Genomic DNA, 72089 nt, shown 5'->3' with positions numbered 1-72089 from the left:
GTAAAGCATCGCATTGGGCCGAGAATTTATTTGGGCCGAATCGTGAATATTTTGGGCCTCAACACATGTCAATAATCACACAGGCACCGACGTAAAATTAATTAACCACGACACACATGTGGAAAAACCGTCGCTTATACGATTATCCACATCGCATTGTAGGAGAATAATGCCTTTTAAAAAATATTCCACGTCTGTTTTTTGCGAGAATTGTCGTTTAAATTATACAAAGACGACGCTTTTTATACAAAATAGACGTCTGAATACTTTAAAATGACACAATATTACTGAATACCGACATAAGAAATCCTATTGACGACTACTGTTGTTAAAGGCTGACATTAAAAATTATATTGAAGGTGTGGACAGGAAAAGAAACGATGTGGATTATATCTTCAACTTCGGTTTTTGTAAAATAAAGGACGTGGTTAATTCCTTCATTACGTCACGAGGATCCAATTGTATGACGTTGTAATTCCTTACCACGTCCGTTTCTACTTATGTTTGCTCTTGTTCAGCTACCATGTTATGCTTTGATATAGCACTTCATATGTTATTGTATCAAGAATATGCTGCATTGATTTGAGCCAATGTGCTCATAAAAACTTATTTTATGGTTCGAAAATTGACTCCTTGTTTCACTTTAGGTCTTCAATGTCCAGACTTAGCTATTTAATTTTGAAATATGATTCTTTTTTATCAATTTACTTACACTGGAATATCTTTCGCTACGCCAAATACAGAGGACATAATCAAGTGTACAATATTATGATGAACAAGAAAAGTTGATAAACAAATTAAAAAACTAATTTGAAGTAACAGAATATTAGCAGACTCTTGCATTGTTCTTTGATTATGTCCATGAGAAGGCTCATTCAGAACCCTGCTTGAACAATAGTGAATGAACTAAACAGATCCAAATCCGCCCTGTCCAAGTTTATTTGCTTCAGAAAAGTTGTCTGTGGAAACTCTAATGGTGGCCAAGTCAAATTGCATGGATTCTGCAAATCCAATTTCATATGTATCGTGGCCGCCTGAGGAACAATTTAAATTTCTAAAAATGCCTATAAAAGTAGTAGTACTTGGCTTCCCCTTATCAAATGGAATAATATGATTAATTAATGTTCACTAGAGTTGCGTCCTTACCTGGAATTAACTTCCTAGTTTCAAGTTTTTTCTTTGTCCTTACTCTTAAACAAATACAGAAGAATATAACTATTAGTACCACAGAAACTACAATTGGCACAACAATAATGATGACAGTCCGAGATCTGTTACTCTTGGATCCTGCAAAAATCAGAAATCTCATTTGCATTAATTTGAATACATACATTCATCTGTATTTGAACCTAAAAAAATATGCATTAGAAATCTCTTCGACCCAAAATTGTTGTAGTATCAATGGTCCATGAACTTGTACACGAGACAACTACATCAATTTAAAATTGAATTGAGGGACTAAAATGTAACTCGTCGACAAATTCATGGACAATTGCTCTAATTAAGCCAACTTTATTTCTTCAAAGCGTAATATATTGTGATATATATACCTCTTGTACTGGTTGACAGTGGAGGAGGACTAGACAGTGCCGGTGGAGAAGACGGCAATGGTCGGACAATTGTAGGGTCAAAGAAGCGATAGATCTCATACGTAAGATCATAGATGGATTTACTAATTCTAGCACCTTCCTTCCCTTGAAAACATTCTGGGATATCTGTGTTAGAACCCCGTTCGACCTTAACCCAAATGTACAGAGAAAATTATCTTTATTACTAACAAACACAATACAATTCAACATCCTTTACAATACTAACTAAACTCCTAATATAGTCAATTAATTGCTAATGCAAAAGACTAAAACACCCTCAGCATCCTATCAATCTGCCAAAGATCTACCCAAGCAATCACTACAGACCTGCTCGGTCAAATTCGGCCTACACTGCGCAAGTCCATAGATTGTTTGGAAGTTGTTAGCGATTGCTATGTCCTCGCCGCAAATTTTCAAGTGAACGTGCTCCTCGCAACTTGACCCCTTAGGTCCTGTAGTAGAGTACTCAGCTTTGAAAAACCATCGACATCGTGGGACACGCTCAGACGCTATACCACTGTAAATTAGGGACAATTTCCATGGCTCTGTAGATGGAGCGGCTGGAGTAGCGGCTGCACTGGTCAAATACAACAAAGCTTCCTTTTGATTGGGATAGGACGTGTGAGCAATTGTTGGCGCTTTGAGGTCAGAACGGCAAGGGTTCCCGTGACATCCCTCGATATAGCCCGATTGCGTAACTGGTCGGGTTTTTCCCGTAGGATGAGTTGTAGAAGCCGAGCCATTACCGTTGTTGGAGGGGAAGAAAGAGAAGAGAGAAGGGTGTTGAGGTTTGTCTGTAGGTACTGTTGGTGGTGTAGTTGCCTTTATCGTTGAAACACCAAATGCCTCAAAATCAGGCGGCTGAGCAAGGGATTGAGTCATGAGGAACAAAACGGGAGAAAGGAAAAACAGAAATCTTAAGGAGAACATTAATGGCACCATTCTGTTTTGTACATTATTGTTGGTAAAATGAAAACTGTGTTTATATACTTTTTATTCTCATGTCACTACTACAAAAAAGACAAAAGACGATTTAGAATTCATCGTCGTGTATTCGGTTTTCAAACCGTCATGAAATCGACCGACATCTATTTGAGTGTCAAACTACGACGACTTTTCACCGTCGTTGTTTATCTCCAACGACGACCGACATCTATTTGAGGAAAGATGACTGTTTTTAATAAAACCGTCGTGTATTGTATGTAAAGAGGACGATTATTTATGAAAACCATCGTGGATTGTTTATAAAGACGACGGTTGTTTTATAAAAACCTTCATCTTTATATACAATAGACGACCTTTTAAAAAAAAGGTCATCTTTACTTCACAATAGATTTACCCTTTTAAAAAAAACCGTCATCTTTACATATAATAGACGACCCTTTTTAAACAAACCGTCATCTTTACATATAATAGACGACCCTTTTTTATAAAAATCGTCATCTTTACGCACAATAGACGACCCTTTTAAAAAAAGGTCATCTTTACTTCACAATAGACGACCCTTTTTAAAAAAACCATCATCTTTACATATAATAGACGACTCTTTTTTATAAAAATCGTCATCTTTACATACAATAGACGACCCTTTTAAAAAGGTCATCTTTACTTCACAATAGACGACCCTGTTTTAAAAAAACCGTCATCTTTACATATAATAGACGACCATTTTTTAAACAAACCGTCATCTTTACATATAATAGATGACCATTTTTTATAAAAATCGTCATCTTTACATACAATAGACGACCCTTTTAAAAAAAGGTCATCTTTACTTCACAATAGACGACCCTTTTTAAAAAAAACCGTCATCTTTACATATAATAGATGACCCTCTTTAAAAAAACCATCATCTTTTCATATAATAGACGACCCTTTTTTATAAAAATCATCATCTTTACATACAATAGACGACCCTTTTAAAAAAGGTCATCTTTACTTCACAATAGACGACCCTTTTAAAAAAAAACCGTCATCTTTACATATAATAGATGACCATTTTTAAAAAAACCATCATCTTTACATATAATAGACGACCCTTTTTTATAAAAATCGTCATCTTTACCTATAATAGACAACCCTTTTTTAAAAAAACCATCGTTAATTATCTGTAAAGACCATGATTTATTATAAAAACTGTCGTCTAATAAGTTTCCAAACTGCTACATTTTAGTTCTTTTTGATTTCCTATGATGCTATACAACGATTTTAACTAGAAAACCAACCATAATTCTTTATTAGTGAATATATAATAGTTTCTTTCATAAAACTTGAAGATTCAATAGTTATTACATAGTTAACCAATCTTTATTCTACAACAAACATAATTCCTAACAAGACCTACGTACTCCTAATCCAAGCATTCCTCATCCAAACATACAAATGATGCACAATCTGAAGTCTCCTCCATCATCCCTGTAAATAAATCAAAATGACAAAGAGAGAAAAAAAAGCTAAGATTATAAACATAAAAAATTAGGTGGAAGAGAAATTTTACCATTGGTCCATATTTCCATAGAAAACTTGTAAAATGAGCATAAAAAAGACCATCGAGAACCTGCATAAGGAAAAATATATAAATAAAATGATGGTGAAAAGAGAAGGTAACAAATTTAAAAAAAAAAACATACGACTCACATAGAAAACCTGCAAAAGAAAAAGTTATAAATCTGCAAGCTTCCTCCTCATCTCCTGATAACCAAATCAGAAAATCTAAAAAGAAACCAGAAATATAAAAAAATATGTAAACAAACCAGACCAATCAAGAGAGACAAAATCTAAAATTAGGGAGACAACGAACATACCAGAAACGCAAAGAGACTAATCCAGAATTCACTAGCAAGATATAGAAGGGTATTGAGAGATTAGGTGACTTTCAAATCAAACCTTTCAACCAGCTTTGATTCTCAAATACAGAACCTCCCTCTACATCTTATGGATCTGCGAAGACCTCAATCTCTCAACTCCTTCATTGATATCGATTTTTTGATGATTTTGTAGAGAGTTTTTAGAGAGTGTAGGAGGGTTTCAAGGAGGGAGAGATAAGGTTTTCAGAGACGGGGGAAAATCTGAAAATTTGTTGAGCGCGAATTCACTTAAATAGCCTTTTTTTAGCGTGTTTTAAAAGACGACGCTTGTTAATGAGAGATAAGGTTTTCAAAGACGGGTGAAAATTTGAAAATTTATCGAGTGCGAATTCACTTAAGTGTCTATTTTTTAGCGTGTTTTAAAAGACGACGCTTTTTATAAAAAAAATTGTCATCTTTGCATATCTTAGACGACCCTTTTTTATAAAAAAAAACGTCATCTTTACATATAATAGACGACCATTTTAAAAAAAAACCGTCATCTTTACTTCATAATAGACGACCCTTTTTAAACAAACCATTATCTTTACATATAATAGACGACCCTTTTTATTTATTTATAAAAAGCTACATATAATAGACGACCCCTTTTTAACAAAAACCGTCATCTTTACTTCATAATAGACGACCCTTTTTTAAACAAACCATCATCTTTACATATAATAGACGACCCTTTTTAAAAAAAAAACTGTCATCTTTACTTCATAATAGACGGCCATTTTTTTAAAAGAACCGTCATCTTTACTTCATAATAGATGACCCTTTTTTAAACAAACCATCATCTTTACATATAATAGACGACACTAGTGGATACCACAAAATCTTATGTTATATTTAACGAAAATATAAATAAACTCTTAATTGTTAGTGAATATATTGTTTTGATGGCATACGCATTCTAAGAAACTAGTTTCAGCGATCCAACCGTCAAACTTGTTTGTTTATACTTTGAGATCATATACGCCAAAAATCGAAAAAAATAAACATTCAGAGATCAAGTAATGGGACAAAAAATTTCGACGGTTATAAATGAAAAATTATGATTTAATGGTTATTTTAACAAACCATCATCTTTAAATATAATAGACGACCATTTTTATATTATAAAAAGCGTCATCTTTACATATAATAGATGACCCTTTTTTAAACAAACCATCATCTTTACATACAATAGACGACCCATTTTTTTATTTTATAAAAATCATCATCTTTACATATAATAGATGACCCATTTTAAAAAAAAACCGTCATCTTTACATATCATAGACGACCTTTTTTTTATATAAAAAGCGTCATCTTTACATATAATAGACGACCCATTTTTTAAAAAACCGTCATCTTCACTTCATAATAGACGACCCTTTTTTTATAAAAGCGTCATCTTTACATATAATAGATTTACCCTTTAAAAAAAAAACCATCATCTTTACTTCATAATAGATTTACCCTTTTTTATAAAAGCGTCATCTTTACATATAATAGACGACCCTTTTAAAAAAAATCGCCATCTTTACTTCATAATAGACGACCCTTTTTTAAACAAACCATCATCTTTACATATAATAGACGACCCTTTTTTATAAAAACCGTCATCTTTACTTCATAATAGACGACCCTTTTTTAAACAAACCATCATCTTTACATATAATAGACGACCCTTTTTTTTTTATATATAAAAATCGTCATCTTTACATATAATAGATTTACCCATTTTTTTTAAAAACCGCTATCTTTACATATCATAGATGACCTTTTTTTATATTATAAAAAGCGCTATCTTTACATATAATAGATTTACCAATTTTTAAAAACCGTCATCTTTACTTCATAATAGATTTACTTTTTTATAAAAGCCTCATCTTTACTTCATAATAGACGACCCTTTTTTATAATAGCGTCATCTTTACATATAATAGACGATCCTTTTTAAAAAAACATCGCTATCTTTACTTCATAATAGACGACCCTTTTTATAAAAAAAACCGTCATCTTTACTTCATAATAGACGACCCTTTTTTAAACAAACCATCATCTTTACATTTAATAGACAACCCTTTTTAAAAAAAAACCGTCATCTTTACTTCATAATAGACGACCCTTTTTAAAAAAAATTGACATAACTGCTATGATCATTCTTTTAGTCCAACTTATAGGATTGTTCAAGATCCTTTCTTTTACTCCAGGTAAAAGACATCACTGTTGTGAATGCAATACTTTAATAGTTAACTTTAAGCTAGCAACAAAACATTCACTGCTAATTACAATCAAATAACAAAACAGTTTATGCAAAACAAATTAACCAAACAAAATAAGCAAAAACAACATCAAAATCAATACTTTCAACTCTTTAAATGCGTTTTTGGAAGGCTAAACGACCTCAAATGGCCAAAAACTACCATATGTCAGTGCAAAGAATTGAGTCTGATTCCTGGCTTCATTCCCTTTTTAGAAAGGTATCATGGACCTCAATCGAGCTCGAACAACAAAACTGCAAATTTCCGCTACGTCCCTTCTGCTCCCACTGTTTTTATGCATCAAAACCGGATAACAGCCCCATACTAGTTAAATGCCTCTTGAAAACATTATTTGGTAGCCCTTTATTGAATGTAACAGCCCCATACTAGTTACATACATCTTTACATATAATAGACGACCCTTTTTAAAAAAAAACCGTCAACTTTACTTCATAATAGATGGCTCTTTTTTAAACAAACCATCATATTTACATTTAATAGACGACCATTTTAAAAAAAAAACTGTCATCTTTACTTCATAATAGACGATTCTTTTAAAAACAAACCGTCATCTTTACTTCATAATAGACGACCATTTAAAAAAAAAAAACGTCATTTTTACATATAATAGATGACAATTCTTTCAAAAACAACCATGTCTTTACCAAAAAAAGGTCACTTGATTTTTAAAAGACGACGCTTGTCATACTTGCTGTCGTTGTTTTTTGGTCGATTTTAACTCTGAAGAAAACCTTTTTAATAAGACGACGCTTTTTTATTTGTGTGCGTCGTTATAAAAAAATATTCAACAGTACCTCCGTTTTTTAGTTGTTTAAGTCACTTATCCACGACGGTTTTTTGTTACCGTCGTCTTTTTAAATACAACAACGGTTTTTCCTTAAACCGTCGTCTTTTTCTGGTCGTCTTTTTCACTTTTTGTAGTAGTGTGTAGTGCGGCAAAATGTTGGACTTTCAAAGAAAGGCTCTATAGTTTGTTCAACCCGGCTACAAGCAAATTCAAATTGAATAGGACGTCAAGTTATTTAGTCCTTGTGTTATTAAAAAGACTAGAGACTGGACTGTGGACCAACTTTCTTCTCTCTATTGCTTTTTCTTTCCGCAACCAAATTAAACGTTGGTTGACCACATCCATTTACATTTGTGTTAACAGTTATATACTTTTGGTAAAATTTTCCATGAAGTTGATGAGATTGGGAAAAGATTTTGGAAAACGAAATAGATTAACTACACGTATCCAAATTAGTCTCCTCTACACTTCCAATTAACAATTTGGGTTTTTAATAAAATTATTTGGGGGAAGAATATTTCTAAAAGATTACACTATTTATTAAGAACCTACCTAAACAATGAAGAAACCACACAGTTTAAAGGAAAAATGAATCAAAGGGTTCCTAAATTACATCAATATAATTTCTTTTTCATATATTAGCTTCCATAAATCATCAAGCACTATTAAGGATATAATTAATGAAGCCTCATTTTCTGGTGCTTTGTTAGAGTTGTTCTTGTATTGATCCAACCCTGTTGGAATTGCCCTCCGATCCCAAAAACATGTCGAATGGCTGTGAGGGCACAGGGAGGCTGAGGGAGTAGCTATTCAGCATCACAATAACAAAAGCCATGGTTGGCTTATCAGCCACATTTTCTTGCCCACATAATAATCCAACGTGGATGCATCTCATTATTTCACTTCTTGTACCAGTCCTCGAGGTGGGATCTATTAGATTTGAAGCTGTCCCTTCCATCCAATTTTTCCACGCCTACAATAATTTATGAATTAGAATAAATTAATTCGAGATAAAATTTATTTTTTTCATTGCATTCAATTTCACTAATATATAAATACTCACATAGCTTAAAAGATCCTCCACATTCTCTCCACAACGAAAACAACTATTTTTTTTGCTCACTTACAATCTCTAAAATCAACACGCCAAAACTATAAACATCGGACTTAATAGAAAACTGCCCATGCATTACATACTCTGGAGCCATATATCCGATGTATATACCAATAAGAAGGTCAACATTGACTAGCATGGACGAAGATTTTGGAAATTGTTGATATATCATGATATGAGTAAAATAAAAGCCACACACACATATTGACAGAGACGAGACTGATTCTTCTTGTGATTTTTGATGAGGACTAATTGGAGATTTCAAATAAATAAAACAATTGAATATTGGAAGGGGGAGTGCATGGTTGAAGTCAAGGCAAGGAGATATTGCAAGGAATTTTCTGCTGTGGATGGACTGCTTTTTAATTTACCAACCTTAATTAAGTGGGTATCCTGGTCAAAGGATTGGAAACTTCTAAAAATCGAAAAAAGATAAAAATGTTCCATAAAGCATATGTAATTCATGAAATTGGAAACATCTAAGTTAAAACTCAATGTCCATTTAGGGATAAGAGGTCAAGTCAAGCATCCAGCTTTTTCTTCTCTTTTGTTTTTGCAAATTATGATTCTGGTCTCTATAATTTGGCAAAATCTGACGTTGGTGTTGGTACATTAAATTTCAATTTTGGTGGAAAATTAAAAATTATTTAGTGCCACATCAAATATTTGACTAGAATTATGAATTATGATCTCATCCGACCATATAATACTGCCCACTAAATTGGCCCTAAAAGAAAGCTACATCACAACAATATGAGTTTAGCCACAACAAAAGTATCAAACTCATTGAGAACATTTATCGTCCTCGCTGTCCGTGTGAATCAAACTTGAGACCTCCTCTAACTAAAAATACTACTAAAACAAAGGCTAGTTAGTAGCCCAAAGTTCCTTTCAAGTTTAGAAATTGTCATAGCTTTGTTCTGGGAGCAGATCCGGAACATCTTGTAAAATAACATCGATTTCGATTCCCATCACCCATCTAAATTTACAGAGTTTACAAGGTAAATTTACAAAGAAAATTAACTAGGTTATTACTTGTAGACTACTCCAAATCAATTACAATCAATATAAACAAGAAAACTAAAACTAACTTTCCTAATTCTTAACACCCATGTTCTTATGAGACCTAGGTGCAATTGTCAGTTACAAGAACCGACATACCTTATGCAAAAGGGAATCGAGCAACTAAAGGCTTTAACAACTTATATAATATTATAGCCTGGTTATTGATTGAAATGGTCCCCTAATTTTTGCTCCAATCTCATTTTAGTCCACCAACTAAAATTTTCATTTCAATAGTCCTCCAACTCTCTATTTAGTATCAAAATGGTCCCACTGTCAAAGTCTGTCAATTTTGCCATTAAATTCAGGGGTTAAAGTGTCTCTATGAATTAAAATAGTAATATATAATTAAAAATTAAAGGAAACTATTATAAAACTTAGAAAATTTTAAAACATTGAATCTCACTAGACACATGGTTTTTTTCTTCTTCTTGAGATTGACCTAACAATTAATAAAAAAAAATTTCAATTGTTTAAATTAATTAAAAATTTTAAAATCAGATAAATACAAATTAAAAAAAAAAAAAAAAGAGTAAACAAACCCAGATTTATACAAAAACACTGCCTCATCCCAACTCTGCAACCTCCCCACACACCCCTCTGCTTTCTCTCCCTCACGACCTGACCATCCCATCCCCACCCACAACCCACAACCTTAGCCCCAATCCTCAAGATTCTAATTCTGGCAAAAAAATTGAGGAAATGATATCGTCCAAAACTCAAGAGTGAGGTATGCTGAACACATTATATTTCTTTGATTTGGTTTCCATCCAATCTATCCCCAAAGCACATCAAAACCAGCAAGCAAAACATCTCGTATTGCAAATGCTCGACCACTCTGACGCCTTTGGGTTAAGATTGAGAATTTGTTTCAAGCCAGTCCCCTAGGATGTTGAGAACCCATTTGTAGGCCCCACCAAGTGAGGTTGCGGCTAAGGAGGCGCCACGTGGGAGCGTAGACGGTGGATTCATGTTGTGTTGGTTGCTACTTATGTTCTCGTAGAGGAGAAAAAAACAAAGGGGAGGTGGGGGAAGGGGGTGGAAGGGGAGAGGGAGAGCAGAGAGCTGAGATGGGGTTTACTTTATTAATATTTTAATTTATATGGACGGTTTTATCCCTCAATTTAACAATAAAATTGACAAACTTTGACGGTATGACCAATTTGATACTAATAGGTTTGCTTGGTGACTACACAAAGAATCTCCTATTTCTTTTAGGTAAGAAACCAATTGCTTGATGGACAAGGAAATAAATTCTTACAATCAAGAAACTAAATCTCAACTTGGATTTTGTCTGCTAGGTCAATAGAATAAAATCAACATTTTGACTACTGCTTAGGGAGCTCTACATGAGGTCCATCCTTCTCATGATTTAGAATATCAGCAAGACCAAGTGCTATATATGGAAGTTTCAATTCCCTAGCCAACGTTTATATATAATGTTTACAAAATCCTTTATCCACAATGGCATATGCATTCTCCAACAATCCACATTTGACCAAGTGCGATGCTGCATTTTTATTTTATTTTTAATTTATGGATACAAGTCGATATACGTACCTCAATATGTCATGCCTCAACAATTCCGAACCCAAATCTTCCCCGTTTTGAATATGTATATTAATTTTTTGATGAGGTATATATATTATAGTATATATAAATATGCTATTAAAGTGATTGTACTGACTAAGTTTTATATTTTTTAATATTATATTATATATTTATATAATTTATACAAATCTTAAGCCACACTACTTATTTATTTAGTTAATTTTCAATACATATATAAACATTCTTATATTTGTTGGCTCTGCGCAAATCTTATGCGGCCTGGTGCTCCGGGCCGAGGGGATGTGCGTCAACACGTGACGCCCTTCTTTTGGATGCGGTGCGGTTGTGCGCTGGCGTGCAGCATAATCTACCGTGCGTCGAGATGATGATGAGGTTCAGGTAGAAGATGGTTAAATGTTGTGCCTGTCTTGCGTTCGACTCCTAATCAAACGATTGTGGCCGAGAGAGGAACTGATCTCGGCCGTTAGGTTCACGGCTTGAGCTACAAGGCTGTTTAGTGGTGGTGTTGGTGGCGGGTTTTAGGCGGTGCTCCGGTGCATTGCTCAGAGAGCGACGGTCGTATGATATATGGGGTGAATGAGACGATAACAGAGATGGTGCTCCGGCGCCTTGAAAATCAAGGGTCGTATGATATATTGATGAATGGATTTTCCTTACAATCTACCACTACTCCTAGGAAAGCAAATAAAGGTATTGAAAGTGCATTACAGGAAAATATAATTAGCTTCGTGGGAGGCTTTTGGTTTGGTGTTTGAACCCTTTGAATGTAGTCCTGAGCTTAGCATTTATAGGAGGAGTCCTAGAGCGACAATCGAGGCTAACAAGACCTGCGTGGTGGAGCCTGACCGGGGCAAGTGGGTAGTCAAATTGGCATTTGGGATCGTGAAGCATGGTGGTTTCGGATCATGAAGCATGGTGGTGTGACTCCCCTAAATCCCGGTAAATCTCGGCCACCGCCCGATCGTGGGTTCTCCCCTTGGCCGTGGGAACGCATTTAATGCCCTGGTCTGGTGGTTGGTGATCTGACCTCAAGTTGTAAGATTACTTGTGAGAATGTCTGCGCCTAACCACCCGATTTCCATCACCAAATCCGACTTCACTACTTCGCTTGTGCATTAAATGCTTCTTGCGACTAGTGAGTTTGCTGCGAAGTCAGAGGCATTACTTCATTAAATGGAGCGTGGGGCCCTGAGGCTACTTGGCGATTTAACCACAGCTTCTTCGGCCGTTTCTTTTACGACCTTCGGCTTCGGCCTTCAATGCCGCGGTCGCGAGGCCAAGAGGATTCTGCCTTTGCAGCTTTTCTTTTGTTTTCAGGAAGGCGAAATGCTTGACGAAACGGTAGGCGCCAGGGCCGAAAGAAAGTCCCTTCAATCAGTTTATGACCGTGATTTATTAGGCACAAACAATATTGTCTTATAAGTATATATTATATATATATTCATTATCTTACCTCAGTACTTATTTTTTCTTTCAACAAAGTAGTTATATATTGGTTTTTTCTTCCATAATGGGGTAGGTCAAGGAACCCATTCCCCAATGAAGGTGAGGATGGGAAATCCCCGCTATGAATATTGTAGGTATGAAGGCGGGGATGGGGATGGGAATTGCATACCCACCCCCGATTTGACCCATTACCAACCCTAATATATAAGAAAAATTAGGTATTAACATAATTAACTTTACTAATTAGTATGTGAGATATTGGGTATTTTGGTTTTGGTTTTAATACCTAGGAAAAAATTGCTATTTTTTATTAGGCCAAAGAGGAGGCCCAGATTCGTTGGGCCAGCTTAAAAATATAAAACTGATAAGACAATTCTACCCTTCTTCTTAAAAAGCCTGGCCCATCTGTAAACTTACAAATTAAATTATGCTTTTACCCCTGAATGTCTAAACTACGCGAGAGCTTCTCTTTCGTTTTTTTTCGTTTTCTTTTTCGTTTTCGGACCTATGGTTGTGGATCTGCCGTTGGAGCTCAATTTTCTAGTTAGTTTTCCTTTTATTCTCTTCGTTTTTCTGTTTTCTTTTTTCTGCTACGCTGCTCAATTTGCATGCTGAATGACTATCAGTTTTGGGTGATTTCTGTTCTCCTTAGTTCGGGTATTTCGAGCTCAGTTTTGTGGCTGGATTTTGTGGCGCGATCTTGTGGCGTTCAATGCTAAACCCTATCTTCTTCGTTTCGTGATCAGATTTGATTTTAAGCTGCTGTTTGGTTGTGGAGATTTTTGGCAGTCCTAAGTTTTGAGGTATGAGTACTTTAGAACCTGTTTTCGTTTATATCGACTTGTATGTTTTTGGAATTTAGTTTTAGTACTTTTATTGTGGTTTCCTTTTGGTTTCTATTTGAATTTTTTTGATTTTCTGTCATAAACTGCATCTATTTGTTGGAGTTTTGGCAGAAATTGCATTGCAGTTTCTAGTTTCATAAACTTCATTGGAACTGTATGGCAACGTTACAACTGTTCATGGAGTTAAATGTGTTTTGATATTAGTTTTAGTACTTTGAACATGGCTTACTATTGGTTTCTATTCAAATTTAAGGATATGATTTCTCATATATTTGTGCTGGATTCAAACGTCAGCACCTTCAATTGATGAGGTTCAGCTGGAAATCGATATCAATGTTGAGATTGGCAGAGCTTTAATCTATTTTAGCCATAGAGAGGCTTATTGGATGGGCAGAATTGGGATTTCTTCAATCCGGATTGGATTGGAAGTGGCTGGATTGACGATTTCTGGTCCAGAACGCACTTTAGCACTTGTTCTGCTTAATTGTGGATCACCTGCGATCTGTTCTGATGATTCTCAAGCATCAAGGCATTTCTGTAAATTTGTTGAGGTTTTCATATTATGAAAAGCCTGAACTTTGCTTGATTGGCCTATTCTATCAGGCATCTTTGTAAATTTTGTGTGAAATGCTTCTTTAAGTTGAACTGAAGTTAGTAACCTGAGGTCTGCCTGTTCTATCAGAGACTGGATGTCTTTTATAAATCAAAGAGCTTGATTACTTCAGAGTCTGAAGGCTTTTGAGATCATATGATCTTGTTTTGAATTTGTCAGTATGACTTGAGAGTTTTTGTTTTGATTGAATTTTTGGTTGTCCTCAATCATATTCACCCCCTCTCATATTTATAGAGAATCTGAATGAGGGTTTATTCCTTAATATCTGGAGGACAGATTTGTTGAGAGGATTCCTTGTTCTAGCGTGAAAAAAGGGACAGTAGTTTAGTCTGACAAAAGAAAACCCCCATCAAAAGTCAATTTTTATGATGATAAGTTTTGATCTTCTGTCAACCAACTCTCTTACTCTTGTTTATCTCTCCTAAACCCCACTTGCCCTGATGCAAAGCTCTCACGAGCATAGGAAAGAAACTTGGCTATCTTTTCTGGCATTAAATGGTTATGGGGAGTGGTTTTCTGATTAAACCTTTTACCAACTCCCCATCACGTCCTCTGCCCTGTTGAAAACTTGACTTTAGAGTCACGTGGGCTCTTGTAGAGTGAGAGATCTTTCCAAAAATCTGCTGACTTGATTTCTGAAATTGTGATCAACGGTGATGATCAAATTTTGATCCTTCGGAGCGATTAGAAGCTGGGCTAGTTTTTAAACCAATTAGAAACTAATTTGTCTAGATTAAATCACCATTAATGGCAATAAATCCTTAATCTTAAATTTATTCCTCGTAATTGGTTCACAAAGGTCCAGGCCTCTAAACCCATCTGGGCTAACTTCTGACTTTAATAAAACAAAGCCCAAACTCCTGTTTTTGACATGGACCAATAGTCAATTAGGTTGGCGTGTGGAATTTAGACCCAAACAACTTTAAACGTTTTTAGTCATATTATCACATATCAAAAGCTATGAGCTTCATGTTAATCAATACACCTATCCGAACCACTTTCGTCTAAGTGTGCAATTATCCCCAAACGTAGAAACCCATTTCACTTTTTTCCAGATGAAAGATAAAAATCAATTCATTCCTCAATAATTGAGGTTACAATAATGAATATGGTTACAAGTAATTTTTTGACTTGGTTCCAAAAATATATTTAAGTCGATGAAAATATTTTAAACTGAATATTAAACAGAAAAACGTAAGTTCTTCATGTGTCGAAATTCCTAACAAAGGGTACCTGCATGCATCCTGCCTTTGTGAAAAAGTATCTATTGACCATGCATCCTGCCTTTGTTAAAATGAAGCAAAAGGGATCTATTGAAGATATGGAAAGATTACAAAATATATTGTATATTATTTGTTACCTTGTATAGGAATAGTCAACTTCTCTGTTAAAGCTTGTACAAATTAGTGCCTTTAACTTAGGATTTAAATTACCTTCCTTAGGTAGTCTTATTGGCTTTATATATTGGCCTTCTTCTGTATTGCAAACATACAAAATATACGAGATATTATTTTACAGGATCGATCTTCAACCACTAGCGAGGATGTGGTTCAGTAAAAGTCTCATATTCCATTACTATGATAGAGTTACTCTTAGATCGATCTAACCTTGTTGCCCCTGAATTATATTCAGATCGTAAGGACATGTCCGATGCAATGCTTCTATGCAAATAAAATGCAGGTTGGGAGGGCACTGGGAGAGTGAAGGAGTAGCTATTCATCATGAGAATAACAGAAGCCATGGTTGGCCTATCAGCTACATTTTCTTGCACACATAATAATCCAATGTGGATGCATCTCATTATTTCATTTCTTGAACCAGTCTTCAATGTGGGATCTATTAGATTTGAAGCTGTCCCTTCCCTCCAACTTCTCCAGGCCTGCAATGATTTGTGAATTTGATCAGAGATAAGTTTTCTTTCTTTGATTCGTTGCACTAAATTGTATTGAGATACCAAAACTACATTATATTTTCACTTACGAAGCTTAGAAGATCCTCCGCATTTTCACCATGCTAGAAGCCACTATTTTTTTGTCCATTGACTATCTCTAGAACTAACACACCAAAACTGTAGACATCGGACTTAACAGAAAAGTGCCAACGCATTGCATACTCTGGAGCTTATACCCCACTGCATATCAACAAAAAGAATGTTTGCGTTCACCAACACATATGGAAAGGAAATTGTTGACATAACAAACATAAGCCCACATGCAGTTAAGTGCATATTCTTACTAGGTCCCGACAATTCGACTAGTATTGCCTTGCGTTTGATCAAGCACGAACAACTTTGCCATGCCAAAATCTGAAATTTTGGGGTTCATTTCTGCATCTATCAAGATGTTACTAGCTTTGAGATCACGATGAATAATGATCTGAAATGCCACAATATTACAACCCATTGAATGGAAAAAGCGCAGGAGAGAAACAAAGAGGAGTCGAAGAAGAAATCTGTGGAGAGAGAGGAGGAGGAACTGAATTAATAAAGTTAGGGTTATTATTTACATGTACTGTTCGGTACGGTATGACACCAAACGGGATCACAAAGCTAGAACCGATGTCGTGCCAAACAGTAACACGGATGACACGGTATCGTCCCGTTTACACGTCAACACCAAACGGAATGGCACGAGATTGGCACAGTTTGGCATGATTTCGGGATGGTTTTGGTATTCCGATTTTGATGCCCACCCCTAGCAAGAAGCTTAAGTTGGACTTTTCTCTCTTTTTTGCCCCTGACAAGAGAGAGAGAGAGAGAGAGAGAGAGGTGGGTGTGGCCCTGTGAGGTAGGATGGAGCAGTGGGCACATGCATCAGTGCCTATTTTCACCAAGATTTTGAGACGTTATTGCAATCTTCAAAAGTTTCAATGTGCCTAACCTCTCTTGACCACAAAAACTTCGGTCCTTGAGCAGCATATATTAATGGTAGAGCCTAACCTCTTGGAAACAAGAAAAATTTCGGTCCAAAACCATATGTATGTATATGCCATAATTACTAGTTACTTAGTTGCCTAGTTTGTGAAAAAGGGAAGTCGGTATAAGAGTGATCGGTATCATTTGTATATTCTTAGAGTGCTTCTATATTATGAATAAAGCATATTTCCTAATTTTTTTTTTAAAAGTATGATACTTCGCGCCCTATGTACACATGACTTTTTCTCTTTTGACATGGGAGGGGTAATGCTTCTATTTTGAATTCATGATTCAAATATGAGATTTGGCTAAGACAAGAGGTTCAGTTATCTACTACAAGAAAAAATAATTAATAGTCACTTGGCACAAGAGGATGGCTTATGATTATTTGTGTTTATGATTTTTAGTCACCTTATCATGTGCCACGGATGTCAGTGACTATATATAATGTTGTTTTCTTCTATTGTCACGTGGATGTTTTAAGGTTGATGATTAGTGGATTAGGTATCTACAATTTGGTATAATCCCATTCTAAGAAATTTGAATTTCACCTTCTTTTAAATATAGGAGCTTGTTGAAATTAAAGTAGACAATAGAGAAGTATTTGCAGACTATTCCCAATTTCTCATATTTTACATCATTAAATATTTTTTCTTTTGAAACAATTGATATTGGGGAGTAGGAAATCAAACCTAGGACCTCGGGTGCAGTTATAAATGCTCTTAATCACTTGAGTTACAAGCCCCTTATAAAGAATTGAACTCATTAAATATCACATAATGGTTTCGAAGTAAAAAAATCACATAAAAATTATTAATATTTGAATAAGAGACAATATTTTCCATAGTATAAACAAAAAGTGAGCCCGCAATAATATTTGATTGGATTTCAAGTGCATGATATAAAGGCCCGCTTTGAAATTGTTGTCACTTTTTAAAAATGTTGCTTCTATTGTACTCTGAAAATAATTAGTTCTAAAGGAAAATTGTTTCATGTTTGGTAAACAATATTTTAAAGTGCAGTTAGTATAAAAAAACAATGTCAAAACTATTTGGTAAGTTTTAATATAGAATTGTTGTAATTGTAAATAATGACTAAAATGGACATGATGTTGAAAGTGTTATGTGCTAACTATATGATGGTTGTGAGGGGTGATGGTGGAGGTGGTGGTGATGGTGGGTGGTGGTGTGTTGCGTTGGTGGAGGTGGATATGATGGTGACACCTTGATAGTACGTACGTGAGAAAACTCTCCCCTCCCTTCCCAACTATGGGCCCATTTGTGCTTCCACTCCTTGTTCCGTACCATTTCAATCCCATGACAACTCTTATTCCCAACAACTATACATCAAGCTTCCCACTGGATGCTTTCGAGGGAACATTTCTTGGATTGATCACATGAAGAAAGTCATGTGAAAAAGGCCATGCAAAAGCAAAGCAACTAAAGGAACAAAAGGAAAAAAAGGAAAAAAAGTGAAAGGCCACTACTTTTTTTGTTCCCTTATTTTTTCATCTTCTTGTACATGGATCAAAACATGGCCCTTTGTTCATGTGCTATAAGTGGGTCATATGCCTTCTCATTATTTAGTTGTCTATGCAAGCCCATGTGATATTATATAACCGCTCAAACTATAATGAGTGGCAAGTTATAAGGGGTAAGTTATAAGGGGTTCACTTTTTGGTCATCAGATCAATCCAAGGGCTAGGGAGAATTGAGATAAAATTTTACAATCGGGTAGGTGAGGAACCCAAACCCGAATTTAATATCCAGCATTGAAGTTGTTCCCAAAAAAAAAAAAAAGAAGAGGCAAGTTCGAAGTTTGAATAGAAAAAACCCATCGCTCTAAAACCCATAGCTCTGAGAAACTACCAAGCTCTGAGAAACAGTTGAAGGAATGGTTAACGACGGTTGAAGGCAAGGGTTAACGACGGTTGAAGGCAACGGTTGAATGCAACTTCGTTCTCTAAACCGTGAAAAAGTATTTATTTTGGGTGGAAGGGGCAAATGGGTGGATTCCGAAACAGTGAAGGGGCGAAGCAGTGGAAGGGGAAGGAGAGAAGCCGTATTCGTTGGAAGTGATAGGTTCCATTTGTGGAGCAAAGCCGCACAAAGACCCTGCACAGACACCTTGCAATTGTTCAATAACCAGCATTTGGTGAGTAATTTATGGAATTTGAGTTTAGGGTTAGAGTAACGGTTTTCCCCAATTTGTACCAGCAATGTTGTTGGATTTAGCATCTCTTCTTTGTGCTTCACTTGCATGTTAGTTTTTGCTTGGGTATATATTAAAAAACGAATGAAAATCAAGTCAATAACATGTCAATAATGATATGAATAAGATAATGGTGTTGAATTGGAGGAGGCCCTCAAAACCTTCCACATTTGAAGCAGTGCAGAGTGCAGATTATATCTCTGGTGCTAGAATATATATATTTTTTGAAATAAATATTATTTCCTTTGTTACTAAATTTGCCCGTGAAAAATGAGAACATATAATAATAAACTCATGAATAAAAGTGCAAAGCATTTGAAATAAAGGTTGATCCATGACCATAGTGGTTGACTGAAGAAAAAACTAGAAAGAAAGAAGGATGTGGCAATGGCTTAGCAAGCAGATAGCAGAGCAGATGCTTTGCTTTGCTTCCTTCCACCATCTTTCTTATTTATTTATTCATTTATTTATTTATTTAGTGTTGTGTATGAGATGACAATAATTGTCATGTGTGTGAAGTGCAGAACTTGCCTAGATTGCACTCACACTCATTCATGCATCAACCATTGATTGGAGTTTGGATCTATAAATAAAACACATGCTATTGCTTGTAATTCACAGAATCATTGCATTAACAGGTATTTGCACAAAATTTGTCATATTGCTTTGATGATGTTAAAGTCTGTGATTAGTAATCCCTATGCGCTTGTACTTGGTAAAATTTGTAATGTGTCTGGTTGACTAGTTGTGTAAATACCAATATGATTGTGCAAATACGTGGTAATATATGTGTTCACACTATTTCATCTTGTATTTCAGGAAATGGGATCCAACGTGCAGCTGGTATGGCCAGAGTCAAAGGCATATTTGTCACGGGTGAACAACTGCTCACATGAAAATTCATCCATAGCTGCAATTCGAGCGAAGTTGAGTGCCGAACAATTAGAACAATTCAAGACATCATGCTTTGGCCATCTTCGGAATATAGATAAGATTCAGTTTAGCGGGCAGATTGTGCATGGGGTTGTGTTGCGTCGAGTTGAAGGGCAGGGTGTGAAAGACTTGGATGGACTAAGTTTCTTAATAGGGTGTGACGTTGCTTAGTTCACTCGTCAGGATTTCTGTTTGATCACAGGGCTTCGTTTTGGGGAAGTACCTGAAGTTTCCAGTGGAGAAAGTGCTAAAATTAGACTTCATAAAAGATATTTTATAGACGAAGGAATTACATGTAATGCTTTAGAGGAAGCATTTATGAGGTGCACAGAGGAAGATGACATCTACAAGCTAGGTCTTGTTTACTTTGCTAAGTTAGTGGTTTTGGAAAGGGACAAGCATTTGAACATCAATGTAAATTACCTGACCCTTGTAGAGGACTTGGATGCGTTCAACAGGTATCCGTGGGGTTCGGTGTCCTTTGAAAAAACCCAAAACAGTTTATTTTCTGCACCAACAAAGTATATGAAAAGCTCTGAAAATGAAGAGGGAATAGGGAAGAGGAAAAGTAAGATAACGGGAACAAGCCGGAGAAATGAGAAGGGCAAGAAGGATAAGCATGGTGAAGTGCAAAGGGGTGGCTGGAGTTTTAAAGGTTTCACGTATGCTTTCCAGGTACATGGTAATAATGTTCATGTCAGTTATGCTTTGTGGACTTTAAAACTTAAATAATGACTTTTGTCATGTGAATTGTGTAGATTTGGGTGTATGAATTAATTCCTAGAATGACAGACTTGAATTACTGCAAGGTTGTTGATCCAACAGCTGTCCCGCGTATTTTGCGATGGAGAACTACTACGTCTGTTCCCGAGATGAGAAAGGTGAACAATTATTTTTTCCAAAGCAAAGAGGTTTGGTTTGCAGCCCTTGAAATTGTTTATAAGATTCAATGAAATTATTAAGTAGAATGATTGAATATGAATCTTGTCTGTATTCTGAAACAGTCAATTCAGTTGCGGGCACTATGTCCGAGTAAAGAAGAAATGAGACAACCATATTGGAGTTGGCCACAAGATCGCCCTGCTGTTGTCTCGATAGAGTCAATTCCTTCTTCATGTGCTGACCTTGATGAGTTGAACAAGGTGGTAAGCTTGTTGAGGTCCGAGTTGTTTCAAGTAAAGCAGGAAAAGGACGTCCTTGAGTTAAAGGTCATACGGATGGAAAAACTTTTGGACCACAGTTTGAGCAGGAAGTAAGGAGGGACCTAGCTTTACTGAAAGAGAGGACGAATCGTTGTGTCGTGACACATCTATTTAAGGGATATGAGGAAGTGGATGACATTCAATGGGATGAAGGGCCAAGTAATGAAATGAGGGAGAGGAAAAGGAAAGGAGGGGATTGAAGGGGGTGAAGTGCAAAGAAAACCAAGTGAGGTAGAGGAAGCTCAAAGGAAAAGAAGTGAGGGAGATGAAGTGAAAATAAAGAGCAGTGAGGGAGAGGAAGCGCAAAGAAAGAGTAGTGAGGGAGAAAAGCGGTGAGGCGGAGGAACTGCAAAGAAAAAGCAGTGAGGGAGAGGAACTGCAAAGAAAAAGCAGTGAGGAAGAGGATCCGCAAAGAAAAATAAGGGATGGCAAGGAAGTGAAAAGACAAAGAAGTGAGGAAAAGGAAGTGCAAAGAAACCAATGTGAGGAAAAGGATGATGAAGTTATGTTGCTTGACGATGACATTGGCGAGAGCACGGAGGGGACAAAGGTTGAGTTTACTCTTGGGGACATTGATTTGGATCAACCTACAGCTATGCTATCTTAGTTGAATGTTTGGTTGAATGATGAAGGTAAAGCTGTGGAATAAGGGGTCCAATTACGGAAGAGGAAGAGGATTATTCCTATGTGGAAGATCATTGAAGCTAGTGAATTGGTTCAAAAAACTGTGCCAGAGACAACCCGACTTCGGATGTTAGACCCAATGAAGGCGATTCCGCATGATGATATAGTAAAATTGCTGAAACTTTGTTGGGAATGGCGCCATAACCCAAAGTAAGTCCCTTGTTTTTTGAGATAGAAGGCATGAGTGTATATATTTTTTTATTGTTGTGTTCTAAAACTTTTTTATATTCACAGTTTAATGATGCAATTTGGCAACGTGGAAGCTGAGATTGAATTCTTCTCTTCCTCGTCAAAGCTGACGGTTGGCTGAAAGGAGATGTAAGTTTAATTGATTATGCATTTGTTTTAATGTACATAGATTATGAGATTGACTAGAAAAACATGTGCAACACATTGATTTGGGATTGTATCTCATCCGGAAGCGACAACAAGAGTTGGAGGTTGTAGAAATATCGGACTGGACAACGATCGACGTATTTTTTATTGTATGTCTTAGGCCTTGACCAAGTACAGTTAATAATTACAAATTATCCATACTTGCTTTGTGGAGGTGTTTAACCATTGATTGTTTTCTATTTCACAGAATCACATCCATACTTGCTTTGCGGATAATAAAAGAAAAAAAGAGCAGGTTGGGTGGAAAATTAGAAATAGTTTACTGAACGTTGTAAATGGCAAGGTTCCGGCGTGTGGGATGGATTGGCAGAACGCGTATAAGGTGTATGCCCCTTGTATGTTGACGAAGTATAAGCATTAGGTGGCTCTAATGATTGATCTGGTTAAGTGTGAAATCAAAGTGTACGATTCAATGGTTTCACTTATTCCAAATGAGATCTTAAAGGAAGAACTCGCCCGCTTTCAATTATGATTCCAAATCTTCTCAACACTATCAACTTTTATGAAGAAGGTGTTTATGCAAACGATTGCAGTCGAGATTGGTGGTGTCCGTGGCCAATAAAATGTGTGGATGTTCCACAACAGTCTAATCAGTGAGCACAACTTTTTATTTAATTTTATTACTTTAAATTGTCAATTATGTTAGAATGTCATTACTTGAATTGATTGAGTTCTTGTTTTGCTTCAGAGGTGATTGTGGCATGTTCGTGTTGAAGTACATTGAGCTTTTGAGCGCTGAGATTCCGTTGGCTACTTGCACCTCGCAGAACATGCCCTTTTTCCGGTTGAAGTTGGCTGCAGAGATATTACGGGGAGATGCTTACATGCCATAATATTGGTTGAACTTGGTTTAGGTACATGATGATTAAATTGGTTTTGGGAATCTCCAATTTGAAACTCATGTAAATACACAATACAGACCCACGGGTCCTTTTCGAATTCTACCTCTGCTCCTCAATTCTTCTTCGTCTTTCTCAATCTTAGTGTATTTTGTACATAATTTTAGGTTTAAGTTATTGGACAATAACAATTATAACCAAAATAGTGGCAAATATTATAGTGGATGCATGCTTTCATTTCGATTAGTGTGATACTATGCTACGTTTATTCTCATAATGGGCTAAATGTATATGGTAGCTGGATGCAGAGCATAGACAGAAAAATGAAGAATCTGAAATGGAGATGTAGAGGCTTGGTAAGGAGAAAAGTAAGTGGATCTGTAAATCTATTGCATGTGGGCAATCTAAATGGATAGGCAAATGCATTTTTGAAGTTAGGCACATGCCATTCCCATACATAGAATGTGCATCTGGAGTGTAAAGTTTTCTTGGATTTAATGAAACAAACATTTGTGTAATATTGGCCTAACTCCTTCACGACATTTACATAACCTTAACCAAACTGCATTGAATTGGGATTTGAAGACTGCATATGTGAATTGGGATTTGAAGAATGCATATGTGAATGGGGACTGATGGCTTTTTAAGTGTATTACATCATTGCAAAGTGATATGTCATGATTTATCCAAGCCACCATTCCAAATATCATATCCCAATCTTTAAGCCGTTCAACATGCCTTGACTTAATCGCAATGGGTTGCATCTTAATAAGTAATTATGTAAGGGGAATAGGTGGCTATGCCCTCGCCTCCAATGTTTTATTCAACCATGCCCTCTTTATAGCAACACATGAAAAAATGTCCCCAGGTGCAATGCTATAAAAACTCCATCTTGGTTCCATACCGCCCCTCGAGTTTGAATCCCTCTTTCCTTTATAATCGGTTAATAAATTCGTTGATTTTCTTTATTTTATTGGTTTTGGGCAGCTCAGTAGCATAAAAGTAATGTATATTGGTGCGTCTATATTGCATGTCTGTTGCGTGCATATCGTACGTTTATTGCGTGTGTATTGATTGTTTATTGCTTACGAAGGAAATAAACAACAATACACAGGCAACAGACAAGCAATATACATACAACAGACAAGCAATATATACGCAATAGACATGCAATATACATGCAATATACATGCAATAGACATGCAATATACACGCAATAGACATGCAATATACATCAGTACCCAATTACACCATCCATAAGGAAGTCCCCAATTACACCATCCATACGCAATAGACATGCAATATACACGCAATAGAAAATTCTACTTAACAGTTGTTCTTCCTACTATAAGAAAGAATAATGACCATTTCCCCCCTTAAATCTAACTCCTTAAATCTTCCTTGAGTGGTACTTTTGCCCCCAATAAACATGCAATATTTGAGCAATAACATGCGATATACATGTAGTAAACAATCAATAAACCTTCAATAAACATTCCATATTGGAGCAATAACATGCGAAATGCATGTAGTAAACAATCAATAAACCTTCAATAAACATTCAATATCGGTTCAATAACATGCGAAATATATGCAGTAAACAATCAAAAAACCTTCAATAAACATTCAATATTGGAGTAATAACATGCGAAATACCTGCAGTAAACAATCAATAAACCTTCAATAAACATTCAATATCCGACCAATAACATGCGATATACATGCAGTAAACAATCAATAAACCTTAAGTATATGCAAATAAACAATCTATATACACTGAATAATTATGCAATTTTAAAAAAATGTATTGTCTTATTATTGCATTGTATTGGCCCTATATTGTGATTTTATCGTCTTCGTATGACTTTATTTTTTTAAATGCTTTTGTTTCAAACAATAATTTAAATGCTTTTGTTTCAAACAATAATTTAAACTCAATGCCAATCCACCTATTTCAAGAACAAAAATTACAAAATGAGTTTGAAAACTCATTGGTGGTGCGTGCAACATGTTTTTTTGGGGAGAACTTTTACAATCCTTGAAACCGTGCACTTAATTGGCCATTAAAAGAACAAATAATATGACAATTGATACAAGAAATAAAACTAATACCAAGTCTTTAATGGACTTTAGCATATTCAGCACCGTAGCATCATACGTGTCATCTTGTTGTTCTACTTCAGCGGAGGTTACATCAACCCATTTGAATCCATTGCAACTGGTGGCTCCCTAATTGCAGGCATCATATATGCAAAATAATTCTGTTAGAGTTAGACCTAGGTTTTTTTCACCCACATACATATTCTGGAAATGAAAACTTACATAGGAGGTTAGGCACTTCCAACATGGCTTCCCTCGATTTTTATCTGATTTTGAAACCCGAAGCACCATTGCAGCTCCACAATACTGACACCTCTTTGTTTGAGCGGGAGATGAAGACGAAGACATGTTGAATCTTCTCACTTGTACCTCTTCTCACTCAGATCTTCTTACTAAAATTTCTTCGGACTCATACCTTCTCACTCATAGTTCCCAGTCATACCCCTTCACTCCTAACCCTAAACTTCTCACTCAGCTCTCTCTCATCTTTGTCCAAATTGAATTATATCCTTCTTTTCTGTGTGTGGGTGGGTTGGTCACGATCTGGACACCTGTACTGTTAGAATTATGACACCTTTTACCCCGAAAAGCAATATAATATTTAACTACCAAATATTAATCTGAAAATTGAGGGGACATTGATTTAAATATATTATTTTATTTATATTTCATTAAGGCAACTAGTTGGATAAGAATCCATCATCATTGGTTCCATTTTAATAACATTACTAGGGGTAGTTTGGTGTGGGAAAATGAAAAAGTATCTAATGGGACCTTCTGTGACTAGTCAGTAATCCATTACATTTGTATCAATGAATGTGATGGTGGGAAAATCCTAAAAATGGCTATGCAAATAAGTTATTAATTGACTTTTTGATTGTCTGACTCTCTTTGCATTTCGATGACGTTTTCCCTTCTCTTGTCTTGAGTTTTAGGTTGTTGGGTTCAGTTTCTTTAAAAAGGGTCAACTTGGAAAAACCCCAAGTGGAAACACCTTTTCAAAACACTACGAACAGAGGCTAAAACAGAACCAAAACCCTATATATTCTCATTTCTCCCCTCTTCCACTCCTCAAATTGTTCCATTCCAAAAACATTTCAATGAATTCGAAACATTTCACTACACTCGGAGGAAAGAGAAGGAAGCATCTCCATTTGGATATGCCCCAAGCCTTCATCCTGGAGTTAGCTTGGTTTAAAGTGATGTTATACGTGGCAACCCAATCATCGGAAGATCTCTTCGGTATGGCATCTGTGTGCCCATTATTCCATACGTTGGCAAATACTCCACAAGTGTGGAACATCATTTCAATGGCAAAGTACCCAAACCATCCCAGCTGGTTCCATGCCAATCCTGTGGTCCAGCATTTCTTGCAACAATGCAGGGCTTGCAAGAACCCTGAGTCGATATTTAGAGAAGCATTCGAAGTGTTTTTCATGCAGGGTAACGTGTAAGCGTCATATGGGATGTGAATTGCAGCCACGGCAGGCCATATGGAAGCGGCATATCTAGTTGGACTACTTGGCATGTCCGGAATTGGTATGTCAAAAAAGGATGCATTAGAATTTTTGTATTCTATGAATCAATGTAACAACATTGATATGAAAGGAACCAGGGATGCTTTGAGACGAAGATTAAGCCGAGTTTTCTCTGTTGCAAGACATATCGTAGATATGTTTTACTATGGGAAGATTAAGTTCAATCACTGTAGCACTTGTAACAACAACGAATGGTGTTTTGTTATTCAAGGCTGGCCTACTGAAGCAAAGATAAATCCTGCCTTCTGGACTTGTTGCAATTGATGCAAATGGCACCATGAGAGTGTTTTTTGGTTCATGGTGATGCGTGTATGTTGTGCCAGGGAATCCATACCCTTATAATTAGTTGTAGTATGTTTTTACGGTTTTTATGCATTGTGGACTTGCTTCTCTTCAGTTCTAGGTTGGCTGGCTATGTTGTACAAATGTTGTTTAAATGTTGGGTTTTAATCTATTTTCTTTGGTGTTTGTGCTGTCATAAACCGTTTTATATATAAATGTATAATATATATATATTATATAGTGGAATGATTATTGACATCATAGATGCATACGAATGACATTTTACTGACACAGATATTTTGCACAACTGCAATCTTAATATTTGGTAAACAAAAAGGCAAGCATGGAGTGAGCATATGTCTTTTCACCGGTGCTTGGGAATGACATTTTCCAACTTATCATATCCCAAACGATTTGGTTACACGTTTCTTAAGCAAAACTTGAACAGTGAATGACTTTGAATAATTTTTTCCTGATGTTGTAGAATGGATGGCTTGTATATTTTAATTTTATTTTTCAAAACATCCCTTAACCCTAAAATAGAAAAAAAATTAACAAATTGAAGAAGAGAGAAACTAATTAGCACCAGAAATGGTCTATTCACGCAAAATAAAAATAAAAATAAATTTTTTGAATAAATATAATTAACAAATGTACAGACTAAAAAGTAATATAATAATAATAATAATAATAATAATAATAGTTTAGGGTAAATAATAATAAAATACTAATGTAGCGTAACCATGAAACAGGGAATTCAGTAGGAAGATGAAGTCTCAATGAGTTCGTAGTAATTTTCGGAACATTATTGTGATTTTTGTGTATGTAGTTATGAATTTTCTAAGAAAAAGTAATAACATAATAATTTAGGGTAAAAGACAAGGATGTGGCCATGTTGACTGACGTACACTTGTGCAAGTGGTGAAAGGTGACGGGCTGAGATCACGCCAGGTGTCCTCTTGCAATTATTTTAGCTTCTTTAGTGCAAAAATCTTTGAAAAAAGGTAATAAATAGTAGGACAATCCTAAAAATGCCCCAAAAATTACTTCGGCCTCCTTGTGATGTTATAAAACTAGGGGAACCTATAAATCATCCGTTTCACAATGAAAAAATCCAAATTGTTTTAGATAACTCACTTTCCTCTTAAAACTAAGTATATATGTTTGTTCACTTTAACTTCAATAACCTACTTCAACAAGCATCTCCCGTTAATGTTCGGAATTATTTTGTAAAATGCGTAACCATGAATCGGGGAATTCAGCAAGGGAGATGGAGTCTCAATGAGTTCGTAGCAATTTTCAGATAATTTTTCTAATTTTTGTGTATTTAGTTATGAATTTTCTAAGAAAAAATAATAAAACAATAATTTAGGGTAAAAGGCAAGGATGTGACCATGTTGAGTGACGTACACTTGTGCAAGTGGTGAAAGGTGACGGGCTGAGATCACGCCAGTGCCCTCTTGCAATTATTTTGGCTTTTTTAGTGCAAAAATCTTTGAAAAAAGGTAATAAATAGTAGAAAAATCCTGAAAATGCCCCGAAAATTACTCCGGCCTCCTTGTGATGTTATAAAACTAGGGGAACCTATAAATCATCCATTTCGCAATGAAAAAAATTTGAATTGTTTTAGATAACCCACTTTCCTCTTAACCCTAAGTATATATGTTTGTTAACTTTAACTTCAATAACCTACTTCAACAAGCATCTCCCGGTTAATGTTCGGAATTATTTTGTACAATGTGTAACCATGAATCGAGGAATTCAGCAAGGGAGATGGAGTCTCAATGAGTTCGTAGCAATTTTCGGATCATTTTTCTAATTTTTGTGTATTTAGTTATGAATTTTCTAAGAAAAAATAATAAAAATAAAAATAATAATTTATGGTAAAAGGCAAGGATGTGGCCATGTTGACTGACGTACACTTGTGCAAGTGGTGAAAGGTGATGGGCTGAGATCACGCCAGGTGTCCTCTTGCAATTATTTTGAAAAAATGTAATAAATAGTAGGAAAATCCTAAAAATGCCCCGAAAATTACTCCTGCATCCTTGTGACGTTATACAACTAGGGGAGCTATAAATCATCCGTTTCGCAATGAAAAAATCCAAATTGTTTTACATAACTCACTTTCCTCTTAACCCTAAGTATATATGTTTGTTCACTTTAACAAGTATATTTCCTTAATATTCTTTATGTAATTTGTAATAATACAAGAATTAGTTTCCTTTCACATATAAGGATATAAAATTATATATTTTGTTATAATAATGTACATATATAATAATTGCACACTGCTTTGAAGCCATCATTGCAACTGCGCCTAGAGCTTTGAACACGTCAGAGGTATTCAATAAGTTGTTCATATGCAACTGCGTCTAGAGTTTTGGACATGTCAGAGGTATTCAATAAGTTGTCCATATGATGCCGCATTGGGAATCAGTAATATATTTTCTATCATGTCCAATCACAGAAAATAATGTCATACTTTTTCTAAAAAACCTCACACCAGTCAAGCAATTTTAAAATATTAGTGAATATTTGTCCTACTCTATATGAGTGATTATATATTCACTATGCATTTTTTTCACAGTATATGTTAACTTTGAGAGGGATTCCACAAACATATAATATAAAGAAAGAAAGCAATAGTAGGAGATGAACCAGTAAAAAAAAACAATATATGACTGGTACAAAATAATGTCATAACCTTGTCACAAACGCACTCACAAATACTTTTCCATAAACCTTACCCTAACATATAATAAATAAAGGCAACATTGCATATGATGCAGCCATGTTCAAATCTGATACGTGATAAAAAAAAAATATACATGGCAGCAACATATGACTGAAGTAGATGAGCACTTTGCATCTCATGTTATCGTAATTAAAGACATCAAAATATTAAGGTTGAAATCTTCCATAGTAGTAAGCATCAAAATAGGTTTGAAGCAGAGTTTAACGAATATTCCAATTCCACTGATTTGCCTCTGCTCAAACACGAGAACCAAAATGGTTACTTCCCTTGCTGAGTATATTTGTTAACGTCGGAAAAGGTAATAGATGACCAATCAAACCGGATGTACGACGAGTTTTGCATAGGACCGAAGTAGTCGAATCCAGCTTGCATCACACGCTTCTTTGACTCACTGCATTAGATGAGTTCTTGTATTTTTGAACAGCTACACTCCGAAGTCGTTTGTGTGTATGCTTCATGCGCTGCAACTTCGCCCTATCAGATTGGCCTGCCTTTTGTCATCTTCAATTTGGCCTTCAACAAATTCCAAACATGCCCTTGCCCTTTGGATTTCATCACCAAGTTGAAGATGCCTCTCCTTCCAGAAAGCAAGAACTCTTTCAAACTCAAAACTTCCAACAAAATGGTCATTCTGTTTAGGAATGTGACATTGCTTGTCTGGTGACTCACTTGCGTTTCGAAGGCGGTCTTTGTTTGGAGGGGTGTTTATTATGCTCACATCAAACTTGGTTAGAAAATCCATTCTATTGGGGAGTTTTGTGGAGAGAGTTTGAGATGGAGACAGTTCGATGGAGGAGTAAGTTTTTTTGCGATGGAGAATTTCTATGAAGGGGGTGATAGTAATACCAATAAAAGGGTTCCCACCAAAAAACATTTTGGTTGACAATGTATATATTAATTTTTGGTAGGATACAATCTAAGTTTAATCCTAACTAATTTGGTTAGTTTGGTTGGGTTCACTAACTAGATGTCACTTCCATTGAGTTTCTTTCAACCACTATCAGTGGTGTGAGGAGAGTGTGAGGTTGACATGCTTGAAAAGCAAAACCTGACACCTCTTTTTTTAAAATTGAAATAAAGTACATATGCTGACTACACACAAGCTTTGGTATGTTGGTCTATAAAGCTATGTTCCCGTTCCCAAATGAAATTGCATATGCAATCCTCATCCTCTAAAACAAATAGGATTATTCAAGCATGTCAACCTCTTCAGGCGCCAACAACACAATCGAAGATGAAAAATTGGAGTCGCAGGTTCCATTTCCATGTTGTACTCGCACGACCCATTCCATTTTCAACATCATTTGGGAGTGAGGGGGACTCCGATGATCCATTAGAGGCAATACATGCAGTCAGTAGCAAGCTAGATTGTAATTCTAGATTGATCAATTCATGGCACGAGAAATGTGTTGAAGACGAGGCCATTTTGGCTGATCTTAACATTAGAGTGAACAAAGCGGTCTCCCAAAAGAACAAGTACTTGAAGTCGAGTCATAAAAGGAAGGTCAAAGCGAGGAGTTGGATCTGATAATGAATGATGAAAGTAAAGGTTGTTTGATGAACCATATGCGATGCGAAGAGCACCATAGTGAACTGGAGTTGGCATTCAACGAAGGATTCGAAAAATTCCGAGCATTTGCGGCAACTACTCATACAAGTTATAATTGGGACTATGTGTCCCCTGATGTTGTGAGAGAGATACTCGACGATGGTGGTGACATGAATGAGCATAAGCACGTCAAAGCTGCTCGGAAGAAGCCGACCGATACGACTAAGTGATTGCAGCTACTGCTGTTCAGTTGGTTGGGGGTGATCGTGGTATTGCACAAATTAGAAGTATATTCCCTTCATGTCATTATTTAAAATAACACAAATATCAGTTTCATTTGCTTCATATATAATTATTGGGACTATGTATTGCAAGTCATCATGTGTTCCTTCTGTCTAACATTATATTTTGCAAATATCAAAATATTATTCAATAAGCAGTCAATATCACAGACGCTGGGAATCAGTAAAGCCCCATTATCATGTATGTTCATATTAAAGAGCTGGCGAACTTTTTCTCAAAAAACTCACACGTGAGTCGTAAGTAACATACCATGTGCTATACATTGTTTAGTGAATGATTTATGGTTTATTTATATATAATAAAATTCCAAATATTGCTGAATATTTATTTCGTCTATATCACTGGGGACATGAGTGACCATAAGCACGTGAGACCTGCTAAGAAGAAGTGACCAATACGTGAGTGATTGTAGCTCTGTTATTCAATTGGTTGGGGAGATCGTGGTATTGCTAAGAGGGAGCACATAAAATGCTTTGCAATCAAATTTTCTTTTGTGTGTGGAATTATGAGTAGTTCAAATGTTAGTGTACCCTTTAACATTCTCCAACCGTTCGAAATGTGATTAGCTGCAATGTACTTTTTTACACGCTACTTTCTAATCACTCTGTTCCAACAAAGTGCTTCAAGTATCCTTCAGTTACGAATGTTTACAAAATCGTGCACCTAAAAACCAGTCGAGCTCAGATCTTAATAACCAGTAAAACACTAGATCATAACATTCGGAAAAAGTGGGTGATGTTGGAAATGATGAGTGCTGCTGGAAATCATTACTGGTAATGGAAACAACAGCTGGCTGTTGGAAATGTTGCATTAGCTTGTGATATAATCAATGAATCTCTGTTAAAACATAATTCACCATGAACTACCCATTTTACATGGTAAAAGTCATTGCTTCTTCACATAACTCAAAATTTGATACTTTATCAAATGTCTATGAAAATTTCTAAATAGGGAGAAGACGTAAAATTAACATGTGTCCAAATTTCTTGCAAGAATGAAACCAAGCAAATTTTCATTTCAATTATCAGTGGACATAGTAAGAGCTCATCAGTGGATATGAACAAAAAAATAATAATAATAAAACTGCATCTAGAAAACTTCACCTGATCATTTGTCTTCATAACAACCGGGCTTCGTAGAATAGAAACATAAATCATTCAATTGGTTTGTGCATCCTGTCAAATTCATCGAATAATGGGTCACTAAGATCTATTGGAGTTGATTCGTCATTGTTCGACGGTGATGTCCTGCATAAACATCAAACACAAGCACATAAAAAATTTACCTATTCAAATTTTAGGTGTTATTATAAATAGTGTTAACATCTTACGGTGTGTTCAAATTTCTTGGGCATTGTCTTCTACCATGACCAATGTGTCCACACTCCCAACAGTGTCTAATCTCTCGCTTCATTGCCTTTTCTTTTGCTCCCATTACTCGTTTCGACATTCATTTGCACCTTACTCTCTTAGGGTCTTTCATATATTGTGTTTGAGAGCTGGACCCTCCAACTTCGTTATTACTTGGTCCATCCTTCAACAACTTCAACTTCACCCATAAACTTTTTAGAGTCTCTGACAGTAGCTCAGATCCTTCTTCACACATTAATGCATCCTCAACCACATTTGAAGCAAGTCGGGACATTGTACTCCACTTTATTAAAGGACTAGGATCTGCACAGTCTTTAATTTCGTTGCCATTTGCATCTGACACCAATCCAGATTTCGCAGTTTTCTTTCACTTCTTCAAGTAATAACGAAGTTGGAGGTGATTCGTCATTATCGGGCACATATTCAATCTGGTCCTTTCTGAACAATGCTAGGATGTGCTTGCAAATAATTCCAACAAATTCAAATCTTTTGCAACTACACGATGCGTGGTTAGAATCTTTGACATATACGACTTCTGGCGCTCTTGTTTCCCAATTTTTCCTTTCGCTCTATTGGAGTTGATTCGTCATTATCGGGCACATATTCAATCTGGTCCTTTCTGAACAATGCTAGGATGTGCTTGCAAATAATTCCAACAAATTCAAATCTTTTGCAACTACACGATGCGTGGTTAGAATCTTTGACATATACGACTTCTGCCGCTCTTGTTTCCCAATTTTTCCTTTCGCTCACATTAAAGACAACTTTAGAAGCATCCTCTGTTTTGAGCTCTAGGAAACATGCTGTACTTTGTATTAGTTCCTGCTCAAACATTTGAAACATTGTCCTTGTGTACAAGGTAGCCATTTGTTTGTTCATTGGTATCGGTATAATTCATTGAGCCACTTCAAATGCATCTACGTGATCAGCAACTAACTCTTTTTGACGTTGATGAGAAAGTGCCCTCTCAAATCGTATTATGAAATCCATCAACGAATTTCTCCTTGATATGTATTGCTTGAAACCTTCCGCTCTTTGGCTGCTTGACATTCCAGATTCCCTTAAATCAAACATTGAACTTAGCCATGGATGGTCAGTCAAACCAGCCTTTGTAACCACAATATTCCATTTTGCATCAAACTCATCCTTATTGTCAGTATCCCATATGGCTTTTTGAAATTCACGCCAATACTCCTTATAAGCATAATGTGGTAACTTAACAGAGAACTTTGATGTGATGTGCCATATGCAAAGTCGATGAAATGTAGTCGGGAAGGCTATTGAAATCGCTCTAGTCATTACCGCATCTTGATCTGTAATAATTGTTTTAGGTTCGCCACCTGGCATGGCTTTCTTAAACTCCTCAAACATCCAAATAAATGACTCAGTCGTTTCCTTGCTCAAAAATGTGCATGCTAAAACAATTGTCTGACCATGGTTATTAACTCCCAACATTGGTGCAAATGTCAAGTCATATCGATTCGTGTTGAATGTGGTATCGAATACAACAACATCTCCATAAAACCCGTACGCCCGTCTAGAAGTTGCATCTGCCTAAAAACATCAACTAAACCTGTCATCGCCATCTCCCTCAATCTTGAAATAAAAAGCCTCATTTTTTTTTCTCTTCAGCCATAAAATACTCGGTCACTAGTTCAACATCGTGGTTTCTCAGCTTCCCATTCACACTACATTCAAGATTGTAAATATCTTTTTTGCTAAAACCAATTTTATCCATTCCTCTGGATTGCACCTCGAAAATATTTATCTTTTGATGAATGAGAATATTAATTGAACCCAACTGTTTTGTGAGTACTTTTGTAGAATCTAAAATACGACGGTGTGATCTCAATAAATGCATTCTTTCTGAGGGTGTCATCTTATGATTGTGTCCCTTTGCAAAAAGATACATGGTATACTTCTTGCTCCCATTTGTCTTCACAACCACAATCTTAGCTTTGCAATTGCATCTACTTATTCCCCATTGTCTTTTTCTCTCCCGAGTTTCATCTTTCCTGTATGCACCTTGTTTGCAACATACAAATTCTTTCCTCATAATCTATTTCTTATTTTTCCCCCAAAAGCTGGAATGAAGTCGAATACCAAAGCCAGCCAAGAATGCATATCTATTATAGAAATTATAATCGAGGTCAAGCGAGTCAAACTTCATCCCAACTGCTGGTGTTTCCTCATTTCTTACTTCAGGAATGTAAACCCTCCCATTAGCTGTTACACAGTCATCACTCTTTGAGCCCCAGACATTTTACCCACGTATATTATTGAACTGTTTGGGCCAAAATTCTACACGCTGACCGAACGAAAGAGCCAGGATGAAGCCATAGGACTCAAGCAAATCTGGGCTTTGCAAAATAAACAGAAAATAAAGCCCAAATCCAAAGGAGGCCCAGCCCAGGATTTGTCTAAAAACATAAACAATAAAGACTTGGGCCCCGGAAAAACCAAGAAAAGAAAGAAGTCAACCCATGGTTCAAACTCAAATTTGGGCTTACCATGATTAAAAAAGAAGAAAACCCAAAACAGGAATAGATCCACGTGATGTTTCTGACTTAGAAAAGTCAATATTTTCAAACTAGGGGTAGCAAAAGCAGACGGCTATGAGAAGACTTCTCTAAATCTACGCCACAGAGGGTGATTCTCCCAAGAGATAAGCAGGCCATGTTCTCAAAAAGAGATAAGCAGAAGGATGGGAATTTGTTCAAATGGAAGATCAAACTAACCATCACAGTTTGAAACTTTTAAACAGAAGGCAGGTAAAAATTGGAAGAAAGGGTTAGGTTTCCTCTCAAAATACAGGGAAGTGATATGAAGAACTGACTAGTGAGAGCTTATCTACCAGAATTGATAAAATCCCTTTTTCTTTGTATTTAAAATTGAGAGATCTTTTGAGAAATTTTGCCGCCCATTATTAAAAGAATTGCCCTACTCCAGAAAACACTTCTTATAAATATAAGAGAGGGTGAATAGAATCAAGGACACTCAATTCAACAACCAAATCAAATAACTAAAAATCAACCCAAGACAAGAACTCATAATGATCACTTGATCCTTGAGAACCCCCAAACAAACTGAAGCAACCAAGAGCTCAGTCAAGACACAGAAGAAGCTGACCATAATTGAACTTCCAAGCTCGGACTTAGAAAATAAGTCATTCAAAACGATATTCCTATCGTTACAAATTTGGTTCAGCAACAGCCAAGACAAGCAGAGCTTGAGTTTTCACAAATATGAAAATCTCAACAAATTTATGGAGAGCCCGACCAAGCGAGCAGGTACCATAGTGCGTTTCGGCTCGGTAATCCTCAATCCGACCATTGTCCCATTCGGTGAAGAAGTTGCGTCTGCCCGTTCAAAAAGCCTTCTAGGGCTTGAAATAGATTAAAGCTCTGCCAAAATCAAGCTTTGGTATCGATTTACAGCTGAAACTTAGTAGTTGAAGTTGTTGTGATTGATCCAACACAGACATGCCTAGTCGGCCGGATCGAAGCTTCTATCGAGAAATGGAATTCCAGCCTTCTTTTGCCTTCCTAGAGTTGATTTTTTCTTTCTGAGTCTTGTAAAAGGCAGCTGTCTAAAACAGTTCACTTTTATTACCATTTATTCTGGCCAGAACTACCAACTTTGTACCAAGATAAATTGTGAAGTCCTCACCAGTCTGAGGCAGGAAAAGAACTTATTTGGGAGATATTCCTCACCCAAATTCACAATCACTTGTTTAGAAATTAGTAACTTGGGGCGCAAGTTATCTATTTTAAAAGAGATCTGCTAGAATTGTCATTGCTAGCAGTGGCATGCTCACACACTAAAGAAAGTTGACTTGTTGACCAGTCAATGGTTTTCAAGGCAATGGGGAACTTTACCCTTCTATCACAGGAACAAACACAGAATTGGTGAACATGAACTACTTCTATATTACTGCATAGCAAATATTAATTCATTAATCAATCATTACTGCATTACAATATATCAATGCATTCCACTTACGCAAAACATTGCCCAAATTGACACAAAACACGCATAGCCTAGCTTGTTGGATTCCGATTACACAAAACGCAAGCAAAATTTAATAATAGTTACGTCATCTCTTGTGAAATAATCTAGAAAAAATAAAATTAGAACCAACATGTTCAACTAAGAACACAAATGTAATTCAAACCAGCAATTACAGAACTTCACCCAATATCCTCTCCAAATGCTTACTCCTAATGCCATTAAGCCTAAGTTTAGGATCTTTTACCTATATTTCATAATTTTCCACCCCACCAAAAACAATCAACTAAGTATATTGAATATTCATAAGGAAATGACACATTATTGATAGCAGAAATGACGCATTTTTGATTCCATAAATGATGCATTATTGATGCCACAAATGACGAATTTCCCACCCTCACAAAAAACACACCAAATCCAATAAATTCAATCCAGCAAGAGTGAACTTACCTCTCAAAGTCAATCGGGAGCTCTGAAGTCAGTCAGCTTGAGAGAATGTGGTGGACATTAGAGAAGACTCTTTAGTAGTGGAGACTCCATCTCTACCAAAATCGAGGAACAACTACTGCTGCGGCGTCTAGCTATAGAAAGAGATATGCTACTTTGCTTTCATCTAGGTAAAAGCTGACTCCTCAACTTTTTATATACTAACGTAGGCAGTCTACACTAATAAAATAATGACTTTTCATATAGGGTCTCTGATATTTTACATTATCTTAGATACTAACAATGAAAAAAAGGACATAGTAGATCAAGGATATGTACATCCCACAATGAACAAGACCAGCCCATGCCTCAGCCTGAATGATGACTCATCAGGCAACACTAGCAACAAAACAACTGCTAAAGGAATGGTTGAACAGAAGCTCATCAGCAATGTTATTCTATATGCATGAATCATCAAAAACAGGATATTCATTTGTTTATACCCAGTTTTGGTAAATGGACCAAAAATGATCTAAAGGTTTAAAAGAATATTTTTAAGATAAAGCCAGACCCATTAGCATTTGTCTTTTCTTAGAGGGTCACCCTTTTCCCAATGGGCCTCTTTGAATGAATCAATAAGAAGGCCCAAATCGTGAAAATCAGACCTTTATATCGCACTATAGGTTAAAAAATAGATAAGTGTGTTTTCTAGGCCCACGTGGGAGGCCGAAGGGGATTATCACATTTAATGACTACTTGACCTCCTCGTACTGGAGCCTCCAAAACCAGAGAAAGATCAAAATTGCCAGCCAAGTCTTCAAGTACAATGAGGTCAAATCAAGAGAGCTCCATAAAGAAAAATGACGGTTCCTGCCGGAAGTCTTCCATCATTCCCTCTATGAATAGGTTAAGATCAACATACCAGCAGCTGACCTTGAAACACAAGCCAAAGGTCTTGTCACAGTTTCCATCATTACGGGCTCCTTCCGCCTCTATAAATAAAGAAAGTCTACTTCAGAAGAAGGGGACTCTCTCTCCAAAACTAGACGCAATGTCTCAAACAACACTTGAAAAATCTCAAGATAACAATCTGCCTACTTTCTCTCTAGATAACTAGTTGACAACTCCTGCGCTTATCTCTCGTAGCTCTGCCATATCCATGGTATGATTTTCTTTTAAGAAGTAATTTGTTTCAATTCATGTAATCATTGGGCTGGATTGAGAAATCTCCAGTCTTTCTTTCTTCGTTTTGTAATCCGGATTCAAAGGTAATTGATGAATTAATTGAAGAAGTTTCTATCATTTAATTTATGCTCAGATTAAATATAAGTTGCATAAAAATCTTTTTAAATAAAGACCACTTAATTATATGAAATTAAATCACGAACTATTTTAGTACATAAAATTGGATTCCCGCCTTATTCCCTTTAAAAAGTCAGAAGAACTAGCATTCAGACACTGAAAAGGAATAGAGGCCCAAATGAAACAATGAAAGACAAAAGGGATAGGAAGTTGAGTTGGGTCCGAATTACACCACTAGCCCCGAATTGACTATTAAGCTCGCCCGAGGATGATAATTGAAACAGTTAATGAAACCCGGATAGGGTTAACAACCACGAGCTTGGTCTCTCTCTCTTACTTGTTCAGGTATTGCTCATACTTGTCAGGTCGACACTCACGAAGGAAAGAATATTGAAGTCCTCTTAATTGAGGCATAGAAAAGAATCAATCCAGGCCAGTACCCCTTGGAGCACAATGGCTTTAGAAGAAGTCGAAAAAGGCGCGCAGTATTAACCATTCACAAGCATTCAAACCAGATCTATTGGGCTGGTTACGTACTAATAGTGGCACGCCTCGCAACACCATGAATCAGGCGAGAAAAGTTGATAGATAGGGCCTTGACCGACCCTCGCTTTGAAAAATCGATTCAACTTTCAATTTTGTTCATAAAATTGAAGGAGTCCTCTCTGCGAGCCAAGAGACACCATCCGATCGGGGCATTGGTGTTGATCCGGTGATCCTTTTCGTTCCTCATAGCGAGGCCGAGGATGGCGAAAGGAAGTCTGAGAAAAAGTACTAACATAATTTTGGCACTCCCAGTGGGACTTTTCTCCGTGTATGGTGAGAAGATCTAGAAAGAAAGTATACATGGCTGATTCAACTCAAGCCAACTACGAGAAAAACAAAGAAGTAGCAGAATCCGATTTGGTAGAATCATCGTCGGAGGTTCCTTCGAACTACTCGAAAAGGATTCCAGGCAATGACCAACTCCATGAATCACCTGTCTCAAAGCCGTCTTCCGATCGTTGAGAAAGGACATTCAACACTGACCCTAGAAGGGATTGAGACAAAGGCATATTTAGACCACTTCTTAGAACGGGCCCCACAAGTATCGCAAGAGGACAGGATGCTCTGGAAGGAAGAAGAGATGCCGTTGAATGCCAAAACACCCTAGTAATACAAGGGTATTCCCTAGGACAAACAAGGGTATTCTCCATAATTGGTAATCAGAGACTCACTCAGATCATCCTTTCAGGTAGATCATCGAATTGGATTGGACGTAACCTCGGTTGCGCCAAGCATGCCAAAGGTGATCAATCTTCCCAAGAAATTGCTAGTCGAGCATCTTGCCCGTTTGGAGCTCCATCCAAATATCAAGCTCAGCGGCAAACCCGCCCTACTCCCAAAGCTAGTCAAAGAAACATGCACGTCGACGGTGGCGACAACGGGTTTAACGTACATATCTCCCATAATAATGGCAATAATGGAGAAGTGGCGGGGAAGATGAAATAACGCAAGGATACCTGAACAAATTCAGGAATCTAATGATGAAGAAGAGGTAGGGCAGGCACCCCCAGCCGGTGCCGAACCTGCACTTGTATTCCACCTAGATATGGATATTCGTAATGAAATCAAGGGATTAAGGCAACTAGTTTATAATGGTTGGGCCAGTATCAGAAGACCAGCTCGACCTACATACCAGAAGCCTTATCCTGCTTACATTGATGATTTACCTTTCCCAAGAGGCTTCAAAGTCCCAAGTTTTAGCATGTTCAACGGAGAAGACTTATACGCATCAGCATTGGAACACATAGGGCTTTTCTCGGCCCAATGCGTAGCCATAGAAACTCAACCCCTCCTAAAGCTAAGATTGTTTGGTAGGTCTCTTTTGGGCCAGGCTTTTACCTGTATTCCAACCTCAGTCCGAATTCCATCCCTGTGGTGGGCTGAGATGTAAGGAGCCTTCATGGAACAATATTATAGGCCCGAACCTGAGATTACCATCAACAATCTTACCGACATGAAGTAGGGGGATCATGAGACAGTGCAGATTTCATTGTGCGCTTCAAAAAGCTCAAAATGAAATGCAAAATTCCCATGGATGAGAAGCATTTCATCAAAATGGCACAGAATGCTCTCAGAATATCTCTTCGGAAAAAGTTTGACGATATAAAGTTCATGGATTTGCAAGATGTGGCCCAATGAGTCAGGGAAGTACGAACTCATGCTCAAGGAAGAAATACAAAGGAAGAACAACTCCAAGCCAGATATTACAAAAACCCAATCCACCATATGGAAGTAGTGGATGCATTGGAAGAAGAAGTCGAGGAAGACGTTGGTCTTGAAGTAGCATTAGCTGAAATCGTTCAGATAAAAAGGCCGATTGCTTGCAAAGCAGTAGTAAGACTAAGGAAAGAGCAGCGAAACACCCCTGCCCCGACTAGAGGATTCATTCCATACAAGCAAAAGCATAAGTTGTACTCCTTCGATTTTTCAAAAGTCGAAAATATCTTTGACGAATTATTACGAGGAAAGGTGATCAAGATCAACGAAAAGCACTTGTTTCCTAAGCACTTGTTTCATTCTCACATGCTATTAACAACTGTGTTCAATTTAGAGATGTCATTCAGGATCTCATCATCGAAGGCAAGATCGTCGTGACATGACCAACAACCATGAAAGTCGATAATGAACCTTTTCCTGAACGTATGATTGGCGTCAACTGGCCCGAAAGACACAACAAGAGAAAGATCATTGTGGATGTTGGAGAAGAAGGGGCGGAAGGTTACTTTAGCAGCACCTGAGAAGTTAAAAGCTACCATTACATGGAATTGTAATGTTCAGCAGGTGCAAATGTGAATGTGAGTTAGAAATACCGGCCACATGAGTAAATATCGATGAACAATTACTCCAAACAAGAAGAGATACCAACAAGAATCCTAGCAGGTTGGCAACCCAATCGTACAGCGTTTAGCCCAAAAGAGGGACCGAACGGGTCTTACGAAACGTTTCGGGAGATAGACAAACAAGTGAGATGAAATCTCCCGTCAAAAGACTTCTAAACCCATAAAGCTGGAAGAAAGAGACAAGTGGCAAACAAGACTGAAACAGCCCGGATATAGGGCTTTTCCATCGCAATCAAAGGAAGCAATTGGATGCAGCAAACCGTCCACCAACTCCAACTCAACCAATGTCAGACCACCTGGCTCAATAAAACTAGCAATGGTTCAAGATGCAAAATGGTATCTGGTTGGTAAATGAGGTAGGCCGGGGAGAGAGTTAATCAATATCCAAGCGAGCGGATTAAAGGCAATATGGAAAGCCGGAAGAGACATAGAAAGTCAGCAACTCAATCAAGCCCACAGAGGCACACGGACATGCTAGGTAATGAGGCCCAAAGTAGGGAAAGATCAACCGTAGGGTTCTCGGACCCAAGGGTTCACCCGCATTCAACAACCAATCAAATCTGACTCAACAAGAGCCATTCCCAGAAGGTAAAAAGGTAGGGGAAAGGAAGGAAGGCAGACTTACAATCGTACCAGTCACAGCCTTCCTGTTCAAAAATACCAAGGTTGGGAATGGGCAAAACCATCCTGAAGCGATCAACATTAGTCGATAGCCAGAAAAATTCCACCGAGAAACGTGATAGGGAAAGAATGCAGGAACTTAAAGAAGGGTGATCTCGGCCCAGCTTACAAATCATAATGCCACAAAAGCTACAACAAGCCGGTTTAGTCATGGAAGAGGAGGAAACATACAACATGTCCAAAGATGATAACGACGATTGGCTGAACTATGAACTCAACCATAAAGAATTCAAGGCAGCCTTGGGATTGAAAGCCAAAGACGAAGATAGTCAAGTAATCGAAGAAAGGCAGCATAATCATGTCCTAGTTGTAATATTCGGGACCTTGGAAGAAACTGGTGAGTTGACAATCATAAAACCAGATGTGACGATCATGGAGTCGACAATTCAACCTGAACCAGTTGAAGGCAGATCCTGAGAAGGAGTCTTTGAGAAATCAGGCTATAGAAACTAAAGAAGAAACCACGTCGCAGAATATTATGCCAATAAATATGGTATATATCCTCCCGGCCTTTTACAGATCAATAGAAGGTCAACCGTGTAGTATGGAGGGAGATATTCTAATCGAAGATCATGCCACGACCATGACGAAAGACCTGGCATACTACAGATCAACGATTGGGCCCAATCGCCAGGTGCCTGGAACCCCCAAAAAGATATATTCCTTAGGTATTCTTCACTAGACCAACCATGTCAATGACGCGACATCTGAGATCTTTATTCATTTCCACTAGAATCAATGGCGTACCTTTCAAGAAAGTTCTGATTGATGGAGGAAGAGCAACTGTCAACATTCTTCCTTTCAAGAGATTGGAAAAGCTTGGGAAGAGTAAGTCTGATCTCATTCCCACTGACTTAATCGTTTCAAATTTTACAGGGACTATCACCGCAACACATGGAATTTTGATTGCTGAGTTTGAAGCCGGCTTTAATGGTATCTTATTTGGTGGTTGATAGTACATCTTCTTATCATGCATTAATGGGCAGAGATTGGATACATCAAAGTATGTCCATACCCTCTTCTCTCCAGCAGGAATTATTAATGTGGGATAAGGAATTAGAAGACTATGAGATGATCAAGGCCGATCCAAAGCCTTTTCTGCCATCAACCAACAGTATTGATGCACGATTTTATAATGAGGATATTGCTCCTCTCACTATTCCTGAACTAATCAAGAACGGCCACTCTCAAAGTAATGATGGCCCAAAATTCCTCCGAGAGGGCTAACATTCTCATCGAAGAATGGGAGAGGCCCTAAGTCTCTTTCGCTTAGTATCATGATTAAAGAAGGCCAACAAGAACATGGAGCGTTTCTACTAGTTGATACCTTAGCAGAAAAGAGTACAAGAAGAAGGGATAGATGAATAAATGTCGTCAGAAACAAACTCCGCCAACTATATGGCAGAGTTCATCTCTGAAGAGGCTTGGACCGAAGCAATCAGAATGGAAGAAGAAATCCAACTTGCACCCGCCAAGTTAAGTCAAACCCCTCCGGAAGTTCAAGATCCTCTGGAAGAAATCAATCTAGGAACTGAGGATGATCCAAGACCCACTTTCATAAGTGGTCTTCTTGAGCAATACATATGAACAGAGTTGATTTCGCTACTAAAGGAATTCAAGGATTGTTTTGCCTAGCACTACCACGAGATGCTAGGACTCGATAGAGACTTGGTAGAACATAGACTGCCCATAAAAAAGGACTACAGACCAATAAAACAATTGAAATGAAGAATGTCTGTCGAGACAGAACTCAAAGTGAAGGAGGAGATTGAGCAACTATTGAAGGCAGGATTCATCAGACCAGCCCGATACGTTGAATGGTTAGCAAATATAGTTCCTGTTCTAAAGAAAGTCACTAAAGCCGTGAGAGTCTGCGTAGACTACAAAAATCTCAATGAGGCAACCCCGAACATGCTGATTGACGGACATGAATATCCAATTCCAATGGCGGACATGCTGATTGACGGCGCAGCACACAATAAAATCTTGTCATTCATGGATGGTAATGCAGGATATAACCAGATCATGGTTGCTTTGAAGTAGATATTCATAAAACAACATTCGGATGTCCAGAGCAGTAGAAGCATACGAATACATTGTCATGTCGTTCGAACTAAAAATGCAAGCGCTACGTACCAAAGGGCTATGAATGCTATATTTCATGATATGATCGGGCATAACCTGGAAGTATACATTGACGACGTAGTCATCAAATCTCAAGAACAAGAGACACATATCGAAGACCTGCGCAAGGCTTTCATCAGAATGCGCTAGCATCAATTAAAAATGAACTCGAAAAAATGTGCCTTCGGTGTTCAAGCAGGAAATTTTCTGGGATTTCTGGTCCATCAAAGAGGTATCGAAGTCTACAAGAACAAGGCTAAGGCGATTATCGACGCCTGTTGCCTTGCAAAAAAGGAGCTGCAAAGCATCCTTGGAAAGATCAATTTCCGAGAAGATTTATAGCCAATTCAGCAGGGAAAGTACAACCGTTCTCTTCCTTACTAAAGATAAAAGAAGGAGACCCATTTGCATGGGGCCCGATTTAGCAGGAAGCATTTGATCAGATAAAACAATACTTGAGTAATCCACCAGTTCTCATGCCTCCAAGAAAGGGTATACCACTAAAATTGTATATTTTGGCTTCAGAAAATTCAATCAGTAGTTTACTAGCCCAAGATAATGCGGAGGGCAAGGAACAAGTTGTATTTTATTTAAGTCGAATTTTACAAGATGTGGAAACTCGTTATTTAGCTATTGAAAAGCTTTGCCTTGCTCTTTATTTCACAGCAGTAAAACTTCGACACTATATGCTACCATTTACTGTCCATATCATAGCAAAAACGGATCTTATTAAATATATGCTTAGTCGACCCGTTCTTAGGGGACGACTAGGAAAGTGGATCCTAGCTTTATCCGAATTCAGTTTTAGGTATGTTTCCCAAAAGAGGTTAAAGGCAAGCTATCATAAATTTTCGCAACCGACCCTTGTGTCGAGATTGAAGATTTGAGTACTATGGAAATTGCCAACTTAGGTTTTGCCCGATCAAAGGGCGCGAAGTTTGAATTAAAAAGTGTACTCGGTAACTTACGGACAAGCAGGCCATGTTCAAATATCAGTCAAAACAGTATAAATCAAACCATGGAAATTGTTCTTTAACGGATCTAAGACAGAATTTGACACTGGCGCAAGCATTGTCATAGAAGAGCCATTCGGGACCAAATATGCTTACTCTTTCCAATTTGATTTTGATAAAGACTAATAGCAGAGCCAAATCTGAAGCTCGATTATCGACACAAATGGTCTTTGGAACTTAGTGTAAAACACTTGGAGGTATTCGAGGACTCTTAGTTTGTAATCAAGCGGTGACCAATGAATACAAATGCTGAGACCCAAATATGGTAGCTTATGACGTGGTGGCCCGCAACTTGAGTTCTATGTTCAAAACCATATCAGTCAAATACATCCAAAGAGATAAAAATCTGGCTGCCAACGAGATGTCACAGATCGCTTCGGCATCCAAATACAGAATGTCAGTCCGAAAGAACCATCACAGTACAAAAAAGGTTCCTACACTCAATCCTCAGTAGAGGAATGGATCTTGAAATAAAAGCCAATGAGATACAAACTGGAGATTGGAGAAAGCCATTACTTGATTACTTAACCAACCCAGTTCCCATAGTGAATAGGAAAACCAAATATCATGCTACAAAGTTTGTTGTCATAAATAATGAACTATTTAGATGATCCACAAAGGGAGTTTTGTTAAGATGCCTCGGACTCCAAGAATCAATGCGCATCATGGGTGAAATTCACGAAGGTGCTTGTGGGGCACATCAATCTGGGAAGAAGATACGCTGGCTTATCAAAAGATATGGCTACTTTTGGCCAACCATGGAGAAAGATTGTCTTAATTAGGGGTGGGCATAAAAACCGATAAATCGAACGAACCGACCGATCCGAAAAATAAGGTTTTTTTGACCAAACCGAAAAAGTCAACACTAGACCTAACTCGAACAAGTCAACGGTTCGGTCTTCGATTAAAAAAAATTTGGAGCCAGTGAACCTGACCCGAACCGAGCATTAATTAATAATATATAAATATACCACGTGGCCTCTGTTTATTGAGTAAAAGAAGAGTTTACCTTGAGGATGCTCGCACTAGATCACAACCACAACTAAACCTAGCGTCTTTACCTTTCTCTCAAATTCAATCGAGCTCCCTCTCACTCTGCTTCAGTCACCGCCTCTCTCTCACCCTTTACCTCTATCAGTATCTCTCCGACCTCACCCTCACCATCATCGATCTCTCTCTCTCTCTCTCTCTCTCTCTCTCTCTCTCGCCTCGCCTCATCTCTCTCCATCTCATGTCCTGTCTCTGCTGACCTCATCCTATCTCTGTCGACCTCATCCTATCTCATCTTCGGGTTTTTATTTATGTTCTTGTATCTTATTTGAATAACGATTTGTTGATGGCGGAACTGTGTTAATTTTGTTGATGGCGGAACTGTGTTACTCTATGGAAGGTTTTGAAATTTTGGATTCAATGGAGGTAAATATTTGTTACTAACCTTATTTTTGTTTTGTTTTGAGTGTGTTTAATATGTTGATTTATGCTGCTGGCCTTGAATTTGTTTATGATTATTTAGTTTGATTTTTGATATTTGATTTCTTGTTATTTAGTTTAATTTCTGTGTTTTTTATCCTTCTGATTCTGCTTTCGAGAAACGCTCTTGTGGGAGCATATATTTTAAATCTCCAATCAGGGCACGCCATGTGGAAAAGAAGATTATTTCTTAACTTGGACCGGATTTGCATTTGAGTACCTCAATTTCCAAAATGGTTCATGTGGTCCTTTAACTTTAGTTTCGTTTGGACAACTAATCCCACCGCTATCTTCAATTTTTTCGTTAAATTTAAGGATAGATGGGTCTTTTCAGTTGGTTTTAAGGGACAAAAAAGACTTTTACTCTTTTAGATTTGGGTTAATCGTTTTATTAGTCCCCCAACTTGGACCGGATTTGCATTTGAGTACCTCAATTTCCAAACGCCTGTGGTCCTTTAACTTTAGTTTCGTTTAGACAACTAGTCCCACCGTTACTTCTGTCAATTTTTTTGTTAAATTTAAGGGTAGATGGGTCTTTTTAGGTTGGTTTTAAGAGACAAAAAAGACTTTTGCTCTTTTAGATTTTCTGAGAAAACAGAAACCCTTAAGACCCACTTCATCCTCGCCATGATGCCGGACCATCGGAGTGGCGGATGGTGTCGGTAGCTGGGCCAAGAAGGCATCAACACCGTGAGTACACGAGGGACTCATGAACCACACCAAGAAACACACCCATGATATAACCCGATCATCCGCTGTCGTCATGGATCCAAGAAAGGTGTTGAACGAAGTCTTGGGGTGGTTCTGGTGGAGCCAGAGTATGGCCGTGTTGAAATTTGTGTCACAAAAACAGATAGAGTCAACGCTAAAGATGAGCTTGAGGGTGGTAAGGGGATTGTGGGACCAAGCCAAGGGAAGAAGTTGCTTCAGATATTTAAGGCAAGGTGGATTAGTATACCTCCAAGGTCTATTTCAGAGGGAAGGCAAGTTGTAGGAGGATAATAAAACCAACTGAAAAGACCCATCTACCCTTAAATTTAATGAAAAAATTGACTGAAGTAACAATGGGACTAGTTGTCCAAACGAAACTAAAGTTGAAGGACCACAGGTACCATTTTGGAAATTGGGGTACTCAAATGCAAATTCGGTCCAAGTTGGGGGACTAATAAAATGATTAACCCAATTGGGATAAATATCTTAATTAATGGGATATTATCTTTATTTAATAAGGAGAAGATAATATCATTAATTCAGATATTATCTTCATAAAAAGAGATAATATCATTTAATTAAGATATTATCTTCAATAAAGAGAAGATAATATCATTAAATCAAATATTATCTAAGTTCGACTCGATCCCTACGAATTTGGGTAGAGAATAAACTCAGCATATTCTCTATGAAACCCTAGCCTCGAGGCTCCTATAAATAGATGACTTCATTCATCATTCAAGGTACATCTAAACCTACTCCTAATACCCGAAGCACTCTCCCTCTCCCTCTCCACTCTCCATATTTTCTGCACACGGCTCCGGCCGCTCGGTTCAAGCCATACATATAACTCCGTACCCTTTGCTTAGCTATTGTTTTCCTACAAACACTCGAACTAACTTAGGCATCGGAGGGCCTTTGGCCAACACCCCCCGGGTGTGGTCTATTTACTCAGTCTTTTTACTAGAATTGAGGAGGAGAGAGAAGGAAGATCGAAGGTTGAAGGATCTAGAAGAGAATATTCTCCCATGAGATTATTTGCCCAAACAGCTCCCTGAAATAATTGTAAGTTCTCATTTCATTTTGAATCACCATAAATTCAAAAGGGTCTTGCTTATTTTTGCTATTTTATGTTTTTTTTTCTTTGCCAATCTGACATGATGAGCTATATGAAATTTTCTCTTTTCTGGGTTTGTAGAGATGCTTTTGAATTGAGATGGGTTTGGCAATTTTTTTTTTTTGGCTTAATCTGTAATGGGTTATGTGATTCTTTTCTATTTCTGTTATAAACTTTTATCAAAATTAGGCTTTTAATTTTATTTGAATTTTTTGTTGTTGTCATTTTTGGTTTAATTCATATGATATGGTTCATGTTTATTCTTTTGGGTTAAGGTTTATTAAGGGTTTAGTTCTTTGATAATTTCTCTCGTGTGGTTTAATCTGACATGAGTTCATGGGTAATGTTCATGTATATGGAGGATGATGAAGAAGAGGAACCATAATCATTCTCTGAACTATGTGGCTAAAGCTTTTCAGTTAGGGGTTTTAATATGTGGCTAATCCTTCGGTTGAGTTTTTCTTTGTTTGCTTGGGTTCCAGATTCTTTCTTTTTGGCCATGAAGTTTTATTTGTTTGGTTGCTGGGAAGTGTTCTTCTATCTTCAATATTAATAGAATTACAGTTACTGATCTGTTTGCATTAAATATGTATCAGTGGTTGCATTTTTACCATTTTGCTTTTATTTTGTTCAGAAATTCTAGTTCATCTGTTTCTTTGTACCTTTTAGCATTTTGTTATTAAGTTGCAGGGCCTGGAATTGTTATTGCTGTCATGTGAATGGACAGAAAATGTTTAGTCTGTGATTCATTTTAACTTGTAATAAAGCTTGTCTTTCAATCAGTGCTTTCACTTTTCTAATCACTAAATGTTTAGTTTGTGATTAGGGTACAGTAAGTAACAAAGTAAACTCTCTGCTTATTTGTTGTTATGTCCTCCCAGTCATAAGATGCTTTGAATGATAACTGATTTGTGCTATAAGGTGTTTTGGTCTGTTTAAATGATTTGAGACAGAAACTGCAAACACTTTCTATTTTTGGTGAAATTAACTATCGAGTTGGATTATGATCTGGTGAGTGATTTTTAACTGATACAAGTGTATTTTTTTGCAGCTCCCTTATACACGTGAATCTGTTTGGTAAGTGATAATATGCCATTAGTATCATTTGTTCAAACTTGCAACTCCTTTCTTTGTATTTTTTGTCATGGGTTGTAAAATATAATTTGCTGCTTTACTTCTATTTTTTGTGATGGGATGTAAAATATAATTTGGTGCTTTTATTGTATTTTTTGTCATGGGATGTAAGAACCAACTAATTTGATAGTTGGATGATGCTTGTGATTGTGATTCAGTTTAGAAACTTTAAAAAAAACAGGTTATAGATGGGTTGAATTTATATGATTTGGGTGAGGAAAAACGAAATGGGCTTTAATGGATGACCTGTTTGAAAAATTGGCATTGTGAAAAAAATTAAACAAAATTGGGCTTTTGAATAAATAAACTGATTTTTGGCTTTTGAAAAAAAATCTACAATATTGGGCTTTTGAAAAAAAAAAACTTGATTTGGGCTTTAAAAAAAAATATTGGGCCTAAGCCATACTGCAAAAACCGAACCTAAAGCGATATGTTCGGGTCTTCTCAACCGGGTTTCATTTTTACTCGACCCGATCCGAGAACTGTCTGACTTGGTCGGTTCGACCCGCGGGTCATCCAAATTTAGACCCGACCCGAGCCGTTCCCAAGCCTAGTCTTAATTATGGTAAAGGATGTGAAGATTGCTAGCAGAACGGCCCGATTCAACATACTCCAACAACCCCTTTAAATCCAACCATAAAGCCTCGACCTTTCAGAGGATGGGCCATGGATTTCGTGGTTAAAATTGTGTCAAGCTCCAGCAGTGAACACACATTCATCATTGTAGCCACTGACTATTTCACAAAATGAGTAGAGGCTAAAGCTTTGAAATCTATCACCTCAACTGCGGTGATCACCTTTATCAAACAACAAATCATTCATTGATTTGGAATTCCAGAGAGTATCACAATAGATAGAGGCACTTCTTTCATTTCAAAGGAAATCTAGGCCTTCGCTGAAGAATATAACATCAAGTTCGTTCAGTCTAGCCCTTATTTTCCACGTGCCAATGGTTAGGCAAAATCTACTAACAAGGTCCTGATTAACATCATCAAGAAAATGGCTGACAACAATCCTAGAGACTGGCATGAAAGGTTATCTAACGCACTCTGGGCAGATCGGACTTACAAAAAGACAGCTATAGGTACGACACCTTTCACTCTCACATACAGACATGATGCAATATTGCCAGTTGAGATCAAGATACAATCCTTACGAATCGAAAGGTAACCAGAAATGAACGAAGAGGAGTACATCGAGCCCATGATGAAGGAATTAGAGAAACTCAGTTCGATTCGGGCCAAAGCTCTAAATCATCTAATGGTTGGAAAACGAGCGGTGGCTCGGGCTTATGGTTTGAGAAAAAACTTTTGAAGAGGGAGGGCTAGTTTGGCGAGCCATCCTCCCACTAGGTAAATGGAGAGCTAGTTTGGCGAGCCATCCTCCCACTAGTTTGGCGAGCCAACCTCCCACTAGGGTTAGGTAAATGGAGTCCTACTTGGGAAAGCCCTTTCGTAGTCAACAAGATTTTAGGAAAAGGGGCCTACATACTACAAGATAGAGATGGAACAGTGCACCAGCATCCAATAAATGGACAATGGCTAAAAAAGTTCCTACCTTCTTTGTGGGAAATGACAGGCCTGGATTTAAGTTTCCCATGACATTTTTCCTAGTTCTAAATGTTTGAAGCAAGCTTTTGTAACAAAACACCCAAAATAAGGGTTGATGAAATGCAGACAAGATTTTTTATAAGAAACCATCATATGGTTTTTTCAGGTCTAAAATTTCATTACAACAAACATAAATATCAAAGTAAAAATAGTTCAAAAGTAGCTTAAATTACACAAGCAAATCCAATAAGGTTTTTATTTTTTTCGCAAAATGTCGCGTATCCATGCGAATTTTGTCAAGACGAATCTTTCTTAACTTATTTCTCGTGCCATAGTTCCAGATCGACTTCCATGTCAGCCTTGTTTAGATCTTCTTTAGTAGTAGTCAGGGCCGTTAACATTTGATCAGCCTCATCCTGGAGCTCCTCCTTTTGACAACACCTTCTGCAGACGAGCTTGAAGTCCTCAAGCGCTAATCCACTTGTTTCAACAACACTTCATGTTTCTCCAATTCTTCATGTTGCGCTTTTGTTTCCTCTCTAGTCCGAGCCAATTCTCGCCTCCAGTTGTGCCAGCGATCGTCGAAGGATTGAGTAGAACCATTGCTGTTAAATTTACCAACTAGAGTCACCAGATCCGATTTGGCATTCTCAAAAGAAGATGCAAAATCTAGACAAGTTGGGCGAAGGACATCTAAGGCGCCACAGACTTTGACATTCTGTGCTTTGGCCACTCTCTCTTCTGGCGAAAAGGTCAGCCACTTTACTAGCAGCATTTTGGCCCTCTCCTTAGATATCACCAGATTCCTAGGTCTCTCAGCCTATGAAGTGGTAGAATCATCACCTTCCTTTGAACGAACCACAGATTCTACTATTGGGTCTGGCACCAGATTTTCGGGCTCAGGTTCTTGAGAAGCTTGAGAAGCATGATCTTCGGATATGGGCACATCAGTGTCCTGCTAGAATACACGCATATTTAACTCCCACATGAAATTTCTTTACCAAAGGAAAATTCGGAGCAATTAGAAAACATAGCTTTGGAACAAAAGGAAGTGATTCTCCCTCGACCCCAGTCGACTTTGCAACAAGAGCTGTCTTTTCAGCCACAGTTTCAGAAGAATAGGGTCCTCAGCCATAGTCTCTGTAGGAATAGCCTCTTCGGGCACCCTCGATCAAGCATCACTTCTTCTAAAGCCAGGGGGCATCCACTTTCTGCTTGCACAAATGGCTCACGGATTCCTCTCCTAATCGGCTAGAAACAATCATGGGAGTTTATGACCAAAAAAAAAAGGCAAAAACATATATATATATATAGATAACCAAAAAAGGAGTCATGTCCTACCTCAAAAGAGGATGCCTCCTTTGAAACACCAAGCGAGGGTGAACAAGCTTGAGGCACCACTTCATCCGCCTCAACAACTTCTTCGTCATCAACTTCCACAACAGGAACGGAAATAGATATCGGGTGAGAGGAATGAGAGGAGCCTATAGTTGCATATAAGAAAAGGCAGAAATTGAGAAGTACAAAAGAAATGACGCGATAATCACCTGGGGCAATCTGGAACTGATTCATAATCTTCGCAATGGAAGCCCTTGATGCTTAATTTGAACAGCTTCGGGCTAAACATGAGCACCGTCACTTTGATCAGCATACTTTGGCAGTGATCTTTTCTTGTCTACACCAGATTGAAAGGGCAAATCAGTAAGAAAATAGCAAAAAGGATCACCCACAAAAGTTCCTACTACCTAAATTACCTGAATAAGGAAAAGCCAAATGAGCAGTCCTAGAATCACGAGTTCTTAAAGGACTAGCAATCTTGGATGAAGGAGAAACAGGAATTCCTATTTTCCAGATTCCGCCTTATTTGAACAAGGATAGGAGTCTTTGAAAGAGATAAGCTCGAACTCAGAGCCAAAGCTTCCCTTAGCAAGAGCCGCTTGATTGAAGCGGGGAACAAAGAGTTTGGTAATTGGCATAAACTACATAGAAGTCAGATAATCGAAGAAAAGCAAAACATTTCAAGTTTTTTTCTTTACTCACGGTCGGAGGAAGTCCATTATCAAGCTGCAATCTGTTCAAGAAGAGCACACCATCCTTGCTCACTAAGTTCTTGGCTAAAAGGGTAGCCTTTGAAAACTCTCTGTACGCAGCATTTATGGCACCAAATCTATCATAATAATTATTCCACCGGGGTGATGAAAGGGCATGGTACAACAAGAAACAAGGTGATAAGGCTTTAATTCCAGAGTCCAAGGCGGACTTCTTATACTTAGCCCGAATCTCGGTAAGATCCTCTCGGCTTAATTTGGGAAATCGATAGGACAAGCCCTTGTTGGTCGAGAATAATTTAGCTTAGGAATAACTTGGGGCACCTAAGCCGCTGCTAAAAAGCGAGGGTTATAGGCTTCCACACCATATTGATAGTTCGTGGAATCCATTCTGCCGCCACAAGGCAAATCCCATGATTGTAGACAAGAGAAGATACTCATATTCTCAAAAGCAAGGGAACTATCTGCGTTTTTTGGACCTTCAGGTTCATCATCCATTGAGTCACGGGTCTGCTTTTTCTGCCATGAAGAAAGTAAAACATTCTTCAGTTGTTCTACCAGAAACAGAGTTCAAGATCAAATCCCTCAAGGGCACCACGTCGGGAGGGACCTGCAAATTTCGCCTCCTCAACTTTGGGAAAGTACATTGTAGCCAGATTTGTACCATCCACAGAGGCCCCTTCACATTAAGATTGACAGGCGCAACGGTCGCTTCTCTCAAAGCTCTATAAATCGAGGCTAGAATCAAAGGGCCAGTGGCAATATCTGTGTGAGACGCTAATCCCTCAGCCAGATGGAGCCATTCCATTGTGATCTGATTGGAGGCGCTGGGAAGATGAACCGATTCAACCGATACATCAGAAACATTACATGCTCGCCATGAGGATAATCCACCGGTTGATTCATGAATGCACCCATAAAATCCCCGTAGGCCCTATTGGAACAAATCAAGCCGAAATAACCTCGAGATTCTTCTTTCTCTCCTGTTCTTTAGAAGGATTCTCTTGAAAATCACCCACAGACTTCCTGTGAGGACGAAACCCAATAATTACTACAAGATGAAGAATGAAATCGACATGGGTCCGACACCAAAATCGAAGGTATTAGAAGCACTGCTCCGAAAACCAAAGCGGAGCCGGAAGAGGAATCGACCTAAAGATGGATAGTGGAACACGTGATGGCTTGATAAATTCCATTATCAAGCCAATAGTTCTTGTAGCGTGGCTCCATTCTCGCCACCCAGTCTACCCAGCGGAGATTGACACTTGATACGTCAATTTTGGAAAGAACTAGGGAGCATCTTATTCCAATTCAACTAGTCGACGCCTTCGGCACGACAAACGGGAATAGAGCCCTAATTGGATGAGTCTCGTAATTCCAAAGTTAGTCATTCACAAAATTGATGAGGTCCTTACAAAGTAGAAAATCTACCTGACCAACGGCAAATCTTTTGACCCACCATAAAAAAGCGGCAAAATCCTTTACCCCCACCCCAGAGATAAAAGCAGAAGCGTTGGCATCTTAAGAAGAAGATTGATGTGAGCAAGAATTTTCTTTGGCGCCTTTCTCGAAAAATGGAGATCTGAGTTTAGGGTTCAGGTTTTCTTTTGATTTTATGAATTCGGACACGATCGAGAGAAGACAGAAGGGTAAGAAAGAAGAGGGAAACTTCACATCACTCATTTAAACCCTGATGCGACTTTTCGCAAACTATCCATCAGACAGTTTTCCACTCTCTCTTGCCACGTGGCCAAAATTGAAAAGCCCGCTTTAGGGCACGAAGCCCCACAAAATCTCACTCAAAGACATTTCGTACACAGTGTAAATATTTTTTTTAAGGGATAAGCCCAAATAAATACTTTAAGGGCTTAAAGGTACATATATCTTTATTCCTTAAAAATAAACGGTTATTGATGTATTTATTTCTACTCATTAGAAATAAATAGCCGTTGTTAGTTCGAAATTGGGGCAAAATTAATGGATCAACCAGCAATTAGTTACAAACTGCCAAAACACTATTCTAAAAAAGCAAGAAAAGATTCATATAGTTTTACAAGTACAAAATAGCTGTTCCAAATCCACAAAAAGGGCAGAAACGAAATCAAGCAAGAAATTCTAAAATAGTAGAGATCAAATCTGTCAGATCATCCATATCCATATCAAGGGCTCGTCGAGCAGAGACCATCTTCTTATGGTCCAGCCAACCGAAAAGATTGAGTAGTCAAATCCTAAGCAGTAGGCCCACCGCGACAACTGAGCCCGAATGTCTTTCAATTTGGCCTCCAGCAGAAATGTTAGCCTTCAGCCCAACTTCCTCTTTTCCAAAACCTTAAGCTGATCTAGAACATTTTCGTGGCTTCAGCCAGGTCCACAAATCCTTCTTTATGATCATAATGATCCTCTAAAATCTCCTCGATCCTTCGCAGCAGGAGAATCTCTCTGATTATGCAAATGTGCTTCAAGGTCTTGCTCAACCACTACTCCAGATGGTTACATGCAGGAACGAGATGAGTTTTCACCGAGCAATCTGGTGATCATTCCCATACAAGCTTGGCAAGTTCAGGCAGCTGAGTAGAACTGTCCTCCCAAAATTCATGAAATGATGAAGTGCAGAGTGGAGACGGATCTTAGGCACTCTCACTTTCTCACATCGACTGCGTCATGAAGTTCTCACTCCTCTAACCTCCTAAGGCGCAGACAGGTTTCTCCATGAACTCCTTTGTTCACCGAGCTGTATCTCAACTCAGGAATGGCTTGAACGAGTCCAAACTGACGACTCACGAACTGGGGATTATAGGCTTCAACCCCATAAGCACATGTCTTATCATTATAAATCCCTCCGAAGAAAAGATCTTTCTTGGCTAAACAGGTTCAAGATGTAGTCGGGACCAAAATCAGTCAAGTCCTTCCAACGCGCGGGAGCTTCATGAAGTCCCCTTCCATGAACTTAGCGTGTCACGAGCAACAAACGAAGCTAGATCGTTTGGGACTTTCCTACATTCCTTAAAAAGATGAAGCATTCCTTGGTGCGACTAACCTTTTGGACGTAACTAAAGCAACGACCGCCGCGTCTTCAAGAGACTCCATTCTGCACTTTCCACCTGTGAAATACCACTCCAACCATATCCGGATCATCCAGACAGACCACGACGTTCGATTAAGCGGGCTGATTGTGATCCGATAAAGGCAATGATAAAGCGAGGCTAACATGGAAGGGGCGCTGTTTCACCCATCTTATTATGAAGAGCTTCGCAAGTGCATGTACTCGGTCTTCACACCCTCACATGAGGAAAATAAATTTGTTCAACCAGAAAAGTAAGAACATCATGTGTTCTTGATCCTGGTCAGCCATGCCCTGCAGTACGTCATCACAAAACCAGTAGGTCCTCAGACGCATAATTTCGAACTTACTAGCCCTCATCAGGATTCCAATGGTTCGATTCTTCATTTCATAGTCCACTAGAACATCGATGCTAAGACCATGGGGCCTGAAGCCAAAAAGGGCCGCCATATCCAAAATAGTGGGAGTCATGGTCCGGGACCGAAAGCAAAAGTGTTCGAAGTACAGTCCCAAAAACATAGAGCAACACTTATCAACGAAGGGTTCAGAACAATTTGGTGTTTTGAAAGCAAGATGGCATGAAAAATACCATTATGTATCCATCTGTCTCTAAACAGGGGCAACATCTCATCTACCCAATCAGCCCAAGGAAGGAAATCCTCAGGAAGAGGCACATTAGGGTTTGAACCCAACCGCTCCAAGTTCGCCTCCCAGGACCCCCAATTAATGTCTTCCAAACCATAGGAAAATGAAGCTCGAACCAAGCGAGTGTCTGAAGCCAGCAAATTTTCGGGCTTAGCTTGAGAATAATGAGGACCCAAGAGTGGAGTTTTATAGGGACCCCTCAGTGTCAATGTAAAAGAAGAATAAAACCTCACAAAGGCTAGCTGATTGTTCTTGCAAGAACAAATTTAAAATTGAACATGCTTTGTTGCCTCCTCTTCCAAATCCAACTAGGAATTTTAGTTGAAACCCTGCAGGTTTTCGCTCATTTAGAGCCATAGCAGAGTGCTTGAGAGAAAATGAAAGGTAACATGTGGAAAAGAAGAAGAGGATCTGTGTGATGGTCTTTTCAGAAAAAAGGAGTTCAAAATGAGAAGTTGGGAAGTTTTCTTATGACATGCCGAATTAATTGCCAGACGTGGGAAGACAGTTGTTGTCTCGCCACCACTAATATGGCGCCTATCTTTCAAAAATTCTTCCTTTCACGGTGTGACGTATCCATAAGAAGCTAGAAGGTCTAATTTTGATAGACTTGACCCAAGCCCATCAAAACTAGGGGGCAATGTTTGTACCCAGTTTTGGTAAATGGACCAAAAATGGTCTAAAGGTTTAAAAGAATATTTTTAAGATAAAGCCAGGCACATTAGCATTTGTCTTTTCTTAGAGGGTCACCATTTTCCCAACGGGTCTCTTTGAATGAATCAATAAGAAGGCCCAAATCGTGAAAATCAAACCTTTATATCACACTACAGGTTAAAAAAATTGGTAAGCGTGTTTTCTAGGCCCACGCGGGAGGCCGAAGGGGATTATCGCATTTAATGACGACTTGACCTCCATCTCTTCCAGCAATAAAACAAGTCATACTGGAGCCTCCAAAACCAGAGAAAGATCAAAATTGCCAGCCAAGTCTTCAAGTACAAAGAGGTCAAATCAAGAGAGCTCCACAAAGAAAATTGACGGTTCCTGCCAGAAGTCTTCCATCATTCCTTCTATGAACCGATTAAGATCAATGTACAAGATGGTCGACCTTGAAACACAAGCCAAAGGTCTTGTCACAGTTTCCATCATTACGGGCTTCTTCCGCCTCTATAAATAAAGAAAGTCTACTTCCAAGAAGGGGACTCTCTCTCCAAAACCAGACACAACGTCTCAAAAAACACTTGAAAAATCTCAAGATAACAATCTGCCTACTTTCTCTCTAGATAACCAGTTGACAACTCCTGCACTTATCTCTCGTAGCTCTGCCATATCCATGGTATTATTTTTTTTAAAGAAGTAATCTGTTTCAATTCATGTAATCATTGGGTTGGATTAAGAAATCTCCAGTCTTTCTTTCTTTGTTTTGTAATCTGGATTCAAAGGTAATTGATGAATTTATTGAAGAAGTTTCGGTCATTTAATTTACACTCAGATTAAATATAAGTTGCATAAAAATATTTTTAAATAAAGACCACTTAATTATCTGAAATTAAATCACGGTCTATTTTAGTACATAAAATTGGATTCCAGCCTTCTTCCCTTTAAAAAGTCCAGAAGAACTAGCGTTCGGACCCAAAAGGGAATAGAGGCCCGAATGAAACAGTGAAAGACAGAAGGGATAGGAAGTTGAGTTGGGCCCGAATTACACCACCGGGCCTGAATTGACTATTAAGCTAGCCCGAGGACGATAATTGAAACCGGTTAATGAAACCCATATAGGGTCTTACTAACCACGAGCTTGGTCTCTCTCTCTCTCTCTCTTACTTGTTTAGGTATTGCTCATACTTGTCAGGTCGACAATCACGAAGGAAATAATATTGAAGTCCTCTTAATTGAGGCACAGAAAAGAATCAATCTAGGCCAGAACTTCTCGGAGCACAATGGCTTGAGAAGAAGTCCAGAAAAGACGCGCAGTATTAACCAATCACAAGCATTCAAACCAGATCTATTGGGCTGGTTACGTACCCAATAGTGGCACGCCTCGCAACACCACGAATTAGAACTGAGAAAAGTTGATAGATAGGGCCTTGACCGGGAACTCTCGCTTTTGACAAATTGATTCAACTTTCAATTTTGTTCAGAAAATTGAAGGAGTCCTCTCTGTGAGCCAAGAGACACCATCCGATCGGGGCATTGGTGTTGATCCGCTGATCCTCTCGCTCCTCAAAGCAAAGCCGATCCCCACGGACAGCGAAAAGGAACGGAGTACAGAAAATAGGACCAACATCATTATACAGAATTGTCATAAAAAAATATAATAAATTACACTATGGTTTGATTCACATTGATCTAAAGCCTGAAAATCAACAGACTTGGATAATTTTCTCCACAAATCAACAGACTTGGATCGATCTTCAACCACTAGCGAGGATGTGGTTCAGTAAAAGTCTCATATTCCATTACTTTGACAGAGTTACTCTTGGATTGATCTAACCTTGTTGCCCATGAATTATATTCAGATCGTAACGACATGTCCGATCCAATGCTTCTATGCAGATAAAATGCAGGTTGGGAGGGCACTGGGAGAGTGAAGGAGTAGCTATTCATCATGAGAATAATGAAGCCATGGTTGGCCTATCAGCTACATTTTCTTGCACACATAATAATCCAATGTGGATGCATCTCATTATTTCATTTCTTGAACAAGTCTCCAATGTGGGATCTATTAGATTTGAAGCTGTCCCTTCCCTCCAACTTCTCCAGGCCTGGAATGATTTGTGAATTTGCAGAAATGATCAGAGATAAGTTTTCTTTTTTTAATTCGTTGCACTAAATTTTATTGAGATACCAAAACTATATTATATTTTCACTTACGAAGCTTAGAAGATCCTCAAAATTTTCTCCACGCCGGATGCCACTATTTTTTTGTCCACTGACTATCTCTAGAACTAACACACCAAAACTGAAGACATCGGACTTAACAGAAAAGTGCCCATGCATTGCATACTCTGGAGCCATATACCCACTGCATATCAACCAAAAGAATGTCATCGTTCACCAACACATATGGAAAGGAAATTGTTGACATAACACAATAAGCCCACAGGCAGTTAAGTGCATATTCTTACTAGGTCCCAACAATCCGACTAGTACGCTTATGCTTGATCAAGCACGAACAACCTTGCCATTCCAAAATCTGAAATTTTGGGGTTCATTTCTGCATCTATCAAGATGTTACTAGCTTTGAGATCACGATGAATAATTCTAAGGCGAGAGTCTTCGTGGAGGTAAAGGAGGCCTCGAGCAGTGCCTACTATGATTTTGTATCGCCTCCCCCAATCTAGTTGTGCACGCTTTGTTGGGTCTGCAAATACATTAATGCAAAATCAAGACTTCAATTACAATGTTGGCTTGCATACCTGTTTCACAATTGGAATTTTATAATAAACATTCAAAATCGAATGAAAACAATGCATAATTCCAGACATACCAAATATGATGTGATCGAGACTTGCATTAGGGACAAATTCATAGACAAGAAGCCTTTCACTCCCTTCTAAGCAGAAACCTAAGAGTCTAACTAAATTTCGGTGTTGAAGTTTAGCCACTAATAAGACCTCATTTTTGAATTCTAAGTCTCCTTGCCCCGAATTTGTAGAGAGCCTTTTCACAGCTACATCTTCTCCATTGAGAAGCCTACCCTGAAAAAATATATAGGTACGGACAAAAAAAAAAACAGAAATGAGATAAGTGGCATTCAAGAAATATTAAAGTTATAAGTTCTTGTTAACTTGTCATTACCCTGTAAACATATCCAAACCGCCTCGTCCAAGTTTATTTGATTCAGAAAAGTCATCTCAGAGAAACTCTAATGGTGGCCAAGTCAAATTGCAAGGATTCTGCAGATCCAATTTCATCTGTATCGTCGCTGCCTCGAGGAACAATTGAAATTCTAAAAATGCTTATAAAAGTAGTAGTACGTGGCTTCCTCCCTATCAAATGGAATAATATGATTAACTAATGTTCACCAGAGTTACGTCCTTACCTGGAATTAACTTCCTAGTTTCAAGTTTTTTCTTTGTCCTCCTTACTCTTAAACAAATGCAGAAGAATATAACTATTAGTACCACAGAAACAACAATTGGCACAACAATAATGATGACAATCTGAGATCTGTTACTCTTCGATCCTACAAAAAATCAGAAATCTCATTTGCATTAATTTGAATACATACATACATCTGTATATGAACCTAACAAAATATGCATTAGAAATCTATTCGACCCAAAATTGTTGTAGTTTCAATGGTACACGAGACAACTACATCAACTAAAAATTGAATTGAGGGACTAAAATGTAACTCTTCTACAAATTCCGGGCAATTGCTCTAGTTAAGCCAACTTTATTTCTTCAAAGCATAATATATTGGGATGTAAATATATACATATATATATATATATGTACCTCCTGTACTGGTTGACGGGGGAGGAGGACCAGACAGTGGCGGCAGAGAAGACGGCAATGGTTGGACAGTTGTAGGGTCAACGAAGCGATAGTTCTCATACCTAACATCACAGCTGGGTGTACTAATTCTAGCACCTTGCTTCCCCTGAAATTTTTTTGGAATATCTTCCAAAGAACTACCCAAGCAATCATTGCAGACCTGCTCGGTCAAATCCGGCGTACACTGCGCAAGTCCATAGATTGTTTCGAAGTTAGGAGCGGTTGCGATCCCTGACGCAAATTTTCGAAGCGAACCGTTCCCTGCAGCTTGACCCCTTAGGTCATCCACCAGTAGCGTCTTCAGCGCTTGAAAAAACCCGTCGGCGTCGATGGACACGCTCTGTGGGTTATACCTCTTGAGAAGAGGGAAAGTTTCCTTGGCTCCGTAGATGGAGTGGTTGGCGTAGCGAAGCGTGCACTGGTCAAATACGCCAAAAGCTTCCTTTTGATTGGGACAGGACTGTGTGAGCAGTTGTGTGGCGTTGCTGAGGCAGCCACGGCAAATGTCCACCGTGACATCCCCTCGACATAGCCCGATTGCGTAAACCTGGTCGGGGTTTTCCCCATAGGATAAGTTGTAGAAGCCGTAGCCATTGCCGTTGTTGGAGGGGGAAGAAAGAGAAGAGAGAAGGGTGTTGAGGTTTGTCTGGTAGGTACTGTTGGTGGTGTAGTTGCTTTTATCGTTGTAACACCATGGGGTTATTTGAGATTGAGTGCTGATCATGAGGAACAAAACGGGAGAAAGGAAGAACAGAAATCTGAAGGAGAACATTAATGGCGCCATTCTGTTTGTACATTATTGTTGGTCAAATCAAAACTGTGTTTCTATACTTTTTATTCTCTTGTCGTGTTGATAAAAAAGAAAAAAATAAAAAAAAAGGGAAAAAAAGAGAGCATAATACATAAAAAAGAAAATGTAATTTATTTCTCAAATGATATCTGTCATATAATAATACTCAGACCAAATCCTGCCAATTCCAATTCATCAAAATACTTCTTTTGAGGATTGATTGAGACTGGACTGGTACTGATTTTGAATTTGAAGATTGATTGAATATTAAACCATTTTTAATGATGGCGTTTAGGAGTAAAGGACACTGATTATAGTGCCATTATGCATCCACTATTTCCTTGTCAGTTGTCCAAAAAAACTGATCAACACACACCATTTTTTATTTTATTTTATTTTTATTTAGCTCTTTACTTCTTTTTTTTCTCAGGATCTAGTTCTTTACTTTGGTTTTTTAATGTATTATATAAAAGAGAGAGAGAGAGAGAGAGAGAGAACGTGTGCGAGAAGCTTAAGTTGGACTTTATCTCTTTTTTGCCCCTGACAAGAGAGAGAGAGAGCGTGTGCGAGAAGCTTGTTGGACTTTATCTCTTTTTGCCCCTGACAAGAGAGAGAGAGAGAGAGAGAGAGAGAGGTGGGCGCGGCCCTGTGAGGTAGGATGGAGCAGTAGGCACATGCATCTGTGCCTATTTTGACCAAGATTTTGAATCTCAACTGACAAAAGAGAGTAGTGCCTACGTTCACATCTATTCACACGGTATAAGTCCGTGTCTTTAGAGCAGTTTTCTACTAGTGGGACCAAAATAAACGTTGGTCAAAGGAAAGGAAAATGATATATGAGTGGTTCACAAAACAATCAATACTACATATTGTGAGCACCAGAAATATAAAGTGATATTTAGTAATATATCCATTCTTAGCACTAATATTATAGATAAATCCTACATCATTGAATTTCTATAAACAAACCAAAAAAATGATAGTTGGCCTTATTGAATTTAATGTTGATTATTAAATTATTTTGGTGCCCTATTGAGTGTTTTGGGTATTTTTATGAGATTTTGGGGTTGCTTGTTTTAAGAAATTGATGGCAGTTTTTTAATTTATAAGAAGTTAAAAGCCTTTTTATTATGTTGTAAATGAGCTTTGGGTGTGTTTCTAAAGTTCATTTCATATAGGTATTTTATAATTTGAGCCCCTATATCGTATAATAGTGAATCTCCCAAATATAAACTCTAGCTAGGGAAGTTTCATTTTCCTAGCCAGAGTTTATATTTGACTAGAATTATGAAGGTAAACATTGACTAGCATGGACGAAGATTTTGGAAATCGTTGATATATCATGATATGAGTAAAATAAAAGCCACACACGCATATAGACAGAGACGAGACTGGTTCTTCTTGTGATTTTTTGATGAGGACTAATTGGAGATTTCAAATAAATAAAACAATGGAATATTGGAAGGGAGACTGCATGGTTGACGTCAAGGCTAGGGGATATTGCAAGGAATTTTCTACTGTGGACGGACTCCTTTTTTCTTTACCAACCTGGACCAATCTTGAGATTTTGAGGGTCCTGTGCTAACCTTAAACTGGGGCCTCACATAAGATAACACAAACTTACAAAATTACGTAATGCCATATAATAAATGTTTTTTTCTTCTTAAAGTGACCAAAATACCCCTACTCCCAAGGGCAAAATTGAAATTTCACAAAAGAATTAAATTTGATTAAATGGATTAAATTGTATCAGGAATGTTACACCTTTTGAATAATCACCATGATTGTGACGATGAGTCTTTGTCGTAATAGATCATATTTGTTATAAAACTGAATAGAGAAAGTATATGAAAGGTAAGAGTAGTTCTCAATAGCTCAATGCTCAAGTATCTTATTCATCTTTAGTGCCTACTATTTATAGGCATAGGAAATACATCACCATTTACCACCCTTAAGTAGTGGGTTACAAAACATAATAACCAATGATAAATATGGTATTTAGTGCATCGGTTACAACCCTATAATGATAGGTATAATGATGGGTATAATGGAGGAATTACAATGGACTTATGGTGGGCATACATAACCTTTGAGGTTACAACACTCCCCCTTGGATGTCCACCATGCATGGAGTATGCCTCATTAAAAACCTTGCCAGTAAAACCCAGTGGGACAAAAACTGGTCGAAGGGAAAAAAAGTGCATAACCATGTGTAACATAAAATTCTGTGCATATAACACGACACGCTGCGACATCGCTCGTTAAAACCTTGCCAGGAAAAACCCAGTGGGACAAAAACCTGGACGAAGGAAAAAGAGTACAGTGTGTGAAGATCTTATTGATGGCACACTTCCCCTGATGCTCACAAAATATCTTTAAGCCATATTGTTGTTTTGATTGTCGTAATTGACATTGCTTTCGTGAATCAATCTTGCAATATTATTGGATGATCCCCCTGAAGAATTAGTCCTCTTGATGTCTTTATACTTCTTTGATAATCCAACATAAATGATATTGATCACACATCCATCCTTCACAGAGTGATCTTTGGTAATGCTTGTATAAAAATTTCTTCAATATCATCATTGGAGGATATATGTGTGTCATTCTTTTGAATCCATGTTGAGGTTAGAGTAATACCAAAAATGTCTAGACTATTTTCAAAAATTAACAATTCTTAAAATAACATCATATTCTAAAATGTCATCAAAATAATAATATAAGCAAATTCATACGTTACCGTTACAAGGATAAGAGTATAAAATTGCATGATGTAATATACTATTCATATAAATTTTTGTATACTATGCTAGCTTGTCATAGGCTCTTCAAGAGACCTAAATATTCTGAAAACTTCTTTTAAAAATTTGAATACGTTGCAACAATTTTGAACTTGAATTCGAATTCATAACTCAGTCAATACCCTTACTTGAGGCAATTAGATCATTTTCATTTCATGAAAATTGAGTATAGACATTGAGCTTCAGGCTCCTTAACTTCTTAGAGATTTACTTTCAATAATTTATATAATGTATGGCATTTTACATCTCTTAGAATTCATTCTTATGTATTCTTCAAAAGATCGCTTCTGTCGATATGCTTAACTTCATAATCTTTTAGATTTTTCATCTCCAATTCATTTATTAAATCAGGGGAATCCTTTGTAAACTCTTCAAGAGTTCTAACAAAATTTTCATATATATATACTGCAATGATGGTAAACTCATTTCCAAATTATTTATATATCCCTTTTGTAATAGATATTCATTAAGACAATTATACCATATTCTTCCACAATACTTTAATCCACAAAAGGATCATTATAAGCCATCATATTTTAATCATTTGCTTCAGGCATTTTGAATCCTTCAAGAAATTTTTATACACATGAATTTTCCATAAATATGCATAACATAGCTGCATATGTTTACCATCATAATCCCGTATCTTTACTGGGAAACGTTGTGCCATATCATCAAGTGATTTATTTCACTTCATCTCAAACACCAATTTGTAACATATACATTTTTATATCCTTTTGGTGTTTAACTATAGGTTCAATCATTGCACTTTTTCCGGAAATATCCAACTTTACGGGATTGCTTCTTCATGTTGGCCAATCTTTATTTATATTTGTCGAAAATTATAACAAGTGGTGCAATATCATCATGTATAGCCCTTGATAACTTTAGTACGTACTACAACCCAATATATCATCAATTCTTGATCCCACGATTCTAATGTGCATGCGCATGCATAATTTATAGGTAGTTTCACTAAAACACTCAAAATGGGGGTTGAAATTATAAAAAAACCCAACACTCAAAACACTTTATAAACACACCCAAAACCTATCATTACACACACTCAAACCCCATTTATAAACACACCCAAAAAATATACAATTGTTGATTTTGGGGTTGATTTTGGGTGTGTTTCTATGTTTAAATAGTGCTTGGGTTTTTTTATAAATACATGTCTAGGATTGGGTTTGTTTATAAATTTGTATAATTTATAAGCATCTCATTGCTTTCATTATTTTCTGGTACCAGTGCCACTTCAGAGGCTTTCATTGTCACTTCATGGACAAATATCTCTTCTAAGATGTATAATTTATAGAATGTGGAGCATAACCTCTTCTGGAGCGTTATTTTGAATAGGGCTTAAACTTTGCAATTAATCTCATCTTCTAAGGAGTTAAGTCTTTTGAACCTATAGATCTGTCATGGTTCAAGCATCTAATAGCTTTTATGGGGAGTTTAGTTTTTGCAATCTATAAATCTGTCATGCTTCAGGTATGCAACAAATTGGCTATTAGTAGCCACTTACTTTGTGTCTATATATGCTTCTTGTCATTTGACTTACAATCCTTTTTGTGTTTGAATATGCTTCTGGCATTTATCTTTTATACCAATTTGTTTGATGAGACAATAATAAATACATTTCATAATCATTCACGGCGTTATTTGTTCTTCCAGGAACAACTAAATCTCCCCCTAACGAAGGGAATTTTGGTCTCATCAAAATAATACCAAGAATGCCATAAGTATTGTCCTTCGGGGACCTTAATTCATATCATAAGTATCGTCCTTCAAGAACCTTAATGCATTCGGCGTGCATCATATTAATATTGACATGTTAATGGGTTGTCCTTCTAGGACTTTAATTTATGCAGTCTATTATCAATGTATTCAACTTGCAATCTTCAGAATTTGCACTGTATTTAATCATTTAGAAATAGATACATATCAGGATGATTTAAGCCTTTCCTCTAGAATGGTCTTTTGTATGTAATCCAAGTCATTCTTCTAGAATGATATTTTGTACATAATGCAAGTCGTTCTTCTAGAACACTCTTTTGTACATAAAACATGTTGTTCTTATGGAATGATTGCTTACATGCCATTCTTCCAGAATGGTCTTATCTTCTCATTTTGTGCTTTGAACTACTAGTTCAAATTACATATAAAAATAATTAAAATTAAGAACCAAGGAACTCGAAAGTTCCAATTAGAATTTGGTTACAATATTTTGATTCCATTGTGGAAAACATGATAAATATATAATTTTTCAAAAAAATTTGATTCTGAACTTTAGGTTCAAATTAAAATATCATATATGTTATGCCAGAACTGCAGGTTATTGATAATGTATGAACTACAGGTTCTTGATGAACTTCAAGTTCATATTAATATTAATCTCAATAAAAATGATGAACTTTGGATATATATTTACATATATCTGGAACTTCAGGTTCGAATACATATATCAAATTTAAAAAGGATATTTGGTTTTGAACTTCAGGTCCAAATTTGTATTAATATGATATTTTTCAAGGTAATAAAATAAAACGATAATAATAATAATAATAAATTAGAAAATCTGAAATCCAAACAATGTTGAAACTTCAAGTTCTTAACATGATGTATAGTTTTCAACCCAAAATCATAATACATATGCACTTGTTGAAATATCAATTTGAAGGTTGACACAATTAAAACTTCAGGTTCTAGAATTTCCTTTTTTTTAAGGCTTAATTATGTACATGCCCCCTGTGCTTTTAAGTTTATCTCATATTACCACCTGTGGTGGAAAACGTCTCAAAGTACCCCCCAACGTATAAATAACCGTCTCAATTTACCCTCCGTCAAATTTTTTGACGGTCCGTTACGAAAGTGGGCCCCACTTCGTTTTAACCTTTAAGCTGTTCGAATAAGGGTTTCTCAGTTTGTAACAAAGGGGAAATTGGGTTTAGGGTTCATTGGAGAAGAGGGTTGTTGTCAAAATCTGAGGGTTCCTTCGATTTTGGGAGAATTTGGAGAAGAAATCATTGTTTGGCGTTAGACTTTAAGGCTAGAAGGTGCGAAGATGGTGGTGCTTAGAGAATCTGGAGGTTGTCAACCCATATGTAAGTGGACCCATTGTTACTCGATTTTCTTGATTTTGGCATGTGCATTGAACTGTTGTTAGGATTTTGTTTTTGTTTTTGTATACTTTTTGACTCTGCTGGTTCTGGTGTGATCATTGTGTGGTCCTTGCATGTTCCTAGTGTGGTGTGTTGCTGGAAATTTTTTTGTTCTTTCATATATTTTTTTATTCTGTGCTGGCCCCAATATACCTTATGTGGTCCTTGGGTGTTCCTTGTATTATCCTTTGTGTGGTCCTTCTTTTCTCTTTGTGTGTTTTTTTCCATTTGTTAAGTGAATGTTCCTGTTACGCAGATAAAGATGCTGATGAGGTTGTCACATTTAAGTTTTTCCATGGAGGTAAACTAGTGAAAAATAGAAAGGACAGTCAGTGGTCTTATTTAGGTGGTGAAGTCAGTTGGTTTGATTACTGTGAGGTTGACTATATGTCCATGTTAGAGCTATTTGGAATGGCTAAAGATTTGGGATATGACGATGGGTATGATGTGAGTTTTTATGGTGAAGAGTTTGGAACTAGTAGACTCATTCAAATAATATCTGATAGTACACTTTTAGCTTGTATGAGCATGGTACCTAAAAGCAATAGCAGGGTGGTAGTTTTGTACTTGAAGGTAGTGAGCTTAACTTCAAGCCAAGTGGGGAATGATAGCAGTGATAAAGAATATTCTTGTTCTGAGAATGATGATAGCAAAGTGATCCGACTTTAAAGACAGTGACTATGCATAGAGTGATGAAGAGATTGACTTATTGAAGAATGATGATAAGTGGTTTGAAGGTTATGTGGATCATAGTATTTTTGACAATGATCCTAATGTAGAGCAAAATGATGAGTCAGACAATGGAGAAGAGTTACTTACACTTACCTGCCCAAATAGTTCACAAAGTGAAGATGATGCAGTGGGTGAAGTAAGAAGGAAGAAGAATAAGATGCCAAAAGGTGAAGATTTCAGACCTGAAATTGATATAGGAAGCCCAAGTTTCAAAATAGGTTTAAGGTTTGCAACTGTCGAGTTGTTTAGAAAAGCTGTGAGGATATACTCCATTAATTGTGGAAGGGAGTTGATTTTTATGAATAATGACCGTAACAAAATAAGAGTAGTATGTGAAGAAGGCTGTCCTTTTGTTATCCATGCTTCAAGTGTTAGTGGTAGCACTTACCTGCAGGTGAAAACCTTTAATCCTACACATGTTTGTAGCAAGGGGACTAAAAATATACATGCTACTGCTGGCTGGTTGGTCTGAAAGATATTCTGGGCAGTTAAGGCTCAATCCAAATTGGACTGCTTCTTCTTTTGTAGAGCAAGTTCACCAAGACTATGGTTACAGACCATCTAGAGCAACTGTGTACAGAGCAAGAGCCATGGCAGTTGACATTGTAGAGGGGTCTTATAGTAAACAATATGAAGTATTGTGGGAATATTGTCATGAGTTAAGAACCAGGAATGTGGGAAGTACAGTTATCATTAAATCTGAAATGGAAGGTGATAGGCCACGGTTTCAAAGAATTTACATCTGTCTTGCAGCCTGCAAGAAGGGGTTTTTAGATGGTTGTAGGCCTGTGGTTTGCTTGGATGGGTGTCATGTCAAAGGGCCTCACCCTGGGCAAGTGCTTTCTGCAATGGGAGTTGATGCAAACAACAGAATGTTTCCACTTGCCTATGCATATGTAGAGATTGAGAGCAATTCAACATGGCTGTGGTTTTTAGAATTATTGAGTGGTGATCTCAATATTACGAATAGCCATGGTTATGTATTTATGACTGACAAACAAAAAGGGTTAATAGATGTTGTGGATGCTCTATTCCCTCATGCAGAGCATAGACATTGTTTGAAACATCTATATGGGAACTTCTATTTGGAACATAGAGGTCTTGCCTTGAAACATCAAATGGAAGCAATTGCTAGAGCCACAACAGTGCCATGGTTTCATGCAGAGATGACAAAGATGTTGCAGTTGTCTAAACCTGCACATGATTGGCTCATAGAGAAAGATCCTAGGCATTGGAGTAGGGCATATTTCAAGAGTGATTCCAAGTGTGACATGCTTATGAACAATCTATGTGAGGCATTCAACCGTAGCATAATGGATGCCCGAGACAAGCCTATTCTGACTATGCTAGAAAGAATTCGGTTGTATATAATGTTGTTGATGGCAGGAAGAAGGGTTCTCTGTGAGAAATGGCATGGACAAGTTGGGCCAAGAATTAGAAAGATATTAGAGAAAAACAAAGGAAAAGCTCAGTGGTGCATTACTAAGGCTGCTGACATGTAATCGGTTTGAAGTAATGCACCATAGTGGCCGCACCTTTGTTGTTGATTTGAATGCCCACTCTTGTTCATGCCATGCTTGGGATTTGAATGGAATACCATGTTTGCATGCATGTGCTGCAATAAGTTGGTTTCATGGGAATCCAGAGGACTTTTGTGATGCAGTGTACAAGAAAGAGGCTTATTTGAGAGCCTATGAACCAATGATTATGCCTATGACTAGCCAAGATCAGTGGATGAAGGTTAATTTACCTCCATTACTCCCTCCGAAATACCACAAGCAGCCTGGTAGGCCTAAGAAGACAAGAAAACAAGCTGTTGAAGAACCTAAACAACCTGCTAATCCATATAAGCTTCCTAGGTATGGCATCCCTTTAAAGTGTGGCAATTGCGGTGGAGAAGGGCATAATCGAAGTAGTTGTAAGGTATGTGGTTTTTAGAATTATTGCTTTACATTTAAATGTATTTGATTTGGTTTCTGACTTGATGACTTTGGTTATTAGGAACCTAGAAATCCCAACATAAAGCCTACTAGGAAGAGGAACATTGCCAAGGACAAACTTGCAGTAAGTGCCACAGTTTCAACTATGTTTTCACTCATCAAAATTTTATATCATGGAAACTTCTAATTATTATTTGTTTTAGGTAAGAAGGAGAGATGGTGGAGACCAAAGTAGCGGACAACAGAGTATGCAATTAAGGCAAAGGAAACACTCAAGCACTTCCCAAGGGCCTTCTCAATCCTGCATCTCAAGTAGCTTCTCTATCCCAACCATCCAAGCAGTGATGCTTTTCAATCTCACCATCCTGAAGTAGCTTATGCTTTTCAATCTCAGCCATCTGAAGTAGCTGATGCTTTTCAATCCCAGCCATCTCAAGCACTTGAACCTGCCAAATTATCTCGAGTACAACAACATAGGAGGAGGATGAAAGATCAACAGAGGAGCCATTTTGTCAAAGATCCTTTTTTTCATCCTTGAATGTTGTGGAAGACTTTAATGGTCCAGACATGGTTGTTGGTTTGTGGGATTATTGATGTCTGTTATGGTTGGAACTTGTTTTGGTTGGAACCTGTATATTTGATGTCTGTTATGTTTGGAACCTATTATAGTTGGACCTGTTTTGGAACCTAAATATTTGATGTATGTTATGGTTTGAATATTTGATGTATGTTATGGTTGGACCTGTTTTGGAACCTGA

At 37.5% G+C, this 72089-nt stretch overlaps 1 pseudogene across 1 annotated transcript; it reads right to left on the bottom strand.

The window, feature by feature from the left end:
- Window positions 1-15684: 15684 nt before the first annotated feature.
- LOC148920936 (cysteine-rich receptor-like protein kinase 29) lies at window positions 15685-62688 on the bottom strand (annotated as a pseudogene). Its single transcript, XR_016123167.1, has 8 exons — window positions 61866-62688; window positions 61458-61590; window positions 61203-61329; window positions 60892-61102; window positions 60575-60765; window positions 16386-16438; window positions 16131-16281; window positions 15685-16029 (listed from the first exon to the last, which is right to left on the bottom strand). The product of XR_016123167.1 is annotated as a cysteine-rich receptor-like protein kinase 29 (transcript).
- Window positions 62689-72089: the final 9401 nt, after the last annotated feature.

The sequence above is a fragment of the Prunus mume genome, linkage group LG1, assembly GCF_029339155.1.
Source record: "Prunus mume cultivar Tortuosa linkage group LG1, ASM2933915v1, whole genome shotgun sequence".
NCBI lineage: Eukaryota > Viridiplantae > Streptophyta > Magnoliopsida > Rosales > Rosaceae > Prunus > Prunus mume.
The sequence above is the reverse complement of the archived record's forward strand: the minus strand, read 5'-3'. Positions and strand labels throughout refer to the sequence as shown.